This window comes from Oncorhynchus mykiss, chromosome 22, assembly GCF_013265735.2.
Source record: "Oncorhynchus mykiss isolate Arlee chromosome 22, USDA_OmykA_1.1, whole genome shotgun sequence".
NCBI classification, from domain to species: Eukaryota; Metazoa; Chordata; class Actinopteri; order Salmoniformes; family Salmonidae; genus Oncorhynchus; species Oncorhynchus mykiss.
In genome coordinates this window covers 30,429,516-30,490,463 of record NC_048586.1, presented here as the reverse complement: position 1 = coordinate 30,490,463, position 60,948 = coordinate 30,429,516, and the positions used below count along the sequence as shown (strand labels likewise).

At 44.5% G+C, this 60,948-nt stretch overlaps 2 protein-coding genes and 1 pseudogene across 3 annotated transcripts; 1 reads left to right on the top strand and 2 right to left on the bottom strand.

Annotated features, from left to right (window-relative positions):
- Positions 1 to 2,849: 2,849 nt before the first annotated feature.
- LOC110501732 (guanylate-binding protein 1) lies at positions 2,850 to 20,052 on the bottom strand. The gene is made up of 11 exons (XM_021579481.2): positions 19,918 to 20,052; positions 14,695 to 14,910; positions 11,749 to 11,876; positions 11,046 to 11,155; positions 10,678 to 10,868; positions 10,315 to 10,557; positions 9,745 to 10,025; positions 9,257 to 9,469; positions 9,022 to 9,124; positions 3,629 to 3,822; positions 2,850 to 3,490 (listed from the first exon to the last, which is right to left on the bottom strand). Exons 2-11 carry the CDS (start codon positions 14,888 to 14,890, stop codon positions 3,269 to 3,271), a joined length of 1,881 nt encoding a protein of 626 aa, XP_021435156.2. The 5' UTR covers positions 14,891 to 14,910; positions 19,918 to 20,052; the 3' UTR covers positions 2,850 to 3,268.
- Positions 20,053 to 30,924: 10,872 nt separating this feature from the next.
- Positions 30,925 to 33,630, top strand: LOC110502089 (annotated as a pseudogene).
- A 3,075-nt stretch (positions 33,631 to 36,705) lies between these two features.
- Positions 36,706 to 55,141, bottom strand: LOC110501728 (WD repeat and FYVE domain-containing protein 2). Of its 2 annotated transcripts, XM_036959097.1 has the most exons (12): positions 54,854 to 55,141; positions 52,502 to 52,569; positions 46,473 to 46,546; positions 45,642 to 45,696; positions 45,173 to 45,323; positions 43,473 to 43,585; positions 42,589 to 42,715; positions 41,852 to 41,957; positions 41,022 to 41,123; positions 40,278 to 40,408; positions 40,051 to 40,159; positions 36,706 to 39,771 (listed from the first exon to the last, which is right to left on the bottom strand). In XM_036959097.1, the coding sequence occupies exons 1-12, from the start codon at positions 54,988 to 54,990 to the stop codon at positions 39,742 to 39,744; spliced, it is 1,203 nt and encodes a 400-aa protein (XP_036814992.1). In that variant the 5' UTR covers positions 54,991 to 55,141; the 3' UTR covers positions 36,706 to 39,741. The 2 variants fall into 2 exon arrangements, with proteins under 2 accessions (XP_036814992.1, XP_036814993.1); XM_036959098.1 differs by lacking the exon at positions 41,022 to 41,123 and having other exon boundaries at positions 54,854 to 55,088.
- Positions 55,142 to 60,948: the final 5,807 nt, after the last annotated feature.

Sequence of the window (60,948 nt, the reverse complement as noted above, 5' to 3'; positions counted from 1 at the left end):
CAATTTACATTTGGAATGACTGTCAGGATTAGAAAAATTATGAAATAACTCCAGACATCGTCTCATACAATTCAAGGTATTACACATTTTACACTATTCCAAAACCAAACTGCATAGGATATTTCCTGATACATCCCCTGTGTGATAAATGTCAGGCTAGAATAGTGGGGAATAAGGGAGAGGAATAAGTGGGGGGGAGGGGTGACATCTACCCTCTTTCTTTCTACCAGTCCTTGTTCTGTATGTCGTGTTCTGTATTATTTGTTTTGTACCCAGAACTCTGGGTCTTGTTGTTTCTGTCTGCTCTTTTATGTTTAGATAAGAATGGTATACTTGTATTTTATACCTATACACCATTCTTGTATGTGTTTAATAAAAAAATAGGATAATGATAGGTGTGGTTGTCGACCTGCTTGACCAGATAGATCAACCAAACTCAAATCGCGGTCCGGGTCTGGACCCAGAGAAGGGTCAATACGGACCGGGCAACATCGCATTCAGTCATATCAAAATGAATATATTATTTTTAGGACAGCTTTCAAAAATCAACTGGGCGTGGCGTTATTTCTAACTCAGCAACTCTCTCTCTCTTGAAGCAACCCTCACCTCTACTAGTTCCCCGTCTAATTCAACCCCTCGTTTTACCCAACCACATAAATGCAAATATCCTCTGTGGAACCTCGGGACAAACAGACAGAAAGATACAAATATTTGACCACTGTTCAAGTGTTAATATCACAGATAGAAGAAAGAGCTTAGTTAGCAGTATCTTTGTTAATATGACATGTTAAAAAAAATACTCAAAGACGAGTGGACGGAAAAGTATGCGTACAAAACCAACGTGCCTGACATGCAGCAAGTCCGTCGTCCTCATGAAAAGTGGCAACATTAAGCTCTATTATGACACCAATCACATCCCAGATCCACCAAAGTAAATTCCCTGACAGCCAAACAACGTGCAAGGGATTGTTCATTGCGGATAACTTTGGTTTTACTGACGCTGAGATGGTAAAATAATGCTTGTGTGGAGTTACTGACACCTTGCTTGAATGGAAAATATAAAACTGATCCCACTGTCAGATTCCACAGCAATGAGAACTGAAATATTTGCTGAAGTTTTGACTTAACAACTTGATGAGGCCACTCAAAATGCACCATGTACTTCATTAGATGTGGATGATTCAATGCCCAGCTTGATGACTTCACTGTTGGAAGAGAACTGCTGCTAATCCAGAACCTTCTTGGTCATAAATGGGACAAAATTGTCAGAGGAAGAAAAACTGATTTTCAGATGGGTAGATGTCACATCACTGCAAACGGAGTTGATTGAGCTGCAAAGATGGTGCTTGCAGCTGATGTCCCAGTTCTCAAGTAACTGGCACTACACATCCTGACCATGTTTGGCTCCACATACAGCTGTACATCAGCCTTCTCCATATATATACATTTTTTTTTATAGTACTTTTTACCCCTTTTTCGTGATATCCAATTGGTAGTTACAGTCTTGTCCCGTCACTGCAACATCCTCTGAAACACAAACCCACCAAGCCGCACTGCTTGCTTAACCCGGAAGCCAGCTGCACCAATGTGTCGGCGGAAACGCCGTACAGCTGTCAACCGAAGTCAGCATGCATGTGCTCAGCTGCCACAAGGAGTTGCAAGAGCACTATGGGACAAGCACATCACAGCCGGCCAAACCCTCGATTGTGCACTATACATGGGTCTCCCAGTCGCGACACAGCCCGGGATCGAACCCAGATCTGTAGCGACACCTCTAACACTGTGAAGCAGTGCCTTAGACCGCTGCGCCACTCAGGAAGCCCTCCACAATTAACTTCATTAAAAACAAATACCGCACCAGGCTCACCAGTGTCTCCGAGTTGCTCTCATGCACACCATTTGTGCCAAATTTCAAAGCATTGGCAGGAGACAAAAAGTGGAATTTCTCTCATCAAATCAAATCAAATGTATTTGTCACATACACATGGTTAGCAGATGTTATTGCAAGTGTAGCGAAATGCTTGTGCTTCTAGTTCCGACCATGCAGTAATATCTAACAAGTAACATAACCTAACAATTCCACAACAACTACCTTATACAAGTGTAAAGGAATGAATATGAATATGTACATACGAGTACATAAAAATATATAAATGAGTGATGGCCGAATGGCATAGGCAAGATGCAGTAGATGGTATAGAGTACAGTATATACATACGAGATGAGTAATGTAGGGTATGTAAACATATAAAGTGGCATTGTTTAAAGTGGCTTGTGATACATTACATCAAGATGGCAAGATGCAGTAGATGGTATAGAGTACAGTATATACATATGAGATGAGTAATGTAGGGTATGAGAACATTATATAAAGTGACATTGTTTAAAGTTGTCACGCCCTGACCTTAGAGATCCTTTTTAGAATAAGAATAGCTGACAAATTCACCCAAATGTACATTTCTCTCGTGTACTTTCTCTTTTTCTCTCTTTTAAATCCCCATTTTGGGTAACACGCGCCACAGTGTGTTGGCCCATTATACTAAGTTCTAATCAATAGCCTAGAATGTGTTTTTGTGTATGTATATATTTTATCATCATTTTAGCTTTCTAGTAAATAAATACTCAACTAAGATTGGTGTGGTAAGAACTCATTGGTGAGACCCGGGTCCGTGCAGATTCACGGATTATGCGACGTTCAGAACGAGACTGTAGAGTTAACCGATTAATTAGCGGCTCTTGTAAAATCGATATTCTGATATTCTTTGAGTTAATTTGGGAAATAGAAACTCAATAAAACTAATTTTCCCATGGTGCCCCAGGTTAATGTTAATAATTACTTGATTTAGTTCATCACGCAATTAAAAACCTTTAATCATTCAATGAGCAACAGTCACGACGCAATATACGTCAAGATTTTTCGGGTTATTGTAAATGGGATATGACGTTTATATGACTCAACTCAAGAATAGAATACTTGAGTATCCCGAATAATAACAGGATATTGGTGTGCATATAAACATCATCAGTGTTAAAAATTAGGCCTATTTGGTAATAGTAACATTTAAAAAACACCTGTGCAAAACCATTTTTAAGTGTGTTTTCTAAAAGCATTAGTTTACCATAATTAGGCATTCAAAATGTTTATTAAAAAACATAAACTAAAACCTTAACTGAGTGCTTAACCTAAATCCATGAATCAACTATCAATAAATACAGATTCAATCAATCTATAAGAATAATAGCTCATCATCCTCCTCGGGAACCTACATCAGAACAACTTAGACAGCCATTTCACAACCATTCCTCCTACTTTGGGAATTATTCCTGGAAGGAACAAGGCAGCTGCAGTCCCAACAGTATCCAGAGCTGTGCTCATAAATGAGGGGTTTTTCTCTTCCTCTTGTGCCTTCGCACCCTTAAGGGCATCTATCTCTCTTTGCATTTGGTGTGCTCTGTCATCAAACCCTTGCCGGTGAAGGTCATTCTGCTCCTGAAATTACAAGGTTTGTTTTTACACATCACGGACTGTGTCATTAAAACAAAACACATACACACAGTTAATCTTACCGCTAGAGTTACTGTAGTTTTAAAGAGTACTTCTCAATGTTTGTGTTTTTTTTATTCCTACCTTCAGTCTGGCCTGTAGAACTCTATCGTGCTCTGCTATGGCATTTCTGCTGTCTCTCTCCATCCTCTCCATCAGCTGGTTCACATTCTCCTCATACGTCCTCTGCTGGTCCGCTCTCAACCTCTCCTGGACAACCAGCTGCTCCTCCATGGCTCGATTCTCCCGCTCAGATGCCTCTCTTTTTGCTTGCTCCGCTGCAGAGAAAGATGGACAGAGTATGTCATGTACTGTCATGTTGTCTTGTCTCTGTCCTTTCCCTTCACCCTGTCTCCCTCTGCTGGTCGTGTCAGGTTACCTTTTCTCCCCCGCTTTCCCCCAGCTGTCCCTTGTCTCCTCTAACTACCCATTCACCCCGTTCCCCACCTGTTCCCTTTTTCCCTCTGATTAGGTCCCTATATCTCTCTCTGTTTCTGCTCCTGTCCTTGTCGGATTCTTGTTTGTTTGTTTGTGTCATTCATGCCTGAACCAGACCATCGTCGTGTTCCTGTAACCTTGTCCTGTCCTGTCGGAATCTGCCTGTCCGTCTGAGCCTACGTTTTGTTTTGTAATTAAAGATACTCTGTTTTGTTAATTCGCTTTTGGGTCCTCATTCACGCACCGTAACAGAAGAATCCGACCAAGAATGGACCCAGCGACTTCGGATCCTCTCCACTCAGCCGTCGAGATCCAGGGAGCGATGCTAGGCAGACACGAGCAGGAATTGTCTGCTGCTCGACATGCCGTTGAGACCCTGGCCACCCAAGTCTCCAACCTCACAGAACAGGTTCACCATCTCCGCCTCGATCCACCGGCCACTTCCAGGGCTTTCGAATCTCCGGAGCCCAGAATCAATAACCCGCCGTGTTACTCTGGGGAGCCCACTGAATGCCGCTCGTTCCTCACCCAGTGTGATATTGTGTTTTCTCTCCAGCCCAACACTTACGCCAGGAGCACTGCTCGTGTCGCCTACGTCATATCTCTCCTTACTGGACGGGCTCGTGAGTGGGGCACGGCAATCTGGGAGGCAAGGGCTGAGTGTACTAACCAGTATCAGGACTTTAAGGAGGAGATGATACGGGTTTTTGATCGATCTGTTTTTGGGGAGGAGGCTTCCAGGGCCCTGTCTTCCCTATGTCAAGGCAATCGATCCATAACAGACTACTCTATTGAGTTTCGCACTCTTGCTGCCTCCAGTGGCTGGAACGAGCCGGCTTTGCTCGCTCGTCTTCTGGAGGGTCTCCGCGCAGAGGTAAAGGATGAGATTCTCTCCCGGGAGGTTCCTTCCAGCGTGGATTCCTTGATTGAACTCGCTATTCGCATTGAGCGACGGGTTGATCTTCGTCACCGAGCTCGTGGAAAGGAGCTCGCGTTCTCCGTTGCCCCCCTCTCCGCATCACTACCATCTTCCTCTGCCGGCTCGGGAGCTGAGCCTATGCAGCTGGGAGGTATCCGCATCTCGACTAAGGAGAGGGAACGGAGAATCACCAACCGCCTCTGTCTCTATTGCGGTTCTGCTGGTCATTTTGTCACTTCATGTCCAGTAAAAGCCAGAGCTCATCAGTAAGCGGAGGGCTACTGGTGAGCGCTACTACTCCTGTCTCTCCTTCAAGATCCTGCACTACCTTGTCGGTCCATCTACGCTGGACCGGTTCGTCAGCTTCCTGCAGTGCCTTAATAGACTCTGGGGCGGAGGGCTGTTTTATGGACGAGACCTGGGCTCGGGAACATGACATTCCTCTCAGACAGTTAAGGGAGTCCACGGCCTTGTTCGCCCTGGATGGTAGTCCTCTCCCCAGGATTCAGCGTGAGACGCTACCTTTAACCCTCACTGTTTCTGGTAATCATAGCGAAACCATTTCTTTTTTGATTTTTCGTTCACCTTTTACACCTGTTGTTTTGGGCCATCCCTGGCTAGTTTGTCATAATCCTTCCATTAATTGGTCTAGTAATTCTATCCTCTCCTGGAACGTCTCTTGTCATGTGAAATGTTTAATGTCTGCTATCCCTCCTGTTTCCTCTGTTTCTTCTTCACAGGAGGAGCCTGGTGATTTGACAGGGGTGCCGGAGGAATATCACGATCTGCGCACGGTGTTCAGTCGGTCCAGGGCCACCTCTCTTCCTCCACACCGGTCGTATGATTGTAGTATTGATCTCCTTCCGGGAACCACTCCCCCCCGGGGTAGACTATACTCTCTGTCGGCTCCCGAACGTAAGGCTCTCGAGGATTATTTGTCTGTAGCTCTTGACGCCGGTACCATAGTCCCCTCCTCCTCTCCCGCCGGAGCGGGGTTTTTTTTTGTCAAGAAGAAGGACGGGTCTCTGCGCCCCTGCATAGATTATCGAGGGCTGAATGACATAACAGTTAAGAATCGTTATCCGCTTCCTCTTATGTCTTCAGCCTTCGAGATCCTGCAGGGAGCCAGGTTTTTCACTAAGTTGGACCTTCGTAACGCTTACCATCTCGTGCGCATCAGGGAGGGGGACGAGTGGAAGACGGCGTTTAACACTCCGTTAGGGCACTTTGAATACCGGGTTCTTCCTTTCGGCCTCGCTAACGCTCCAGCTGTCTTTCAGGCATTAGTCAATGATGTCCTGAGAGACATGCTGAACATCTTTGTTTTCGTTTACCTTGACGATATCCTGATTTTTTCACCGTCACTCCAGATTCATCTTCAGCACGTTCGACGTGTCCTCCAGCGCCTTTTAGAGAATTGTCTTTTTGTGAAGGCTGAGAAGTGCACTTTTCATGCCTCCTCCGTCACATTTCTCGGTTCTGTTATTTCCGCTGAAGGCATTAAGATGGATCCCGCTAAGGTCCAAGCTGTCATTGATTGGCCCGCTCCTAAGTCACGCGTCGAGCTGCAGCGCTTTCTCGGCTTCGCGAACTTCTATCGTCGTTTCATCCGAAATTTCGGTCAGGTGGCAGCTCCTCTCACAGCCCTTACTTCTGTCAAGACGTGCTTTAAGTGGTCCGTTTCCGCCCAGGGAGCTTTTGATCTCCTCAAGAATCGTTTTACATCCGCTCCTATCCTTGTTACACCTGACGTCTCTAGACAGTTCGTTGTCGAGGTTGACGCGTCAGAGGTGGGCGTGGGAGCCATTCTTTCTCAGCGCTCCCTCTCTGACGACAAGGTCCACCCATGCGCGTATTTTTCTCATCGCCTGTCCCCGTCGGAACGTAACTATGATGTGGGAAACCGCGAACTGCTCGCCATCCGGTTAGCCCTAGGCGAATGGCGACAGTGGTTGGAGGGGGCGACCGTTCCTTTTGTCGTTTGGACTGACCATAGGAACCTTGAGTACATCCGTTCTGCCAAACGACTTAATGCGCGTCAGGCGCGTTGGGCGCTGTTTTTCGCTCGTTTCGAGTTCGTGATTTCTTATCGTCCGGGCTCTAAGAACACCAAGCCTGATGCTTTATCTCGTCTCTTCAGTTCTTCAGTAGCCTCCACTGACCCCGAGGGGATTCTCCCTGAGGGGCGTGTTGTCGGGTTGACTGTCTGGGGAATTGAGAGGCAGGTAAAGCAAGCGCTCACTCACACTCCGTCGCCGCGCGCTTGTCCTAGGAACCTTCTTTTCGTTCCCGTTCCTACTCGTCTGGCCGTTCTTCAGTGGGCTCACTCTGCCAAGTTAGCCGGCCACCCTGGCGTTCGGGGTACGCTTGCTTCCATTCGCCAGCGTTTTTGGTGGCCCACCCGGGAGCATGACACGCGTCGTTTCGTGGCTGCTTGTTCGGTCTGCGCGCAGACTAAGTCCGGTAACTCCCCTCCTGCCGGCCGTCTCAGGCCGCTTCCCATTCCCTCTCGACCGTGGTCTCACATCGCCTTAGATTTTGTCACCGGACTGCCTTCGTCAGCGGGGAAGACTGTTATTCTTACGGTTGTCGATAGGTTCTCTAAGGCGGCTCATTTCATTCCCCTTGCTAAGCTTCCTTCTGCTAAAGAGACGGCACAAATCATCATCGAGAATGTTTTCAGAATTCATGGCCTTCCGTCAGACGTCGTTTCGGACAGAGGTCCGCAATTCACGTCTCAATTTTGGAGGGAGTTTTGCCGTTTGATTGGGGCTTCCGTCAGTCTCTCTTCCGGCTTTCACCCCCAGTCTAACGGTCAAGCAGAACGGGCCAATCAGACTATTGGTCGCATCTTACGCAGTCTTTCTTTTCGCAACCCTGCGTCTTGGTCAGAACAGCTCCCCTGGGCAGAATACGCCCACAACTCGCTTCCTTCGTCTGCAACCGGGCTATCTCCTTTTCAGAGTAGCCTCGGGTACCAGCCTCCGCTGTTCTCATCTCAGTTCGCCGAGTCCAGCGTCCCCTCCGCTCAGGCTTTTGTCCAACGTTGCGAGCGCACCTGGAAGAGGGTCAGGTCTGCACTTTGCCGTTATAGGACGCAGACTGTGAGGGCTGCTAATAAGCGTAGAACTAAGAGTCCTAGATATTGTCGCGGTCAGAGAGTTTGGCTCTCCACTCAGAACCTTCCCCTTAAGACGGCGTCTCGCAAGTTGACCCCGCGGTTCATTGGTCCGTTCCGTATTTCTCGGGTCATTAATCCTGTCGCAGTTCGACTTCTTCTTCCGCGATACCTTCGTCGCGTCCACCCGGTCTTCCATGTCTCTTGTGTTAAGCCCGTTCTTCGCGCCCCCGCTCGTCTTCCCCCCCCCCCCCCCCCCCCCCCATCCTTGTCGAGGGCGTACCCATCTACAGGGTCCGCAGGATTTTGGACATGCGTCCTCGGGGCCGTGGTCACCAGTACCTTGTTGATTGGGAGGGGTACGGTCCGGAGGAGAGGAGTTGGGTTCCCTCTCGGGACGTGCTGGACCGTGCGCTGATCGAGGATTTCCTCCGTTGCCGCCAGGTTTCCTCCTCGAGTGCGCCAGGAGGCGCTCGGTGAGTGGGGGGGTACTGTCATGTACTGTCATGTTGTCTTGTCTCTGTCCTTTCCCTTCACCCTGTCTCCCTCTGCTGGTCGTGTCAGGTTACCTTTTCTCCCCCGCTTTCCCCCAGCTGTCCCTTGTCTCCTCTAACTACCCATTCACCCCGTTCCCCACCTGTTCCCTTTTTCCCTCTGATTAGGTCCCTATATCTCTCTCTGTTTCTGCTCCTGTCCTTGTCGGATTCTTGTTTGTTTGTTTGTGTCATTCATGCCTGAACCAGACCATCGTCGTGTTCCTGTAACCTTGTCCTGTCCTGTCGGAATCTGCCTGTCCGTCTGAGCCTACGTTTTGTTTTGTAATTAAAGATACTCTGTTTTGTTAATTCGCTTTTGGGTCCTCATTCACGCACCGTAACAGAGTATGTGTGAGAGAGTGAGTGAGATAAATATCAAAGAGAACGAGAGGTAAGCCTCCATTTGGTGGTCATTAGAATGTTGTTGCCAGGTCATGGAGTGCATATTCATGGTGACCTATATCACCTTCTGCTCTCTGCTCAGCTTCAGTGAGGGACTGGTCTGCTGACAGGATGGCCTCACCAATGCTGGCCTTCCTTCCCAAGTACTCCTTCAGTACCTCTTCAGCCTGGAACCACCACACATAATATTTCACTTCCAACATCACATCAGTGCATTCGTAACTCTTTTGACCAGCATCCACAAAAATGATAATTACATAATATCCTAAAATAGCTGAAGCACTACCTCCCCAAAATACCTTCACTCCCCTGCCTCCCTCAGATCTGTATTCGCTGGTGGCCAGTTTCAGGTCGTTGCAGTACTCTTTGTATCCTCCAGGGGTCATGTAGGAGCCATCCCTTATTTTCTCCTCCAGGGGGGCAAAGATGCATTGGATTTTGGACTCGCATACCTTCTGGGACTCCTTGTAGTTCCTCTCACAGATCTTCTCATACTCCTCTTGAACCACTTTCTATAGAAGGAAGTTGGTTCAGAATGTACCAGAACAAACCAGAATGTTTTGGTTCAGTTGAGGTAATAAATGGTGAATAATCTGTCAATGTGCCCTTGAGTAAGGCACTTAACCCTAATTGCTGCTGTAAGTCGCTATGGATAAGTGTGTCTGCTAAAGGACTAAAATGTACATGTAAATGTAGCATAAAGGGGTAGCTCACCCAAATTACAGATTATCCTCATCTTGTAAATCCATACATCACTGAATTGAATATAGAATCTACATTCTCATACCATGAGCTCCAACTGGTACTTCTGGTCCTCGTCTTTGAAGGAGTTGTTGATGAATATGGCCACAGCCTCCTTCTCCATGACAGCATGCACTTCAGACAGCTCCTCTTGGGTCTCTGTGGGGTAGGCCACCCAGTCAGCCATGCCCTTCTGGTAGTGGGCCCTGGCCCTCTCGATGGCACCAGAGTTCTCAATTTGGGCCAGCGCCAACACAGCATTGTCCAGGCAGGGGATCTGCCCACTCCGGATGGCAGACACATACGTCTCTGCCAGGTTTCCCAGCACTGCAAGAGAGGGCAGGAAATCAGCATATCTGGTAGATGTGGTAGTGATGGTGGTAGTACTGTGGTGGTCAGTGGTGCTTGTATAGAAGTAAAGTAAGTAGTAGAATTAGTAGTAATTTAAGTACTAATGGTGTTGTTAGTTGTACTGGTCATGGTACTTGTAGTAATCGTAATTATAATAATAGAGGAAGTGGTAATAGTAGCAGCAGTAGTTTAGTTGTATTATCAAACATCATGACCCACTTTCATAACTGCTTTCCATCCTCAATATCAGGGTTGTAATACTCACGTCTACCGGTAACTTTCAGGCCCTGTTTCAGGGTCTTGGTCTTGGCGTCATTGAAGACGTGGTCACAGAACTCCTTGGCTTGCTCCACGAAGGCGGGCTCCAGGTCAGCGTCGGTCAGCTCCTCCATACGTCTCATTTTGTCTCCGCTGGCTGGCCTCTCAAACACAAAGCACCAGCGAGGAGAGAAATAGTTCCGCAGGCAGCTACGAGGCAGATTGTATGCCTGATCTTTCTTACTATGACCTTTGTAAATGAAAGGAAAAGTACATCAATCATTAATTAGCTAATTAAATGTTTAACCGTGACTAACCATGGTTTATATTAATAGATTAAGTTAGCTGTGCTAGCTGGTGTTCTCTTCACCTGTTCTCAGTTTAAGAGCGTTCTCCAGGTACTCATTGGCTGTGATGGGTCTCCCATCAACCTCCAGGGTCAGGGTGAAATCTCTGACTGTCCACACAAAGGAAGGAAAGTAACGCAGGTACTCTGAAGATTCCTCCCCGGCTCGCTGGTTGGACTTCACCTTGATGTGCTCTGTCAGTTCTGTCACATAGCTGTAGGGGTGGGGGGGTTGAGGACGAAATGAACCCAGATAACCAACACTACACAGTAAACTGCTGGTTGGTTCAAAGAGTAAGGATTGATTCTTACTCTGATTGTGTTTGTAGATTTCCTCTAACCAAATTAGACTACATCAATCTATATTTCTTTATAGGCCTGCTGAAGGATACTGTAGTTTCTCCAGGGCGTTGTTGTCGATGGTTCCCATGCTGTTGTACACCAGAGTACTGCTGAGCAGGACAGCCAGGGAAAAGATCCAGTTGTCATTCTTCTCATCACCCTGCAGAAACAACAGAAGGAACACATTGGTACTCTGTTCATACCAGAGTGAAATTAAGTCAGTAACTAAATGTCTACTCCATACGCCGTTTTATGGGCTCCCTACCTAAATAAAGGTCAAAGCTGGAATCCTTAATTGAAACAATAACAAAGCTGCACCCTAACTCGGTTTTGGTAAAAAAAATACAAATAAATTAGGGATGGGCCTGGAGAAATGTAACCACTCAAATTCATAGAGCTATGGGTGCAATGACTCACCATCCGTGACATCATAATTGTAGTTAACCATGATGTTACAGTGTTTAATTACATTTACAAACATTGGAGTAAAACAAGCTTATATTTTGGGTTCTGATGGGGTATGACAGTTGAACTAAGCTCATGGGTCATTATTTATTTGTTATACTCTTTAGAATCAATTGGTATACATCATACATTTATAAGTCAGACATTATATACAGATGATGACATCAGCTATCAGTACTAGGCACAGTTTATTGAGATAACATGGGATTTTACCCATAGCAATGTTATATTCTGTCATCTAAACAGCCATAAAAGGTTTTTGACAGAGAGTGAACTTTGACCTCCTACCTTTTCCACGTCCCCCAGCCCCTCTGTATCCAGCAGCACCAGGGTGTGGTCTCTTTTTTCAGGGTGAGGCACACACCACATCCAGATGCCCTTAGTTTTGGACTGGATGGTGGCTCCCAGGGCAAAACCTTGAGGACAAAGGATAAAAACGGTTCTTAGGATGGAATCTGTAAAGAGGCAACAGGATGTAAAGTGTTAACTCAAGCCTGCTGGTTTTCAGATGAACCTGTTTGTCTAGTTATACTGCATACCATACTGACAGACTGAAAGTGAAACTAGCAGCCAGTGCAAAACGGCACCCTGATCTACACAACCCACCCAGAACAAATGTCGTCGGAACAAAATGTTTTTTTGATGTTTGCTCTGCTGTCTGGTTGTATGTTATGGTGTAAAACAAAGAGAAACTGTAGTTTCCACAATGCAATAACAGGATGTGTCGAATTTCCAATTTTGGAGAGAAATAAACATCAAAGCATAATGTGTTTAGAACAGGACAAATCTGTACTTTGGTGCAGCATATCTGTCTCTAACTCTGAATGACAAATGCATTCAAACACTTTCTGTTTCACATTTCTATTACCCTATCTTTATGAGAAATAATTATCTTATACATAATCATTCCTTATCCATATAACAGTGTTGAGGTCATGCATATTGTTATGTACATTGAACAAAAATACATGAAACAATTTCAAAGATTTTACTGAGTTACAGAGCAAAGATGGAAATCAGAAAATTGAAATAAATTACGCCCTAATCTATGGATTTCATATGTATATGTTAGTCACCGATAGCTTTTAAAAAAGTAGGGGCGTAGATCAGAAAACCAGTCAGTATCTGGTGTGACCATCATTTGCCTCATGCAGCGCAACACATCTCCTTCACACAGAGTTCATCAGGCTGTTGATTGTGGCCTGTGGAATGTTGTCCCACTCCTCTTCAATGGCTGTGCAAAGTCGCTGGATATTGGTGGGAACTGGAACACGCTGTAGTACACGTTGATCTAGAGAATCCCAAAAATGCCCAATGAGTGACAAGTCTGGTGACTATGCAGGCCATGAAAGAACTGGGACATTTTCAGCTTCCAGGAATTGTGTACAGATCCTTGCGACATGGGGCCGTGCATTATCATGCTGAAACATGAGGTGATGGCAGCGGATGAATGGCCTGACAATGGATCTTAGGATCCCGTCACAGTATCACTGTGCATTAAAATTGCCATAGATAAAATGTAATTGTGTTCGTTGTCAGTAGCTTATGTCTGCCCATACCATGACCCCATCGAAGGTGAGAATTTGCCCACTGAAGACTGTTAAGACGCCGAACTGCAGTCAGGTCAAGACCATGGCGAGGACGATGAGCACGCAGATGAGCTTCCTTGAGATGGTTTCTGACAGTTTGTGCAGAAATTCTTCGATTGAGCAAATCCATAGTTTCACCTGCTGTCCCGGTGGCTGGTCTCAGATTATTCCGCAGGTGAAGAAGCCGGTTATATAGGTCCTGGCCTGGATTGGTTACGCGTGGTCTGCATTGTGAGGTCGGTTGGACGTACTGCCAAAATGATGTTGGAGGCGGCTTATGGTAGAGAAGTGAACATTCAATTCTCTGGCAACAGCTCGGGTGGACATTCCCGAAGTCAGCATGCATATTTCACAGTCCCTCAAGACATCTGTGGCATTGTGTTGTATAACAACTGCACATTTTAAAGTGGCCTTTTATTGTCTCAAGCACAAGGTACAGTTGAAGTCGGAAGTTTACATACACTTAGGTTGGAGTCATTAAAACTTGTTTTTCAACCACTCCACAAATTTCTTGTTAACAAACTATAGTTTTGTTAAGTTGGTTAGAACATCTACTTTGTGCATGACACAAGTCATTTTTCCTACAATTGTTGACAGACAGATTATTTCACTTATAATTCACTGTATCACAATTCCAGTGGGTCAGACGTTTACATTCACTAAGTTGACTGTGACTTTAAAAAGCTTGGAAAATTCCAGAAAATTATGTCATGCCTTTAGAAGCTTCTGATAGGCTACGGGGGTGGCAGCATCATGTTGTGGTGGTGCTTTGATGCAGGACGGACTGGTGCACTTCACAAAATAAATGGCACAATGAGGAGGGAATATTATGTGGATATATTGAAGCAACATCTCAAGACACCAGTCAGGAAGTTAAAGCTTGGACACAAATGGGTCTTCCAAATGGACAATGACCCCAAGCATACTTCCAAATTTGTGGCAAAGCGACTTAAGGACAACAAAGTCAAGGTATTGGAGTGGCCATCACAAAGCCCTGACGTCAATCCCATAGAAAATTTGGGGGCAGAACTGAAAAAGCGCGTGTGAACAAGGAGGTCTACAAACCTGACTCAGTTACGCCAGCTCTGTCAGGAGGAATGGGCCAAAATTCACCCAACTTATTGTGGGAAGCTTGTGGAAGGCTACCCGAAACGTTTGACCCAAGTTAAACAATTTAAAGGCAATGCTAACAAATACTAATTGAGTGTATGTGTACTTCTGACCCACTGGGTATGTGATGAAAGAAATAAAAGCTGAAATAAATCATTCTCTCTACTATTATTCTGACAATTCACATTCTTAAAATAAAGTGGTGATCCTACCTGACCTAAAACAGGGAATTGTTACTCGGATTAAATGTCAGGAATTGTGAAAAACTGAGTTTAAATGTATTTGGCTTAGGTGTATGTAAACTTCCGACTTCAACTGTACATGCGGTTTAATCAGCGTCTTGATATGCCACACCTGTCAAGCAAATTCGAGCACAACATTTCAGAGAAATAAGCTTTTTGTGTATATGGAAAATTTCAGGGATCTTTTATTTAGGCTCATGAAATATGGGACCAACACTTTACATATTGTGTTTATATTTTAGTTTGGACTGGGCGGACCATAGATTCAAAAATGCTTTAGTGGATGTACTCACCTTTTTTCTCGCCAGCCAGCTTGTTCATGAGGTAGGACTTGCCGGTGCGGTACAGACCGACCACCGACACCACTACCACATGCTGGTCAATCTGGTTCAGGATGCCCAGTGCACTGCGGACCACACGCAGCTTCCCATCACTGTCGTTCTCTATCAGACATACTGGTTCCTTCATGGATACTGTCTGGCCTGTCATGATGCTGTCCTATAGAAACACTGGCAAGGACACACATAAGAACTTTTGATTGTGTGTGTGTCATAAAAGTCCCTCAACTTTTTTTGTGCAATTAACCTAAAGTGATAAAGGTGCCACAGGGGCTGGTGATATGGAGTGAATAAAAGCTTATCATAACAGATTGGGTTTACAGTGACACAAAATAATTATTTCAACCTTAAAAAGGTACATATTTTAAATTGTTACTTGGTTTCTTTCAACACATGAGACAAGCCTATATCACATTTTCTAGTTTACAAGAAACGGACAAAAAATTGCTCTATGAATTGTCTAAATATCAGATCGCTAATCCATTGATTATCAGTCTGACCAAAGTCGCCCTAAAAAAGAGGCAATAGTCTCCTACAAGCTCGAATTTGAATACAATTATATTTAGACTTACTCTACTCGTTGTACATGCTGTTAGTCCTTTTGGCAGTAAGAGGTGTCACACCCTGATCTGTTTCACCTGTCTTGGTGCTCGTCTCCACCCCCCTCCAGGTGTCGCCCATCTTCCCCATTATCCAAGTGTATGTATACCTGTGTTCTCTGTTTGTCTGTTGCCAGTTTGTTTTGTTTCGTCAAGCCTACCAGCATTTTACCCATGCTCCTGTCTTTCTCTAGTTCCTGTTTTCTAGTATTCCTGACTCTGAGCCTACCTGCCATTCTGTACTTTGTCACACCACCCTGGATTACTGACCTTTGCCTGCCCTTGACCTGTCGTTGGCCTGCCCCCTTGCTTTTGAAATAAACTGTTGTTACTTCGAAACTGTCTGCATCTGGGTCATCTCCTGAGTCTTGACAGTACAAACTGGCCATGATGGACCCAGCAGATTCAGACCAGCGCCGCAACACCGTCTCCTCCCAAGGAGCCACCATTGGAAGGTACAAGGAGTTTCTTTGTGGGTTCCATACCTTAGCCGAATGCCATGATGGTGTGTTGAACACATTGCTGGAGCAATTCCACAGGTTGTCTGTCAGGCAGCCTACCACAACGGTAACCTCCCAGCCCCTCAGTAACCCGGCTGTTAGCAACGCGGCCTCCCTGGCCACTCCGGTTTCCCAAGAACCCCACTTACCTCCCCCGGAATGCTTCGTTGGAGAGTCGGGAACCTGTCGGGTATTTCTCGCAGTGTTGTCTTATCATCGAGCTGCAGGCCTCCTCCTTCCCCTTCGACCACTCGAAGATAGCATACCTCATCACGCTGATGTCCGGGAGGGCTCTCGCCTGGGCTACGTCTGTGTGGGAACAACAGTCGGCCATATGCTTCTGTCTGGAGGAGTTTGTGGCGGAGGTTGCCCGGAAGTTACTCCAGCTTTGGCAAGACTCCCGCAGTGTGGCAGACTATGCAGTGGATTTCTGTACATTGGCAGCTGAGAGTGCCTGGAACCGGGAAACGCTGTTCGACGCATTCCTGCATGGATTATCGGAGGAAGTGAAGGACGAGGTAGCAGCCTGGGAACTACAGACCGATCGCAACTCGCTCATTGCCTTGATAATCCGGATCGATGGACGGCTACGGGAATGTAGGAAGGAGAGGAGTTCCGATTCCACTCGCTCGCCCAAGGATTCCACTTCGCCTCCGAGTCATCCCGGAAATCCATTACGTGTCCGTGGCCGAGAGGACCCGAGGCTACCCGAAATCCCCCTTGAGTCTCCGAAATCTGCTGATTCACCTTTTCCCGAGCCGATGCAACTAGGCAAAGCTAGGCTGTCCCCAGCAGAACATCCCGGTTTCACACGAAGAGTTGCCTGTATTGCGGGACTACTGGTCATTTTGTGTCCTCTTGTCCACTGAAAGACCAGGCTCACTGTAAGGGGCGAGTACTCTGGTAGACCATACCGATAACTTTTCCTCTCCCCTTACTTGCACTCCTTTTCATGCCATCCTGCTGTGGGGGAACCAGTCAAAATCTCTCGGGTGTCTGGAGTAAATCCTTCCCGTCAGACTCGTTGAAGAAGAAGAATTCCTCCAGTACAGCGTGAGTAATCGCTGCCCTGATATCAAGAAGCTATTTTCGGTCACGGTGGCAGAAACATTATGTACAAAATAAGTTACAAGTAACGCAAAAAACATACACATTATCACAATTGGTTAAGGGATCGTAAAACGGCGGCCATGCCCTTCGGCGCCGTTATCACCAATCACACCAACCACACACCCACTCCACTGAATAGCAGGCTAGTGATTACTTTGCAACGCTTGCAGTCAGCCACTGATTCCTTCCATTCTTGAATTTGCGATTTCGAACTTGTTGTGTAATGTTTATGTCCAATGGCCAATGAGCACCGATACGTTTTATCCATGATTCCTCTTCATATGAAAAGGATTTGCCAGTAGATTTGAAACTGCACACGGCACCATCGCTCGGAGAAACAGGCGACATCTTCAGGCTTTTCCAGAGTCACCTACTCCAGAGAGACAGCAGCAGAACAACAAAAGACTCACACAGTCTACCAGTGAGGACAGCACACAGGCCCCAACTGTGAGCCAGCCAACTCCCATCCCCTCACTCAGATCACCACCTCAGCCAGCCTCACCACAACTAGTGAGAATAACCTCGAGAAGTCAAGAGGTAAAACTACCACTGAGGTTCAGAGACACTTGGAAAAAAATAAACTTGCTTACTTTTCCTTTCTGAAAAGAGCGACAAAATCCTTGTTTTGTTTTATTCAGAAAGAGGTATAGGAACAGCAACCGTTTCGGGGCAGAATAATGTTGCTGTGGACAAAGGGCTGTCTACCCCGATGTCCTAGTAGACACAGTTACGTGTGTTGTCGATGTTAAAGAAAAACGAAACTTATGTTACAATTTTTTTTTACTGACATTTAAATCAGGCAATTAACATGCAGTCCACAGAGCTATTATCTGCTAGTCGTCATTGCTTGGTTAGTCATATTTGGTTATGACGATGACACGCATAACCAATCAATTTGGGACAAATCTATTAGACATCACTACATCTCCCCTTTTCTGAGAAAAGACACACTATGTCAACAATAGCCGAACGTAACCGAAGCACGTTTCCTCGCAGTCAGCTGTGGTTCGGTTAGGCTCGGCCATATTGTACAAGTTTTTGTCATGTACAGTGCCTTGCAAAAGTATTCATCCCCCTTGGCGTTTTTCCTATTTTGTTGCATTACAACCTGTAATTTAAATTGATTTTTATTTGGATTTCATGTAATGGACAATGGTCAAAATTTGTAAAGTGAAATGAAAAAAATAACTTGTTTAAAAAAATAAATGTAAAGTTAAAAACGGAAAGTGGTGCGTGCATATGTATTCACCCCCTTTGCTATGAAGCCCCTAAATAAGATCTGGTGCAACCAATTACCTTCAGAAGTCACAATTAGTTAACTAAAATCCACCTGTGTGCAATCTAAGTGTTACATGATCTGTCACATGATCTCAGTATATATACACCTGTTCTGAAAGGCCCCAGAGTCTGCAACACCACTAAGCAAGGGGCACCACGAAGCAAGCGGCACCATGAAGACCAAGGAGCTCTCCAAACAGGTCAGGGACAAAGTTATGGAGAAGTACAGATCAGGGTTGGGTTATAAAAAAATATCAGAAACTTTGAACATCCCACGGAGCACAGTTAAATCAAAAAAGATTTAATGGAAAGAATATGGCACCACAACAAACCTGCCAAGAGTGGGCCGCCCACCAAAACTCACAGACCAGGCAAAGAGGGCATTAATCAAAGAGACCAAAGATAACCCTGAAGGAGCTGTTAAGCTCCACAGCGGAAATTGGAGTATCTGTCCATGGGACCACTTTAAGCCATACACTCCACAGAGCTGTGGTTTACGGAAGAGTGGCCAGAAAAAAGACATTGCTTAAAGAAAAAAATAAGCAAACACGTTTGGGGTTCACTAAAAGGCATGTGGGAGACTCCCCAAACATATCGAAGTAGGTACTCTGGTCAGATGGAACTAAAATGTAGCTTTTTGGCCATCAAGGAAAACGCTATGTCTGGCGCAAACCCAAAACCTCTCATCACCCCGAGAATCCCATGGTGGTGGCAGCATCATGCTGTGAGGATGTTTTTCATCGGCAGGGACTGGGAAGCTGGTCAGAATTGAAGGAATGATGGATGGCGCAAAATACTGGGAAATTCTTGAGGGAAACCTGTTTCAGTCTTCCAGAGATTTGAGACTGGGATTGAGGTTCAACTTCCAGCAGGACAATGACCCTAAGCATACTGCTAAAGCAACACTTGAGTAGTTTAAGGGGAAACATTTACATGTCTTGGAATGGCCTTGTCAAAGCCCAGACCTCAATCCAACTGAGAATCTGTGGTATGACTTAAATATTGCTGTACACCAGCAGAACCCATCCAACTTGAATGAGCTGGAGCAGTTTTGCCTTGAATGGGCAACAATCCCAGTGGCTAGATTGCCAAGTTAATAGAGACATACACCAAGAAACTTGCAGCTGTAATTGCTGCAAAAGGTGGCTCTACAAAGTATTGACTTTGGGGGGTGGGGGGGTGAATAGTTATGCATGCTCAAGTTCTGTTTATTTGTCTTATTTCTTGTTTGTTTCACAATAAAACATATATTGCATCTTCAAAGTGATAGTAGACAAGTTGAGTAAATCAAATGATACAACCCCCCAAAATTATATTTTAATTCCAGGTTGTAAGAAAAATTTGAAAAATGCCAAGGGGGTGAATACTTTCGCAAGCCAATGACAACTAATTGAACCAGTGTTGAAAATAAAAACAGAAAAACCAACCATATAGGCCTACAGACCAGCATGCTTAAATCGAGCTAATAAAACATCCTTGTGGATATTGTTTCAGATGACCACTTACATAAGGACAAAACCAGCAGACAACAGGTAAAGTACCTTCAAATAAAGTTAATTCAACAGTCGACTTGTGATGGCTGGTGTTTCACAAGCTTACATTACAACCAGTCAACTTGCAAATCAATACCTATATATATATTATATAGTAAAAAAGCTAACATTTTGCAGCGCAAGAGAGTTTAGGCTTACCTCTGCGACGTTGTACAGTACGGTTGTTGTTCAGTCTGTAAATGAGATCAGTGATTATATTGAAACTGAAAGTGATTATCTAATGTTTAAAATTAGGTTTCTGGGAAGGCACGACTTATAAATAGTTAAATAGTTATGCCGCGTTCATCTGTTCATGTCAGAGTTCCTAGATACTAGACAAGATCATGTGAAGGGCACGGTCACTGAAGTATGGATGGATTTATTTTTTAATAAATGTCGTGCTTTCCCAACACATAACTACAACCAATTAGCAAGTCCAAGTCAGTTAAGAACAAATTCTTATTTTCAATAACTGCCTGTTCAGGACCTTGTCAGCTCGGGGATTTGAACTTGCAACCTTCCGATTACTAGTCCAACGCTGTAACCACTAGGCTAACCTGCCGCCCGTATTCCTACCGAGAACAATAGCCCGATAATTGGCTCATTACCGACGTTCACACAATTTAACATTTTGTTAATTCATTAAAAAGTCGGTTGCGTATATTCCATCTTTTTTTTAACTGGTGAAAATAATTGAAAAATAGACGAGACAACTTTCACTTTCTGTATCTGCAGCCAAATGGGTGTCACAAGTTATGTCCCTTCTTAAAATGTTATTTTAATCCTAACCTTATCCACACCGCTAACATTATGCCTAACCTTACATTAAGAACAAAAAGCAACAAACTTTATGATTATAGACAATTTTGACTTTGTGGTTGTGGTAACTAGTGGAAACCCCCTTGGAATACAGTGCATTCGGAAAGTATTCAGACCCCTGGACTCCTTCCACATTTTGTTACGTCACATCCTTATTCTAAAATTGATTAAATTAAATGTTTTCCTCATTAATCTACACACAATACCCCATAATGACAGTGAAATGTTTGCAAATGTATTTAAAAAACCCTGAAATAGCTTATTTACATAAGTATTCAGAACCTTTGCTATGAGACTAGAAATTGAGCTCACGTGCATCCTGTTTCCATTGATCACCCTTGAGATGTTTCTACAACTTGTTTGGAGTCCACGTTGATTGTTCAATTGATTGGACGTGATTTGGAAAGAAACACACCTACCTATATAAGGTCCCACAGTTGACAGTGCATGTCAACTGAGCAAAAACCAAGCCATGAGGTTCAAAGGAATTGTCAGTGGAGCTCCGAGACAGGATTGTGTCGAGGAACAGATCTGATGAAGGGTACCAAAACATTTCTGCACCTTTGAAGGTCCACAAGAACACAGTGGCCTCCAACATTCTTAAATGGAAGAAGTTTGGAAGCACCAAGACTAGAGCTGGCCGCCTGGCCAAACTGAGTAATCGGGGGAGAAGGGCCTTGGTCAGAGGTGACGAAGAAACCGATGGTCACTCTGACAGAGATCCAGAGTTCCTCTGTGGAGATGGGAGAACCTTCCAGAAGGACAACCATCTTTGCAGCACTCCACCAATGAGGCCTTTATGATAGTGGCCAGAAAGAAACCACTCCTCAGTAAAAGGCACATGAGAGCAAAGTACAGAAATCCTTGATGAAAACCTGCTCCAGAGCACTCAGGACCTCAGACTGGGGTGAAGGTTCACCTTCCAACAATACAATGGCCCTAAGAACACAGCCAAGACACCAGACTTGAACCCGATTGAACATCTCTGGAGAAAATAGCTGTTCAGTAACGCTCCTCATCCAACCTGACAGAGCTAGAGAGGATCTGCAGAGAAGAATGAGAGAAACTCCCCAAATACAGGAGCGCCAAGCTTGTAGCGTCATACCCAAGAAGACTCGAGGCTGTAATCGTTGCCAAAGAAACTTCAACAAAGTACTGAGTAAAAAGTCTGAATACTTCTGTAAATGTGATAAGTTTATTTATAATACATTTGCAAACATTTCTAAAAATCTGTTTTTGCTTTGTCATTATGGAGTATTGTATGTAGATTGATGAGAATAAAAGTCAAGGGATCTGACTACTTTCCGAATGCACTGTAGGTATTCTAGTGTGTCATCCACCTGCCATTTTACAGCTGGTTTGGAGAAGTCAATTATGTGAGTAGGCTAGAATCGACAAATGCTTTTCCATAGCAGGAAAACAATTTCATTTTTGAAGACACATTTCGTAATGAAATTGAAGCTAACATTGGACAATATTTTAACTTCACTTTTAATTGTATATGCATATGGCTAGGCTCAGCTGCTTTGATTATGCATATCTTTTTAATATATATCTTTTTTTTTTTACATAGCCTATGCAGTAGTCCTAGGCTATATCATATTCACAATCACCTGAACTATACTTAATGAATAATTTTATTATAGATTGAATATTTCTGGGAGCTGTAGGCTAATCATCCTGTGAAGTCACACCATGGATTTCCCAATATGCCTGGTCAAAAACGCAGATGGCGAGCTTCATGTAGTTCCTGGGGCCATCAAGTACCTGATGGGACTGAAGCAGCAAGTCGTAGTGGTGGCGGTGGTCGGGCTGTACCGCACCGGCAAGTCTTACATCATGAACAAGCTGTCTGGAAAGAGAAATGGTGAGAGAGACTGACTGATGCTGAGAGACATATCTAAATTCACAAAGTGGTTTGGGCATCATCTGTGCCTCAATAGTCAATTAATTGAAAATGTGTTTTGCATCAGTACATTTGTTTAAAACCTTTTTATTTTTCTTCTTAAAACGGTCTTTGAAATATTGATTTAGGTTTTGCCCTGGGAGCCACTATTCAATCCAAGACTAAAGGAATCTGGATATGGTGTGTGCCTCACCCTGAAAAGAGAGACCACACCCTGGTGCTGCTGGATACAGAGGGGATGGGAGAAGGTCAGAGGTCAAAGTTCAGTCTCTACAATTCACATTACTAATCAGCACAGTGAACAAATATCTAAACACACATACACTACATGACCAAAAGTGCATGGACACCTGCTCATCAAACATCTCATTCTAAAATCATGGGCATTAATATGGTCCTTCCTATGCTGTAATAACAGCCTCCACTCTTCTGGGAAGGCATTCCTATAGTTGGAACATCCCTCGGGGACTTGCTTCCATGCAGCCACAAGAGCATTAGTGAGGTTGGGCACTGATGTTGGGCGATTAGGCGTGGCTCGCAGTCGGCGGTCCATTTCATACCAAAGGTGTTTGGCAGGGTTGAGGTCAGGTCTCTGTGCAAGCCAGCCAAGTTCTTCCACACTGAGCTCGACAATCCATTTCTGTATGGACCTCGCTTTGTGCATGGAGGCATTGTCATTCTGAAACAGGAAAGGGCATTTCCCAAACTGTTGCCACAAAGTTGGAAGCATAGAATTGTCAAGCATGTCATTGAATACTGTAGCATTAAGATTTCCCTTCACTGGAATTAAGGGGCCTAGCCCAAACCATGACAAAGAGCCCTAGGCCATTATTCCTCCTCCACCAAACTTCGCAGTTGTCACTATGCATTCGGGCAGGTAGCGTTCTCCTGGCATCTGCCAAACCCAGATTTTTCCGCAGGGCAGAAATTTGACGATGTGACTTGTTGGAAAGTCACTTAGCTCTTCAGTAAGACCAATCTCAGTCTATGGCGATTGCATGGCTGTGTGCTCAATTTTATACATCTGTCAGCAACGGGTGTAACATAAATTGCTCAACCCAGTAATTTGAAGGGGTGTCCATATGAGTTTGTATATATAGTGTATTTTTAATTATTTAATTTCATTTAGCCAGATCACCAATAGGCATGTTGCTGTTAAGCATTACTCTGGTTTACAACAGCCGAGGGACCATCGACAATCAAGCTGTGGAGAACCTCCAGTATCCTTGAAACTAACATCAATTTCCCCATGGCAATCCTCCCCCCTTTTCTCTCCTGTTGACTTTAACAGGTGTACAGGTGTACATATCACATGGATAGGGGATTTACCATTTCTTGGTACGCCTTCTCATATTGAAAGTGAGAGTGCTGTACGTTTGTATATCTATTGGATGCTGAGCAAAATGTCCTTACAGACCTGGAGCAATACATTGTGTTACTGTCAGCGTTAATTACGTGTTTACAGAATGTTCAACACACTGTACAGTCGTGGCCAAGAGTTTTGAGAATGACACAAATATTAATTTTCAAAGTTTGCTGCTTCAGTGTCTTTAGATATTTTTTACAGATGTTACTATGGAATACTGAAGTATAATTACAAGCATTTCATAAGTGTCAAAGGCTTTTATTGACAATTACATGAAGTTGATACAAAGAGTCAATATTTGCAGTGTTGACCCTTCTTTTTCAAGACCTCTGCAATCCACCCTGGCATGCTGTCAATTAACTTCTGGGCCACATCCTGACTGATGGCAGCCCATTCTTGCATAATCAATGCTTGGAGTTTGTCAGAATTTCTGGGTTTTTGATTGTCCACCCGCCTCTTGAGGATTGACCACAGGATTGACCACAAGTTCTCAATGGGATTAAGGTCTGGGGAGTTTCCTAGCCATGGATGCCAAATATTGATGTTTTGTTCCCCGAGCCTCTTAGTTATCACTTTTGCCTTATGGCAAGGTGCTCCATCATGCTGGAAAAGGCATTGTTCATCACCAAACTGTTCCAGGATGGTTGGGAAAAGTTGCTCTCAGAGGATGTGTTGGTACCATTCTTTATTCATGGCTGTGTTCTTAGGCAAAATTGTGAGTGAGCCCACTCCCTTGGCTGAGAAGTAACCCCACACATGAATGGTCTCAGGATGCTTTACTGTTGGCATGACACAGGACTGATGGTAGAGCTCACCTCGTCTTCTCCAGACAAGTTTTTTTCCCGGATGCCCCAAACAATCAGAAAGGGGGTTCATCAGAGAAAATGACTTTACCCCAGTCCTCAGCAGTCCAATCCCTGTACCTTTTGCAGAATATCAGTCTGTCCCTGATGTTTTTCCTGGATAGAAATGGCTTCTTTGCTACTCTTCTTGACACCAGGCCATCCTCCAAAAGTCTTCGCCTCACTGTGCGTGCAGATGCACTCACACCTGCCTGCTGCCATTCCTGAGCAAGCTCTGTACTGGTGGTGCCCCGATACCGCAGCTGAATCAACTTTAGGTGATTGCTGGACTTTCTTGGGCACCCTGAAGCCTTCTTCACAACAATTGAACCCCTCTCCTTGAAGTTCTTGATGATCCGATAAATGGTTGATTTAGGTGCAATCTTACTGGCAGCAATATCCTTGCCTGTGAAGCCCTTTTTGTGCAAAGCAATGATGACGGCATGTGTTTCCTTGCAGGTAACCCTGGTTGACAGAGGAAGAACAATGATTCCAAGCACCACCCTCCTTTTGAAGCTTCCAGTCTTGTTATTCGAACTCAATCAGCATGACAGAGTGATCTCCAGCCTTGTCCTCGTCAACACTCACACCTGTGCTAATGAGAGAATCACTGACATGTCAGCTGGTCCTTTTGTGGCAGGGCTGAAATACAGTGGAAATATTTTTGGGGGATTTAGTTCATTTGCATGACAAAGAGGGACTTTGCAATTAATTTGATCCCTCTTCATAACATTCTGGATGATATACAAATTGCCATCATACAAACTTAGGCAGCAGACTTTGTGAAAATTAATATGTGTGTCATTCTCAAAACTTTTGGCCACGACTGTACTTTGTTGGATCCATTCCCTTAGGGGTTACTCAGTCCATTCAAAAATAAACTGAAACTGCTCGTATGCTATAACTGTTGTATAGCAAGTCCTTATACAACTGTCACAGGCACATGCAGATGCACATGATTTTTTAGAGCTTTTGTAGCTTTTATCAGTCAATCCTCAACCGGCCCTAAAGATATGTGAGTGAGCTGACAGAGCGGATCAAGGTGAATTCATCCAGTGCAGCTTTATCGTCTCACGCTGACGAGGAAGGAGGGGACATCTAGTTTGTGCAGTTCTTTCCGAATTTTGTGTGGGCCGTCAGAGATTTCACTCTACTACTCGAGATCGACGGCAGAAACGTCACTGAAGATGAGTATCTGGAGCATTCCCTGGAACTCAGAAAAGGTGACATTAGCACTAGCCACCACCCCAATGATCAACTGTGCACAATGTCTCTACATAGAATAGTGCACCATTAACAATTATACAGCTGGAATAATCATTATCTCACAAAGAGCATAGGGGTTGTGAAACAAGATGATTGAAATTGGCTCTGACAGTGTCTAAATTACCTATTATAAAATCATTCCTATGAAAATATGCACTCAAACAATCAAATCAAATGTATTTATATAGTCCTTCGTACATCAGATGATATCTCAAAGTGCTGTACAGAAACCCAGCCTAAAACCCCAAACAGCAAGCACTGCAGGTGTAAAAGCACGGTGGCTAGGAAAAACTCCCTAGAAAGGCCAAAACCTAGGAAGAAACCTAGAGAGGAACCAGGCTATGAGGGGTGGCCAGTCCTCTTCTGGCTGTGCCGGGTGGAGATTATAACAGAACATGGCCAAGATGTTCAAATGTTCATAAATGACCAGCATGGTCAAATAATAATAATCACAGGCAGAACAGTTGAAACTGGAGCAGCAGCACGGCCAGGTGGACTGGGGACAGACAGCAAGGAGTCATCATGCCAGGTAGTCCTGAGGCATGGTCCTAGGGCTCAGGTCCTCCGAGAGAGAGAAAGAGAGCATACTTAAATTCACACAGGACACCGGATAAGACAGGAGAAGTACTCCAGATATAACAAACTGACCCTAGCCCCCCGACACAAACTACTGCAGCATAAATACTGGCGGCTGAGACAGGAGGGGTCAGGAGACACTGTGGCTCCATCCGATGATACCCCCGGACAGGGCCAACCAAGTGTCAGCATTATTTTATCCAGTTTATTGGTCATAAAGTATTCTTCTTATGCTTGTCTGTTAATGATTGTGTTTTTGGATGGTGAACTAAGGGCCAGTCTCCCAGACACAGATTTGTAAAAAAAATAAAATAATATTTAACCAGGTAAGCTAGTTGAGAACAAGTTCTCATTTACAATTGCGACCTGGCCAAGATAAAGCAAAGCAGTGCGACACAACAACACAGAGTTACACATGGAATAAACAAGTGTACAGTCAATAACACAATAGAAAAAAAATAATGTCTATATACAGTGTGTGCAAATGGCATGAGGTAAGGCAATAAATAGGCCATAGTAGGGAAGTAATTACAGTTTAGCAAATTAACACTGGAGTGATAGATGAGCAGATGATGTGCAAGTAGAAATACTGGTGTGCAAAAGAGCAGAAAAGTAAATAAAAACAATATGGGGATGAGGTAGGTAGATTGGATGGGCTATTTACAGATGGGCTATGTACAGCTGCAGCGATCGGTTAGCTGCTCAGATAGCTGATGTTTAAAGTTAATGAAGGAAATATCAGTCTCCAGCTTCAGCGATTTTTGCAATTCGTTCCAGTCATTGGCAGCAAAGAACTGGAAGGCAGCCAAAGGTGGTGTTGGCTTTGGGGGTGACCAGTGAGATATACCTGCTGGAGCACGTGCTACGGGTGGGTGTTGTTATCGTGACCAGTGAGCTGAGATCAGGTGGAGCTTTACCTAGCATAGACTTATTGATGACCTGGAGCCAGTGGGTCAGGCGACCAATATGTAGCGAGGGCCAGCCGACAATAGCATACAGGTCGCAGTGGTGGGTGGTATATGGGGCTTTGGTGACAAAACGGATGGTATGGTGATAGACTGCTTCTCCTGTCCTATTCGGTGTCCTGTGTGAATCTAAGTGTGCGTTCTCTAATTCTCTCCTTCTCTCTTTCTTTCTCTCTCTCGGAGGACCTGAGCCCTAGGACCATGCCTCAGGACTACCTGGCATGATGACTCCTTGCTGTCCCCAGTCCACCTGGCCGTGCTGCTGCTCCAGTTTCAACTGTTCTGCCTTATTATTATTCGACCATGCTGGTCATTTATGAACATTTGAACATCTTGGCCATGTTCTGTTATAATCTCCACCCGGCACAGCCAGAAGAGGACTGGCCACCCCACATAGCCTGGTTCCTCTCTAGGTTTCTTCCTAGGTTTTGGCCTTTCTAGGGAGTTTTTCCTAGCCACCGTGCTTCTACACCTGCATTGCTTGCTGTTTGGGGTTTTAGGCTGGGTTTCTGTACGGCACTTTGAGATATCAGCTGATGTACGAAGGGCTATATAAATAAATTTGATTTGATTTAGTCGGGCGGCCGGGTGTGGGCAGCGAATGGTTGAAAAGCACGCGTTTAGTTTTACTAGCGCTTAAGAGCAGTTGGAGGCCACGGAAGGAGTGTTGTACGGCATTGAAGCTCGTTTGGATGTTTTTTTTTACACAATGTCCAAAGAAGGGCCAGATGTATACAGAATGGTGTTGTCTGCGTAGAGGTGGATCAAGGAATCACCCGCAGCAAGAGCGACATCATTGATATATACAGAGAAAATAGTCAGCCCGAGAATTTAACCCTGTGGCACCCCCATAGAGACTGCCAGAGGTCCGGACAACAGGCCCTCGGATTTGACACACTGAACTCTGTCTGAGAAGTAGTTGGTGAACCAGGTGAGGCAGTCATTTGAGAAACCAAGGCTATTGAGTCTGCCGATAAGAATACGGTGATTGACCGAGTCGAAAGCCTTGGCCAGGTCGATTAAGACGGCTGCACAGTACTGTCTTTTATCGATGGCGGTTATGTAATCGTTTAGTACCTTGAGCGTGGCTGAGGTGCACCCGTGACCAGCTCGGAAACCGGATTGCACAGCGGAGAAGGTATGGTGGAAATTGAAATGGTCAATGATCTGTTTATTAACTTGGCTTTCGAGGACTTTAGACAGGCAGGGCAGAATGGATATAGTTCTCTCAGACAAGATACTCCACTGAACCTGATGTACAACCTCCCACGAGAGTGTATCCGGAACTACTTCCATTCGCGCAAGTGCTTTGTATTCCCCACTCCTACAACTCCTGCCAACATGCCCCATCTGGATTCCATGGACGAGGCTGACCTCTGTGGAAGCTTCCGAAAGGTTGCAGACACCTTCTGCCACTTCATTTTCTAGGAGATCCACACAAACTGTCAAAGGGGACCACATATTTACCGGGATAAATCAAATATCAGCAAATATTCTGCACAGATGCATTGAATGTAGCCTATGTTATTGTACCCACAAATATAAACACTTTCCTTCCCGCCTCCATCTGATTGCAGTGCTCGGCCACTTGGTTTAACACCTACAGTTGAAGACGGAAGTTTACAAACTTAGTTTGGAGTCATTAAAACTCATTTTTCAACCACTCCACAAATTTCTTGTTAACAAACTATAGTTTTGGCAAGTCGGATAGTGCATCTACTTTGTGCATGACACAAGTAATTTTTCAACAATTGTTTACAAACGGGTAATTTCACTTATAATTCACTGTATCACAATTCCAGTAGGTCAGAAGTTTACATACACTAAGTTGACTGTTCCTTTCAACAGCTTGGAAAATTCCAGGAAATGATGTCATGGCTTTAGAAGCTTCTGATAGGCTAATTGACATAATTTGAGTCGATTGGAGGTGTACCTGTGGATGTATTTCAAGGCATACCTTCAAACTCAGTGCCTCTTTGCATGACATCACGGGAAATCTAAAGAAATCAGCCAAGACCTCAGGATTTTTTTTGTAGACCTCCACAGGTCTGGTTCATCATTGGGAGCAATTTCTAAATGCCTGAAGATACCACATTTATCTGTACAAACAATAGTATGCAAGTATAAACACCATGGGACCACGCAGCTGTCATTACCGCTCAGGAAGGAGACGAGTTCTGTCTCCTAGACATGAACGTAATTTGGTGTGGAAAGTGCAAATCAATCCCAGAACAACAGCAAAGGACCTTGTGAAGATGAGGAAACAGGTACAAAAGTTTCCATATCCACAGTAAAATTAGCCCTATATTGACATAACCTGAAAGGCCGCTCAGCACGGGAAGAAGCCACTGCTCCAAAACCGCCATAAAAAATGCCAGACTACAGTTTGCAACTGCACATGGGGACAAAGATCGTACTTTTTGGAGAAATGTCCTCTGGTCTGATGAAACAAAAATAGAACTGTTTGGCCATAATGACCATTGCTATGTTTGGAGGAAAAAGGGGGAGGCTTGCAAGCCGAAGAACACCATCCCAACCGTTAAGCACGGGGGTGGCAGCATCATGTGGTGGTACTTTGCTGTAGGAGGGACTGGTGCACTTCACAAAATAGATGGCATCATGAGGATGGAAATTATGTGGATATATTGAAGCAACATCTCAAGACCTCAGTCAGGAAGTTAAAGCTTGGTCGCAAATGGGTCTTCCAAATGGACATTGACCCCAAGCATACTTCCAAAGTTTTGGCAAAATGGCTTAAGGACAACAAAGTCAAGGTATTGGATTGGCCATGACAATGCCCTTACCTCAATCGAACAGAAAATTTGTGGGCAGAACTGAAAAAGTGTGTGAAAGCAAGGAGGCCTACAACCCTGACTCAGGTACACCAGCTCTGTCAGGAGGAATGGGACAAAATTCACCCAACTTATTGTGGAAAGCTTGTGGAAGGCTACCCGAAACATTTGACCCAAGTTAAACCATTTAAAGGCAATGCTACCAAATACTAATTGAATGTATGTAAACTTCTGACCCACTGGGAATGTGATGAAAGAAATAAAAGCTGAAATAAATCATTCTCTAGTATTATTCTGACAAGATTACAGAGGGGATCTACGAGCTTTACTGCAATCACCATGAGAACATGCTGGCACAGTACCGGGCCAAGCCCGACAAAGGAGTTGGGGTAAGAGCTTCGAGTTGATTCCTTGCTAGAGTTGAAACATTCATCAAAAACTCCATATTGAACACTGGAGCTGTTCTCCTCTTTCAGGCCAATCCACTTAGTTTTGTTAGGTAATAATTATCAGAGTAAGAACTCGATGATCCCTGATGGCTAACAATAACATATCATGACAGAATGTAAACTTTATACATTCCCCTCTCTCCCTCAGTGACATAAGTATATTTCATAAGTCAAGAAATCAGAACAGTTTCCATGTCGTAGATGACGTGTTCTTTCTCTCAACCTCTAATGTTACTGTTATGTTATGATTTACAGTGGCTTCCATAATGTATTTTTTAGGCATCATACCAGAAACACATCCAACCGGTTTTAGATTTATCATTGTTTGATGGCAAACATGAAGCCTTTGGGGATGTTTTCTGCAGGCTGAGGAGATTCTTGAGCAGTTCCGGAAGGAAAAGAGTCTAGAGAAGTATTCCATCCTGCAAGCTGACAAAAAAACTGACCAAAAATTTGAAAAAGTACAAAATATGGCATGGGATGTTATTTTCTGATTTAATTCAGGTTTCTGGTTGAAGTGACTTCTCAAAATAAATGTTTGATAGTTCTTGCACGAAGTCAACATAGATCTGGGATATTTAACAGTAGGTATGCAAGCTAAAGTTCAACCTAAAACTTGTGGTTTTCTCCAGAACATGGAAAATGTCAGGGGTTGTCTATTGACTCTGTATGAGAGAGAACATGAAGCTAGAGTGTTTTCCTACCATAATATCTTAATTTGTACCATTCACAGGAGAAGGAGGGATCAGCTGTGCTGGAGCAGGAGAAGAAGGCTGCTGGAGAGAAACGGTTGGAGATGGAGGACGATCGCAGAAGCAAAGATGAGAAGTTGCAGCAGATGGAAGAGAAGATGAAGGAGGAGATGAAGCAACAGAAACGGGACTTCCACAGGGCCTTGGGGTGCAAGATGCAGGAGCAGAAGGATCTGCTGGAGAAGGGCCACAAGGAGAAGGCTGACTTAATGAGACAGGAGATAGAGGAGTTCAAGAATAGCAACAAACCTGAGAAGGAAGGATGTGGTTTCCTTGAGTCTACAGTCATGCCTGTTCTTCGATTTGGATTGGATGCTGCCAACACTTTCTTTCAATATACGCTCATGAAGGTAGCTTTTATGAAGTAGAAACATTGTGTATTACCTGAGCATGTACACATTTGCTAGCTTTATCAATGTAAAGCAGAAAGTCAAGTTGATAGCTACACTTAGAATCAGTATCCTCTTTATATGAAAGAGTTATTCATTATTTTTCTTGTGTGTTGACATATTTTGGTGAAGTGCTCTCTACTAGTGTAGCACTTAAAATGTAGAGGCTTTAATTTTTTAAACATATATTTTTATGGTCTTATATTCTTTGAGAACGTTGCCTAGAGGGAGATAATTCATTTGAATATTATATAATTAGTCTTAAATCAGTTTATGAATAAATGTGTTGTTTTGAATCCACTTTGAATCTGTTAGTGTTTATGTAAGTAGTAGTAGTCTAACTGATTTACATCTGGAAACCCCATTTTGCCTTTGTGGCCTGACGTTCCTCTTACTTCAATCTCTGATAACAGGCCACAATTGTGTTCAAATAGTTTTCAGACCAAAAATCTATCAGTTTGCCTGCAATTCCATAACCATGATGTCTGTGTTGTTCTCCCTCTGTGAATCTAGGCTAAGATGGTCCAGGAGGCGAAGGAGGAGCCACAGGAGTTGGCACGAGCACTAGATAGCAAGCTCCATGAGCAGGAAAAGCTGATGGCTAATGGCTTCACAGAGAAAGAGGCAGCCATGAATGAGGAGATACAGAGCCTGAGAGAGAAGGAGGCCAAGCGCGAGGAGAAGGAAGAGCAGTCTCGTAACTTCAGAGCCATAGCACAAGGTGTCATGGAGAGTGTCAGCAATGGCTTAGGTCACTACTTTAACTATAAGAAAGCCTGTGAGCAACGCAAGGCGATTGTGTTCAAGGAGCACATGTCACTCAAGCAAGACTGCCACACCCAAACTCAAAACAAGAGCAGTTGGCAACTCTAAAGACACAACTCTGCCCAAAGTCAACACAGGTACAACTGGCAAAAGCCCTGGCTCAGAGGTCTAAAGGACTCACCAGAGATTGGTCAATGGTCCAGATCAGCAGCCACACCTTTCTCCAGTCTCAACATTAACCAGAAGAGCTACTAGGAAATAGTGCAACAGAAAGACTGCTGTGCAACAACAGTACAATGGGGCCAAACCAGCTGTCACTTCACAGAAGTCAGTACCTCAGTTTATAACCATTCTCATTCTGATATAATTGAATATTTCAAAGGTTATTACAGACCGTTCTTAGAATTGTAGTTAAGATTTGTGCTTTGTTTTTTCCTTGGATGTAGGGTCAAATAAATTAGCTTAACTTGTCTTGAAGTCAAATTTGGCTAGAATGGAACTGCTCATCTTCAATGCGCTTTTCACTTCAGGGTTGACCATTATCATGTTTTGTAATTGTTGTTTAAATAAACCTTGCTTCATCTCTATTTCTGCCGCCATTCTAAAATGGCAGCAGTTTTACGGGCGCCCAACCAATTGTATAATATTCTATTATGTGGGGGGTTTTCGCGTTATTTGTAACTTATTTTGTACATAATGTTTCTGCAACCGTATCTTACGCCAGAAAAGAGCTTCTGGATATCAGGACAGAGATCACTCACCTCGGATTAGACAAAGATTTCTCCAAACACCCGGCAGGGCCGACATCCCAGTTATTCGCAAGAGGAAGCGACGCAGGTACAGAGGACGAAGAACCGGATGCCTCGTCAGGACCCGCAGAAGGCGAGTAGGAAAGCTGCCGTTACTGTCAATATTACTCGCCAACATGCAATCATTGGACAATAAATTAGACGAGGTACGATCACGAATATCCTACCAACGGGACACCAAAAACTAATATCCTATGTTTCAAGGAATCGTGGCTTAATGACGACATGGATATTCAGCTAACGGGATATACGCTGCACTGGCAGGATAGAACAGCACAAGATGGGGGGGGCGCGGGCTGTGCATATTTGTAAACAACAGCTGGTGCACAAAATCTAAGTCTCTAGATTTTGCTTGCCTGAAGTAGAGTATATAGTGATAAATTGAAGGCCACACTACTTGTCTAGAGAGTTCTCAGCTATACTGTTTGTGGCTGTTTATTTACCACCACAATCAGATGTGGGCACTAAGACCACACTCAGTCAGCTGTATAAGGAAATAAGCAAACAGGAAACCACTCGCCCAGAGGCGGCACACCTAGTGGCCGGAGACTTTAATGCAGGGAAACTTAAATCAGTTCTACCAAATCAACATGTTAAATGTGCAACCAGAGGGAAAAAAATTCTAGATCACCTGTACTCCACACACAGAGACGCGTACAAAGCTCTTCCTCGCCCCCCATTTGGTAATCCTCCTGATTCCTACTTACATGCAAAAATGAAAGCAGGAAGCACCAGTGACAGTGGTCAGATGAAGCAGATGCTAAACTACAGGACTGTTTTGCTATCACAGACTGGAACATGTTCCGGGATTCTTCCGATGGCATTGAGGAATACACCACATCAGTCACTGGCTTTATCAATAAGTGCATTGAGGACATCGTCCCCAAGGTGACTGACTGTATGTACATACCCCAACCAGAAGCCATGGATTACAGGCAACATCCTCACTGAGCTAAAGGGTAGAGCTGCCACTTTCAAGGTGCGGAACTCTAACCCAGAAGCTTACAAGAAATCCCGCTATGCCCTGCGACAAACCATCAAACAGGCAAACCATCAATACAGGGCTAAGATTGAATCATACTACACCAGCTCTGACGCTCGTCGGATGTGGCAGGGCTTGAAAACTATTACAGACTACAAAGGGAAGCACAGCCGCGAGCTGCCCGGTGACACGAGCCTGCCAGATGAGCTAAATCACTTCTACGCTTGCTTCGAGGCAAGCAACACTGAGGCATGCATGAGAGCATCAGCTGTTCCAGACGACCGTGTGGTCACGCTCTCCGTAGCCGACGTGAGTAAGACCTTTAAACAGGTCAACATACACAAGGCTGCGGGGCCAGACGGATTACCAGGACGTGTGCTCCGGGCATGTGCTGACCAACTGACAGGTGTCTTCACTGACATTTTCAACATGTTTCAAGCAAACCACCATAGTTCCTGTGCCCAAGAACAAAGGCAAACTGCCTAAATTACTATAGAACCGTAGCACTCACATCCGTAGCCATGAAGTGCTTTGAAAGGCTGGTAATGGCTCACAACACCATTATCCCAGAAACCCACTCCAAATTGCATACCGTCCAAACATATCCACAGATGATGCAATCTCTACTGCACTCTACACTGCCCTTTCCCACATGGACAAAAGGAACACCTATGCGAGAATGCTATGCATTGACTACAGCTCAGCGTTCAACACCATAGTACCCTCAAAGCTCATCACTAAGCTAAGGAACCTGGGACTAAACACCTCCCTCTGCAACTGGATCCTGGACTTCCTGACGGGCTGCCCCCAGGTGGTGAGGGTTGGTTGCAACACTTCTGCCACGCTGATCCTCAACACTGGAGCTCCCCAGGGGTGGGTGCTCAGTCCCCTCCTGTACTCCCTGTTCACCCACGACTGCATGGCCAGGCACGACTCCAACACCATTATTAAGTTTGCAGATGACACAACAGTGGTAGGCCTGATCACCGACAACGACGAGACAGCCTATAGGGAGGAGGTCAGAGACCTGGCCGGGTGGTGCCAGAATAACAACCTATCACTCAACGTAACCAAGACTAAGGAGATGATTGTGGACGACAGGAAAAGGAGCACAGAGCACGCCCCCATTCTCATCGACGGGTCTGTAGTGGAGCAGGTTGAGAGCTTCAAGTTCTTTGGTGTCCACATAAACAACAAACTAGAATAGTCCAAACACACCAAGACAGTTGTGACGAGGGCACAACAAAGCCTATTCCCCCTCATGAAACTAAAAAGATTTGGCATGGGTCCTGAGATCCTCAAAAGGTTCTGCAGCTGCACCATCGAGAGCATCCTAGTGATAGGTTGTTATTCTGGTTGCACTGCCTGGTACGGCAATTGCTCGGCCTCCGACCGCAAGGCACTACAGAAGGTAGTGAGTACGGCCCAGTAAATCACTGGGGCAAAGCTGCCTGGCATCCAGGACCTCTACACCAGGTGGTGTCAGAGGAAGGTCCTAAAAATTGTCAAAGATCCCAGCCACCCCAGTCATAGACTGTTCTCTCTACTACCGCATGCCAAGCGGTACCGGAGTGCCAAGTCTAGGACAAAAAGGCTTCACAACAGTTTTTACCCCCAAGCCATAAGACTCCTGAACAGGTAACCAAATGGTTACCCGGACTATTTGCATTGTGTGCATTTTACGCTGCTGCTACTCTCATTTTATCATATATGCACAGTCACTTAAACTATACATTCATGTACATACTACCTCAATTGGCCCGACCAACCAGTGCTCCCGCACATTGGCTAACTGGGCTATATGCATTGTGTCCCACCACCCGCCAACCCCTCTTTTTACACTACTGCTACTCTCTGATCATCATATATGTATAGTCACTAACCATACCTACATGTACATACTTCCTCAATCAGCCTGATTAACTGGTGTCTGTATATAGCCTTGCTACTGTTATCAAAATGGTGTTTTTACTGTTTTTATTTCTTTACTTACCTACACACACACACCTTTTTTTTTGCACTATTGTTTAGAGCCTTTAAGTAAGCATTTCACTGTAAGGTCTACTACACCTGTTGTTTTTGGCGTACGTGACAAATAAACTTTGATTTGATAACTTTTCACATTTTCTCTGATAGGGTTAAGGATGATGCTAAACCTGTTTAAATAGAGATATTGATCAATGGGGAGAACTGATGAGCTGAACACCACCAGCTGAATATCTACATGGAAACAAAAGCACAAGCATTCACATGAAAAAGAGACATCCTGTCTTTCAGTCACCTCATATCAATTTAATCAAATACAAACATGAGTACATCAGCAGCAAGACAACAAGAGGAACTGTAATTATGGAATGATATGTACACATCTCTACTCAGGATGACCTGTACCCAGATCAGCTTTTGATCCAAGATGAGACATGCAGTAATGATACTCCTATAGGACTAATGATCTTCATTAATCTGCTGCTTGGACACACCACGCACATCAAGACCTGAGGGGAATGCCACAAAGCAGGATCAAGGAGTCACACACAGTACAGCAGCTACATGTGAGCATCATACAACACCACACAGAAGCACTAGCCTGGGATCAAAACAGCTCCTGTATTAACAACACTGTTGCCAATGACAAAACATTGACATAAGCAGAAAAACAGACTGGTATCCAGGCTACAAAACACACCTAATAATATTATCATCAAGGTATTTCAAATCGTAGGGCAGTCATTCAGATAATGTAAATCAGTATTGCTGTATGAATCAGCATGGAACACACATTTTTACCGCCAACAATGATAACAGATATTGTTCTTTACTGTACAGAGGGCATTAAATGAGGACACGAATAGGGATAGTATAATTATTCAATCCAGTGATTGACTACTACTGTAAATAGCACTAGAGCCTGAGAGCCATTCTCCACCAGTAGATATGCATTAGCCTAGGCCCAAGATGTGTGGCTGATTATTAAAATAACATGCTAGTACTTGTGAAAAATGACAATGGGTAATTAGGTTTTATATCCCAAATATCAACATGCAGACAGATTGTTGTTTTACAATCGTGGTTCTGTCTAAAAACAAATCCAAAAGCAAATCCAGTGATTGAACTTAACTTGAACTATATTATATCCATAATAACCATCAATACAATTTGAGAATGCACTTTACACGTGTGGTGTAGTAGGCTACATGAGAGATGTCTAGCTTTGAGGCACCAGTAACACACAGCAATAAATAAACTCATAACACAAATACATTTGACACACAGCCACTAACATATCACCAGTCTGTTATACGTACGCAATAGAAAAATCTAATATTTTCAGACTTCAACCATATGTCATTTGTAGATAACAACATATTGCAAGTGTATGCATTGGACAAAAAGTGCTTAGCTATGATTTTGTTCTCTTAGAAATCAAACCGTAACAACTGAAGTGCAAAGAAACTAGAGATGACACGTGGTGAATAATGTTTTGGTCCACCACCAAAGTCCAAAGAGTCGTAGGTGACATTTCAATAACAACTCTACAATAGAGTCAAAATAAATCATAAAAATATGATTGGAATTAACTTGTTCTTTACAATTTATCATTTCAATTGGCAAGCCTAATCAAGAACTTCAGTTAGCAAATCAATATTAATTTGAAAATTTTTTACTAAAGAATGAAATGTCTTTCTCCACGTCTCCTACATCTGTGGTCGTCAACCGTTACCCGACAGTGAGATACCACATGTAGACTTGTTCACCAGTCGTGTGTATGTATGACTACAGGAGAGCCTATAAGCTAGGTGACTGCCAAAGTAAATGGAAACAATTGAGTAAATGAGGGATACAAAGTATATTGAATGCAGGTGCTTCCACCCAGATGTGGTTCCCGAGTTAATTTGGGGTGGCAGGGTAGCCTAGTGGTTAGAGCGTTGGACTAGTAACCAAAAGGTTGCAAGTTCAAATCCCCCAGCTGACAAGGTACAAATCTGTCGTTCTGCCCCTGAGCAGGCAGTTAACCCACCATCATTGAAAATAAGAATTTAGAATAAAGGTAAAATAAAATAAATAAATAATTAAGCAATTAACATCCCATCATGCTTAGGGTCATGTACAAAAATGCCCAGTTGCCCAATTATTTTGGCTAGCATGGTTAGAAGAAATCTTAGTGAATTTGAAAGGTGGGTCTCAATTGAGCATAGGCGATTTAAACTGTGTGTCTCAGTCACCACATCTCAACCCAATTGAACACTGGAGTGGCGCCTGAGACAGCCTTTTCAACCACCATCAACAAAACACCAAATTACAGATGTCCTGTGGAAGAATTGTGACACTTCCCTCCGAAAGAGTTCCAGAGACTTAGAATTTACGCCAAGGCGCATTGAAGCTGTTCTGGCAGCTTGTTGGCCCAATGCCCTATTAAGACAATGTTGGTGGTTCCTTTATTTTGGCAGTTATCTGTAGGCTATGAACTCTTCTGACACCTCAACTGAAACAGGGTCCACCCAGAAACAGGGCTATTCTACCCTCCACCTGCTGCTTCTATGTACAGCAGCTAACAAGCAAAGAGCCAATCAAAACAGGATGAGTTATAAGAGGTCAACTTTGGGACCTTCTTAAGTTGTGATTATATTAGAGTATTCCATCTTGGTACTGTACATACTCCAGGTTACATATCTCACTGATATTCATATAACCCCAGTACATTTTTTTATAATTTTATTTTAATTTTTTCACCTACTTTTTTTCATGCTCTGTTTGCCATAGTGAGAGCTGCAATATGATATGAGGAAGGCACTTAAATATAATATTTTTATTTGCCCGACTAGCTGTATGTGTTGTTCAGCAGGTAGCCTACACGGAGTTCATTTTACTATGGATCCATTGTTTTAAATATAATAAACCAAAGAATATAGGGAATTATATATGCACAATAACATTTTAGTTGAAGTTCCAAATGTTGTTCCAGAGTGACCTACTGTTGGTAAGGGGGATCCATAAAACTAACAAAAAAATGCTCTTTCATAGTCCTGATACAGCACGCATACCTTCGTCCTCTTCAAGGCGTCTCTATTCCAAATCTTTCCATCCATATCGGGAGCCAGAGTACAGCTCTTCATCAGAACATTTAGTCACCAAGAGGGACAAGGGCAGGCAAGAAAGGCCTGGTGTTTCTAGGTTCTGTGGATGTTACTATTGTTGTGGTGGTTGTTCTTGTGGACATTACCACCTCCTCTCAGGATGACGGCCACCGGTAAGCTCTCACCTGATAGGTGGATGGAGCTCCATGATGCTCCATCAACAATGACCTTCAGGACACCACTGGAGTCATGTCCCAGAGCTGTTGACACAAACATAAAGGTGTATAAAAAAAACAATGCCTCCTTCATATGTGGATATCATTAAATGGTCATTGTATCAATGCCTCCTATTCCTGTATTAGGCTGCAAATCCAACTGATATTTTTCTCACTAATTGGTCTTCCCTCAATCAGCTCAACTCTGAAAAATATCTGATGTGAAAAGATCTGTGATTGGTCAAAAGACCAGTTAGTGGAAAAAAGATCAGAATTGGGCTGCCTATCTAAACGCTGCCTTAAGAGACATCGTGTTTGTCTCACCTTGACGACCTTGTCTGCCCCAGAGGTCAGTAGCCAGCCCATGGTAGGCTCGTAGTGCATGTAAACTATGCTGTGTTTGCTGTCATGGAATGTCGCCGTGGGCGCCCGGCTGTAAGACATGGGGAGGGGGCAAAATAGTGTTATCACCATGGGAATTAAAGTATAGGATAATATGTGATGACCAGAGGATGATATTTAAGGCTTTTTTGTGCATGCATGTTACTCACTCCTCGTCTGTGATGGACTCGTGGCAGCTGTCACACACCCGCACCTCAAACTCGAAGCCCATGAGAGGGATGGTGGAGCGCTTGGCCGAGCACTTCCCACACACTGCCTGCCCACACTTCCTGCAGTGGTGCTGGGGAGAGGAGACAGGAGACATTGAGCCTTGGGTTCAGCCTACAGATAAGGCCAATGTGAATATATCTCACTTGCCCTCACACATGTAGTCACAAACAGCAGAGGCCACACCAGGTCTATGTTTCTGCATTTCACACTGCCATAGAGGGGTTCACTGTAAAGTCTACACCTGTAGTATTTGGTGCATGTGACAAATACAATTTGGTTGTTTAGCAACAAAACTGATGCGTGAAAACAATTATGGGGCAAACAGGCAGGGTTGGCCATTTTGTCTCCAATGTTTATTGAAAACATAAATACATTTGCACAATGAGCCCTTGTCTCTCACCTACATCACATTTTGGCCAAATTAGCAGACAAGAGTACATCAGTCAAAACAAGACATGGTATCAAGAACAAGATTAAACGAGCCATGATTCCCCATGGCAGCTTCTTGTCACTGTTGCGAGCTATCTAGCCACCTAGAAAAACAACACAAACTTCTGCTCCATTGAAGAGCGAGCATTGTTTGTGACCGAGCCAGTTTATAGGAACATTTACGTTTTTCTCCTGCCCTCTTGTGGACAATATGTGAACTACATCCCACAGTGACAGTATGGTGCCCACTGTACCTGTCGCAGGCCGATTTTCTTACTGTCCCACATCTGTTTGAAGTTCCAGAAGAATGGCTGCTCACACTTCTGACACGAATCACTGTCCAGCCACTCTGGGGTCTGAGGGAACACAGACAGGTTAAATACAGACTCTAAATACTACTCTAGTCAGATTTTCCTTACTAAATCCTACTTTTAACCACCAGGAGCTTTAAAAGGAAACTAACCCAGATTAAGTGGTTAGGTATAACGTAAGTGAGAGAAAGAACCAGTCAGAGCCACAGGTAGTCTACACTGAACACTCATTTGCATTCAGTACATTACCATTCTGAATTTCATTCAGAGTTTGTCATTCTCTCTCTGTACGTGTTCACATTTCAGGTATCCCTCCATGGTGACAGAAACAGCCAGACAAAGCACTCTGCCATACCATGCTGTCAATGACAGAGGTGACAATGCACTCACAGAGCTGTGACTGGCCCATATCTAGGGCTAGACAGATTCTACGGAAGAAAGGTGTGCTTATGTCTGAGTGACACAACCCGGCCCTGTGCTCCAGCTAATCCTATACACAGCCCTGCCCAACACTCAGGCCTCACTGCAGATTTAGCTCCATAGCACATTCATTCTCCTTCCCTCACCCACTCTCTCCCTGAAAGTCCTTTGCATCCAAGTTGCTTAAGTCTGTGGGGTGTGTGTGAACCTTCGAACCCCCTCTGGTGACAATATGTGCCAGGAACTCAACCGGTCTACTTCACACACACACACACGTCTCACAGCCTTGAGGTTTAGTCTTCCTCCCTCCTTCTGATCCATCCTCCATCTTTATCAGTTCATCCCTCCCTCACCTCCTGTCTGGTCACGTCCATGTTCCAGATGACGATGCCTCCATCTGAGCTGCAGGAGATCAGCTGACGTGTATGTGGCGCGTAGCATAGGCCCTGGACCTTCTCACTGCATTGTTAACACACACACGTAAAGAGAATGTGGTACAGAAATAGTGTAGATTCCCCCCACCACCGGAATGACATCCTTGGGTGTGACATAAGTCACTTTCAAACGCTCCCAAAAACATAACTGACCGTGAAACATCCAGGAGTTATGGATAATGAAGCGCCCTAAAGGAGACTACCAAGGACATTTCAACAGTTTCTAAGACTATCATATTGATTAAAGGCCCAGGTGCAGTCAGATGTGATTATCCTGTGGTTTTATAGAACATTTCCACACTATGAGGTTGGTATAATACTGTGAAATTGTGAAAATTATGATAAAGCCCTTTTCGTGTTAAGAGCTGTTTGAAAAGACCGCCTGAAATTTCCACCTATTTTGGTGGGATGGATTTTGGCCTGCCTGGTGACATCACATCATTAATTAATAAACTAATAAGTGTTCCAAACCTCTGTCAATTACAGTTGCTTTTCCCCTCCCCCCCTTTATACGGTCTGATATACCACAGCTGTCAGCCAATCAGAATTCAGGACTCGAAACAAGCAGTTTATAATGGGGTTTTTATACTACAATGGAGACTACATTTGAAGACTGTATTGGAGGACTCTATTGAGGTTCAGTGTGTGAATCTTACTTGTGTCCCTGAAGTTCAATAGCGGTGCCTTTGCCTCCCCCGATGTCCCACATGATGATGGAGTGATCGGCGCTGCCGGAGAACAACACTCTCTGGACCGGGTCCCAACACAGAGCTGTCACATTGCCTAAAGACAGCAGAACACAACACACACATTCCTCAGCTCATCACTGGATCTTAAACTTGACCTGGTCAAGTGGAACAAAAACAAGAAACTAAAAGGTCTCAATTATTAGAAAGTGGACAAAAGCAAATTCAAGTTGAAATTAACTAACCTCTCAATAACTGCCAAGTCTTTTGCTTTTAATGAACCACAATTCATCCATCTTGAGCACCCTTTTGTGTCTAATTCAAAGAGAAATATGTTCCAGTGCTTTTCACCGGCAGATATTTGCATAATGACAAACATGTGTAACCCCACTGATAACAGATAGGCCTGGAATAGTGGTGCTGTCAGCAGCATTGTCAGTCACAAGCTCTTCTGTAAATATAGGAAGTAGGAGATGTGAGAGTGCTAAAACAACTGACCCCAGATCAGAACAGAGGGTTTCTAAATAGCTGTGAGGGTAGTCCTCTGGAGTATACAATGTCCCACACTACCTCTAGCCCTGCTGGCAGGTGGCCCGAGTGGACATGAGGGACGGTCAGTTAGGGTGAAAACATGGAAATAAAAAGTGGGTAGTAGACCGATTTAGAAAATCTCCAAAGGTTTAAAATAGTATGTGTGCTTTCTTTCAAATATTTAGGGGCTTTAATTTGCTTCCTCTGTGTATTGAAACCAATGAAGGAGTCCCAAATGGTGGTGTTTCAAGGCTGGGGGAGGATGGGGTACTAGGGGTTAGGGGACGAGTGTTGTTTTGCAACATGGGGTGTAGTAGTAATACCGGTGTGTCCTTTGAAGGTGGTGACCAGACTACAGCTGTCCAGCTCCAGCTTGAGGATGGTCACCTGACCAGAGTAGTCGCCCACAAAGGCGTGCCTCGTCTCCACGTCGAACCTGGGAGGGGCAGGGTCAAGGATGCCAATGATCGTTTAACTGAACTGTTTGCGTCGGAGCAACTTCACGGATTTGCACACACTGTATTTATTCTATTCAATCAGTGTTTCCTGGTTGAAACCTACTCGTATGTGGTTCATTCTATTCAGTGAAGGACTGACTGCCCTACACCTCTTACATTTCCAACAAAAACAACCCACATCAGATAAAACTTACCACAGTTAACTGTTCATTAGCTACAAAATCATACGTATTTAGTCTCTGAACTCAAGAGACCTTTCAGTGAGAGGCCAAAATGATAAATAAAATCAATCAAAAGAGAGAAAACAATAAGACAAACCTTCTCAGAACACACATTTCTCCTCCTGAAAAGGGTTCCTGTACTAATCTGATCCCAGGTCAACTCAGAACCGTGGTTGTTTAGAAACATTTGCTGGATGAAATACTAAATAAACACATTCCAAGTAGTTCATTTCAAGAATTTTGAATAACATAAAAAATATAATACAAATTATTTCACCTTTATTTAACCAGTTAGGCCAGTTGCAGTGCGACAAAAACAACAGAGTTACACATGGAATAAACAAACGGACAGTCAATAACAATAGAAAAATCTATGTACAGTGTGTGCAAATGTAATAATGACTTCTCTGGGTTTGTAAAAAGGTATACAAAACCAAAACAAACAAAATGGTTGCCATATGAATGCCACGAAGAAATCAGATTTTTTGTTGTTGTTGTACTTAACATTGGAATTGTTTATCCCGGTCTTTGAAGCATAAGTCAGTCTCAAGACCTCACAGAGCTAGTTGATATCGAGAGCCCACCACAGCAGAGTGGACCCAGACCTTTTATCTTGCCATTACGGAAATCTCCCGGAACATTGCCTTGGGCAACATGACTGAAGGCTATCGTTAGCGTTCCCAATTAAGAAAAGCTACTGGGACGCTTACCTGGCTCCCTCTGGTCTACTGCATCGTAGGAGAAAGCGCAAGAGGGCCACATCCTCCCATAACGCCTCAAATATATACTTGTTTGAGGTGAAGGAGACCCAGTCGAGTGCGCTGTTACCACTTGAAATGTTGTCTGTGGCTTTGGACTTCACACACAGGTAGTTCTTGTTAAGATATTTGCTACATAGCAACTAGAGCTGGGAATTACCTCACAATACAATATTATCACGATACTTAGGTGCCAATACAATATGTATTGCGATTCTTATGATTTGATATTGCGATTTAATGTCTCAAACATTTTGCTCACTATATGTCTTCTGCTGAGAGACAAGACAGCATGAGAAAACTAGTTTTGATCAGTCAGGGAAGTAAAAGTACTGAAAACATGTTGGCTCAGTATTTAAAAAGAAGATGGAGAACAAAAGTTATAGGATGAAAAATAGCCAACGCTACCTACAGTAGCATATTATTTGAAATCTTAATTTTTTACAAATTGATACTTGGAATCAAATATCATCCCAAAATAATATTGCGATATGTAACTGTAGTGATTTGTTTTCCCCAATCAGCAACAGCATGTGAATGGAATGGAATGAATAGAGGAATGTGGTTTGTAAAAGATGAAGGATACTGCAGTCCAGAGACCCAGGCGGTGGTGCGGTATAACCCCAGCTGTGTTCCACTCTCAGAGCAGTGCCAGGTGAAGTTCTTGTCCTGTCCTGTACTGAGGACCCACTCCATCTCCAATACAAACAGCACCACTGTCACTCTGCCCTGGTGGGCTGATACAGAACACACACAATGTCATGATAAACAAAAAATACTGGTCATATAATGTACAAAAAAAGTAGACGGATTGGTGTTCTTTGCATCCTTTAAAATGGATAAAAACAGACAAGATGGCAGTCGTACAGTAGAGCAGTTGGCAGCAAGCTCAATAGTTGTACATTGCTTTCAGAGGCTTTGTAGCTAAAACCAACCAAAGCGCCATGAATAGAAAAAAATCCATTATTTTGCCATGTTTCATCCCTTCCTGCCATTGACCAGAGTCAGCTGAGTCACACAAAGAACACAGCCTGTGGCCACACTTCCCATCTCACCCTGATAGGTCTGTGCCGGGGTCATCTTGTTGTAGTCTTCTGACAGGATGAACTCCTGAAACACAGGAAGTATGTCACTCACTGGTTTTCCCAAGAGAAAGCATAGTATTTCTTTGATATGGGCATACTTTTAGGTCAAAATTACACAACGCTTGGAATTACCTTCTGACTCAAAAGGAAGAGCTTAGGTTTAGCAAAGTATATCCATGTTAGTTTTAGGCTATGAATCCCATAAGGAAACCCAGGTCTACACTTCCTGTAGATAGACATATTTAGTATCCATGTGTTGATTGATCCACCTAACTACTTAGCCAATCACGCAGAAGATTAGGTTACTCAGAGATGCAACCCCTCTGGCAGTATTGATCAGTGCTGTTGTATGGAGAAGCAAAGACTCAGTGCAAAAGAGCGCGAGAGCAAGAGACAGTAGCTAGCTACTTAGTGACCCGCTAAATGTTAAACATGAAATCATGACTTGAACCAACACAACCAGACCCCAATCTGGCCCTGGGGTACGAGTTTTAGTATGTGTATCAGGCTTGACTGGGGGATAAGGCTGGATGCTTGGTATAAAAGTATGACGCCCAATTTTTTACATTTTTTATTTTACCTTTATTTTACTAGGCAAGTCAGTTAAGAACAAATTCTTATTTTCAATGACGACCTAGGAACAGTGGGTTAACTGCCTGTTCAGGGGCAGAACGACAGACCTCCTTGTCAGTTAGGAGATTCGAACTTGCAACCTTTCGGTTACTAGTCCAACGCTCTAACCACTAGGCTACCCTGCCGCCCCAATCATGAGTATCTTAGAGAACAGAAACAGTCACTTACGGAGATGATTCCATTCTCCATCCCCATAGACAGCCTCCTGGTCTCTGGGTTAAAGGACATACAGGAGCAGGAATCTAGGAAGAGAAAGGAACTAAACTAAGAAAACGCCCATACAAGTGTGGGGTGTCTCCTCTCTCCAGTGCCATGTGCATTGAGGGGGAAATCACTGACTGGGCTGGTGACTACATGATGGAATTTCAGTGATTGCACAACATGCAGAAAGAAAAAACAAGTAGGGAACATGTCAAAATGAAGATGATTACTTGCAGTACACTTTAGGAAATGGAACTGAAGAGGGTGGTGACTTCCTGAATAACTTAAGACAGACTTTCCAGACAGGCACATGCATAGGCTTATCTCTAGGAATCCCAATTTGGAATGCATTTAAAAAAACTTAAGCCTGCCAGGCACAATGCACCAATTAGTCATTTAAGGCCCAGTGCAGTCAAGTGATTTTCCTGTGTTTTATACATTTCCACACTATGGAGGTTGGAATAGCCTAATACTGTGAAATTGTGAACAATATGATAATGGACAATTAGTGTAAGAGCTGTTTGAAATGTTAGCCTGTTTTGGTGAGATGGAGTTTAGCCGAGATTGAGTTTAGGCCTAGCTGGTGACTAGAGCTAGGACAATAAACCGAAAATGATTGACAACGTCCAAACTAGAAACTTCAGAAAGTATTCAGACCCCTCGACTTTCTACATTGTTAGGCTTACTCTCGAATGTATAATTTTTTTTTTTAAATCCTCAATCTAACCCTAATGACAAAGCGAAAACAGGTTTGTAGAAATGTTTTGCAAATGTGTATTACAAATTTAAAAAACAAATAGCTTATTTACATTAGTATTCAGAACCTTTTGCTATGTGACGCGTAATTGAGCTCAGGTGCATTCTGCTTCCATATATCACTCTTGAGATGTTTCCACAACTGGATTGGAGTCAACCTGTGGTAAATTCAATTGAATGGACATGATTTGGAAAAGCACACACACACCTGTCTATATAAGGTCCCACAGTTCACAGTGCATGTCAGAGCAAACACCAAGCCATGAATGAGGTCGAAGTAATTGTCCGTAGAGCTCCGAGACAGGATTGTGTCGAGGCACAGATCTGGGGAAGGGTACCAAAACATTTCTGCAGCATTGAAGGTTCCCAAGAACATAGTGGCCTCCATTACTAAATGGAAGAAGATCGGGGGAGAAGGGCCTTGGTCAGGGAGGTGACCAATAATCTGTGGAGGTGGGAGAACCTTCCATCCCTACGGTGAAGTATGGTGATGGCAGCATCATGCTGTGGGGATGTTTTTCAGCGGCAGGGAATGGGAGACTAGTCAGGATCGAGGGAAAGATGAACAGAGCAAAGTAGAGATCCTTGAATAAAACCTGCTTCAGAGTGCTCAAGACCTCAAGACTGGGGTGAAGGTTCACCTTCCAACAGGACAATGACCCTAAGCACACTGTCAAGATAATGCAGGAGTGGCTTCAGGACATTTCTCTGAATGTCCTTGAGTAGCCCAGCCAGAGCCCGGACTCGAACCCGATCAAACGTCTCTGGAGAGACCTGAAAATAGCTGTGCAGTGACGCTCCCCATCCAATCTGACAGAGCTTGAGAGGATCTGCAGAGAAGAATGAGAGAAACTCCCCAAATACAGGTGTGCCAAGCTTGTTACGTCATACCCAAGAAGACTCAAGGCTGTAATCACTGCCAAAGGTGCTTCAACAAAGTACTGAGTAAATGGTCTGAATACTTATGTAAATGTCATTTCAGTTTAGATGCAACATTTTTTTAAATACTTTTTGCTTTGTCATTATGGGGTATTGTATGTAGTTGATGACGGGGAAAAAACAATGTAATACATTTTAGAATAAGGATGTAACGTAACAAAATGTGGAAAAAGTCAAGGGGTCTGAATACTTTCCAAATGCACTGTATCATGGACATTTTGCTGATATTGTTCATTATGATAAATAACCTACAGGGCCCTACTAAAGATATGTGAAGCTCGAAATGAAAGAAGTTTGCTAATATGGGTGATTATCAATTGTCCCATTAACAGCTACATCATTCAATGCAGTAGTTAAGGGTAATATAAAAAAATGTAAAAAAAAAAAAAATGTTGCACATGGTATAAACTTATTGTTAAATGTATCAGTGATATTCAGTCAATTTAACTTGATATGGATTTTTGTCCATATCGCCCAGTTCTACTGGTGACATCCCCAGACAGTACATTAGTTAATAGACAATAAGAGTGTTCCAAACCTCTGTCAATAACAGCTAGTTTTGTTCTGCCAACACTGAAGCTGTATTTTGACTATTTTAATTGAATTAAGGTACTTAATTGTTACTCAGAAATTATTCTTTTTAAAATATTTTTTAACCCCTTTTTTCCCCAATTTCGTGGTATCCAATTGTTAGTAATTACTATCTTGTCTCGTCGCAATGGACCTCCCGGTCGCGGCCGCCTGTGACAGAGCCTGGGCGCGAACCCAGAGTCTCTGGTGGCGCAGCTAGCTAGCGCTGATAGAGATACAAATGGCTGCAATTGGACCTTTAAAACATTGGGTCAAACTGAAATATAGACTAAATGGTTGTTTAACTCATTCAAACTGGAACAGACGTTAAAACCACACAGGCAGAAGAGCTGTTGACAAAATGAGGCCAATGGAATAGCTAGGTGCCTAACTAGTTATAAGCATTTTGCTAAACCAGCGATAACATCTGCAAAATATGTGTACGCGACCAATCATTTTTTATAAGTAGGGCAAATCCATGCCAGAGTAACCCTAAGATATTTTGGTATCTCAGATTGTTCTAGCAATTATCACAAACTTCACTGGTAGGAAGTATGACTAAGATGGTTTTTACATTTGTAGCACAAACAATTTTTGAGAAAATCGTGATAAAAGTGGCCATAGAGTACCACAGTACGAGTCATAATACTCATAACCTGGGAACGGTTCCAATTGTTTTTCCACCACTCATTTTTCCCCCATAGAGGATTTATTTAATGTTTTTCTATTTTAGGTCCTATTTAGACCAATACATGCCTACTGTAAAACCCTATGAGCCGTGATTGGTTCATGATACAGACAACATCCTGGTGTCATTATACTCCTTATAGTGTGCTCTGAAATTTGGAGGTCTAGATTCTGAAATACATATTTTCACATTAATTTCCTGAACATTAAAAATAATGTAAATATCTCAACTACCCTTTTTGATTTGGCTTATTTTCTGAGAAATGGTTTGGAACAATATACTGTAGTGGGAATTTGAATGTTCGTGCTTTTCTTACAACTAATATTGTTGTTCTATTCATGTGCTGTTCTCTAAACCAATTTCTGTGTTCATGCAAGTGGCTGAGTTTTACAAATCCTCACTTATCAGTAGCTGCAATTTGGCAGTACGCCCAGACGTTTTGAGAACAAACTAACGATATCTCAGTTTCAAGTTCTCAGCTTAGAGAGAAGCCTTGTGAGGTGTTGATAGGTCACATGAATGAAACAAAATGGTAATGATTAATGAATTATGCAAATATAACTTGTCTGTGTATAGCCGTATATCAGACAACTGCTGGGTCTACCCAAGGAGGAGCTCCTGATTGACATGTGTACTTTGGTGCATTGAGTTGGTTGGAACCTCTCCTGCGCACTGACAATGACTCATTCAAGATTGAAATTGAGTGTCCCTATGTGTAAGAATTTTTCCACACCAATTCTCTTCAAACATCAAATTTCCAGTGGGTTCTCTGTTACTTTACATTTCATACATAGAAATTGACCATAGGTCATTAACCAATCACAATCCTCTTTTAGGATTGCACATTCAGCAGAGGATTCTCTTTGAATCCATTTATTGTTGGTGGTGCTCAAACTTCAGAATTAGCAGAGAGCCCACTCTGGAAATGTTATACTTTTATTGTATATTGTTCCAAACAATACGTCTTAAAATTAACTAAATCACAAAGGGTACTTTTGAGATATTCATGTTATGTTTAATAAATTAATGTGAAGATGAATTTCGAAATCTAGACTAGAGGTCGATCGATTATGATTTTTCAAAGCCAATACCGATTATTGGAGGACCAAAAAAAGCTGATACCGATTAAATCAGCCGATTTTTAAAATTTGTAATAATGACAATTACAACAATACTGAATTACCACTTATTTTAACTTAATATAATACATCAATAAATTCAATTTAGCCTCAAATAAATAATGAAACATGTTCAATTTGGTTTAAATAGTGCAAAAACAAAGTGTTGGAGAAGAAAGTAAAAGTGCAATATGTGCCATGTAAGAAAGCTAATGTTTCAGTTCCTTGCTCAGAACATATGAAAGTCTTCAATATTCCCAGGTAAGACGTTTTAGGTTGTAGTTATTATAGGACTATTTCCCTCTATACCATTTGTATTTCATTAACCTTGACTATTGGATGTTCTTATAGGCACTTTGGTATTGCCAGTGTAACAGTATAGCTTCCTTCTCCTCGCTCCTACCTGGGCTCGAACCAGGAACACATCAACAACAGCCACCCTGGAAGCAGCATTACCCATGTAGAGCAAGGGGAACAACCACTCCAAGTCTCAGAGCGAGTGACGTTTGAAACACTATTAGCGCGCACCCTGCTAAGTAGCTAGAATCACCAGCCTAATCTCGGGAGTTGATAGGCTTGAAGTCATAAACAGCTGCTGGCAAACGCACGAAAGTGCTGTTTGAATGAATGCTTACAAGCCTGCTGGTGCCTACCATCGCTCAGTCAGACTGCTCTATCAAATCATAGACTTAGTTATAACATGATAACACACAGAAATACGAGCATTAGGTCATTAATATGGCCGAATCCGGAAACTATCATCTCGAAAACAAAACGTTTATTCTTTCAGTGAAATACGGAACCGTTCCGTATTTTATCTAACGGGTGGCATCCGTAAGTCTAAATATTCCTGTTACATTGCACAACCTTCAATGTTATGTCATAATTATGTAAAATTCTGGCAAATTAGGCGGCCCAAACTGTTGCATATACACTGACCTCTGCGTGCAATGAACGCAAGAGAAATGACACAATTTCCTCTGGTTAATATTGCCTGCTAACCTGGATTTATTTTAGCTAAATATGCAGGTTTAAAAATATATACTTCTGTGTATTGATTTTAAGAAAGGCATTGATGTTTATGGTTAGGTACACATTGGAGCAATGATACGCACCGCATCGACTATATGCAACGCAGGACACGCTAGATAAACTAGTAATATCAGATAAACTAGTAATATCATCAACCATGTGTAGTTTAGTGATTAAGATTGATTGATTGTTTTTTATAAGATAAGTTCAATGCCAGCTAGCAACTTACCTTGGCTTACTGCATTCGCGTAACAGGCAGTCTCCTCGTGGAGTGCAACGTAATCAGGTGGTTAGAGCATTGGACTAGTTAACTGTAAGGTTGCAAGATTGTCAGCTCGGGGGATTCAAGGTAAAAATTTGTTCTGCTCCTGAACGAGGCAGTTAACCCACCGTTCCTAGGCCGTCATTGCAAATAAGAATGTGTTCTTAACTGATTTGCCTAGTTAAATAAAGATTAAATAAAGGTGTAAAAAAATTAAATAAAAAAATCATTTAAAATCGGCCAAATTGGTGTCCAAAAATACAGATTTATGATTGTTATGAAAACTTGAAATCGGCCCTAATTAATAGGCCATTCCGATTAATCGGTCGACCTCTAATCTAGACATACTCCATGTGTTAGAGCACATTATAAAGGAGTATAATGACAAAGATGTTGTACGGATCATAAAGTCTTACAGGAGGCATGTATAGGTCAAAATAGGACCTAAAATGGCAAAATATCATGATTTTCCCAAAAAATAGTTTGGGATACAAATGTAAAAAACATATTAAACATTCTTCCTCCCAATGAAGTTCTAAGGTGAGAATTGCCAGAACAATCAGAGATACCAAACATTTCCACTCCTGCCGTCGTGGAATCGCCCAGTAAGACATGAGAGGTGATGACTCACCTGGCATTGTGTGGTAAATGCTGGGCCAGTACTGGCCACTGTCTCTCTTCAGCCATATCCGGATCGTCCTGCGGGTCACATAAAGCCATTCTGGTTATGTATTGGTCACGACTATCAAACTGCCGTAGGCACCACCATGTCAGAGAGGTATTGACTAAAATACATTTGCATATAATAAACTCAGCAAAAAAATAAACTTTCCTTTTTCAGGTCCCTGCTTTCAAAGATAATTTGTAAAAATCCAAATAACTTCACAGATCTTCATTGTAAAGGGTTTAAACACTGTTTCCCATGCTTGTTCAATGGACCATAAAAATTCATGAACATGCACCTGTGGAACAGTCATTAAGACACTAACAGCTTACAGACAGTAAGCAATTAAGGTCACAGTTAGGGCACTAAAGAGGCATTTCAACTGACTCTGAAAAACACCAAAACTAAGATGCCCAGGGTCCCTGCTCATCTGCGTGAACATGCAGCAAGGAGGCATGAGGACTGCAGATGTGGCCAGGGCAATAAATGGCCGTACTTTGAGACACAAAAGACAGCGCAACAGGGAGACAGGACAGACAGCTGATCGTCCTCGCAGTGGCAGACCACGTGGAACACCACACAGGATCGGTACATCCAAACATCACACCTGCGGGACAGGTACAGGATGGCAACAACAACTGCCTGAGTTAGACCAGGAATGCACAATCCCTCAATCAGTGCTCAGACTGTCCGCAATAGGCTGAGAGAGGCTGGACTGAGGGGCTTGTAGGCCTGTTATAAGGCAGGTCCTCACCAGACATCACCGGCAACAACGTCACCTATGGGCACAAACCCACCGTCACTGGACCAGACAGATCTGGCAAAAAGTGCTCTTCACTGATGAGTTGCGGTTTTGTCTCACCTGGGGTGATGGTTGGATTCGAGTTTATCGTCGAAGGAATGAGCGTGGAGAATCCATCATGGTCTGGGGCGGTGTGTCACTGAGTCATCAGACTGAGCTCGTTGTCATTGCAGGCAATCTCAATGCTGTGCGTTGCAGGGAAGACATCCTCCTCCCTAATGTGATACCCTTCCTCCAGGCTCATCCTGACATTACCCTCCAGCATGACAATGCCACCAGCCATACTGCTTGTTCTGTGCTAGATTTCCCGCAAGACAGGAATGTCAGTGTTCTCCCATGGCCAGCGATGAGCCCGGATCTCAATCCCATTGAGCACGTCTGGGAGCTGTTGGATCGGAGGGTGAAGGCGAGGGCTATTCCCCCCAGAATTGTCCAGGAACTTGCAGGTGCCTTGGTGGAAGAGTGGGGTAACATCTCAAAGCAAGAACTGGCAAATCTGGTGCAGTCCATGAGGAGATGCACTGCAGTACTTAATGCAGCTGGTGGCCACACCAGATACTAACTGTTACGTTTGATTTTGACCCCCCCCCCCCACCCTTTGTTCAGGGACACATTCTATTTCTGTCAGTCACATACCTTTGGAACTTGTTCAGTTCCATGTCTCAGTTGTTGAATCTTGTTATGTTCCTACAAATATATACACGTTAAGTTTGCTGAAAATAAACACAATTGACAGTGAGAGGTCGTTTCATTTTTTGCTGAGTTTCAATCTCTGCGTCTTTTCATAACAGGTTATGAGAACTTATGCAGCAGGTTAGAAGAGAGCGGAGGAACGCTCAACTCCGTTCGCTTATATCGAGGCGGAGTTGACTATCGATATCTGGTCGCGCGATTTGCTAGGAACAACATTGAGTCACCTGTCGATACTTGTAAAAATGTCAAATCTGAAAAGTATTGTAATTATGCTTGTCCTGTACTACTGTGGGGTTCATACTTTTAGAGAATAAAACCACCGACCTTTTCCTCATAAATCGGTGGATATATTTGAAAAAAAGTCATGACAAGTAATAATTTCAGAACCCGGCGGAAAGACCGCAATTGTAGGTACTGGCAGGCCTAACAGTTAACAGAATTTACATTTTTACAAGCATTGACTGATGGTGACGCATTGTTATTGCTAGCAAATGGCGCAACCAGTTATCAATACTCAACTCCGTCTCGAAGTAAGAACGGAGTTGCGCGTTCCTCAGTTAGGATACCGAGGTTATAGTTTGGTTTAGGGCTAGAGAAAATGCTCTCCTAACCTGCTACAAAAATGACTTCGTATCTTAGTAGCGTGAAAAGATGGTAATTTGTCTCCGTTTTAACGCCGACCATGATGACGGTAACGAGTAGCGATAGGGAGCTTATAGTGCCAGTACATGTTTGCGTTGCTATAAATAGTGCACAATCTGTAATATTATATTTGACCTACTGTGGTCACATATTTGACATGGTCTCAAACAGTATCATCCTACCTGTCCTCTGAGACGCTGATCACCCCGTCCTCCTTTGGAATTATGACCGCTGTGTTCACAACATCTTGGGAAGCTTCGATTTTGTTGAGCAGAACAGGAGTCCGAGTCTGCGGTTTGGGTTGTATTTCTGCCGCCATTCCGGAGGTATAGGCCTAGCTGCTTTGCTGGTTTTGGCTATCCGTAACATAACGCCCTAGTCGAGCCGCAAAAGTGTTTTGTAGCAGCACTTTGAACACAGCATACCGTGTGTTGTGACAGCCAAAGACGCTGCAAGTCAGCTGACCACGGAGTTCTTCTTTGGGATTGGTTGGCAGATTGAATCCAACGTTAAGGTGCAAACACCGCCACCTACTGTACTGGAGTGTAAGCCCAGTCATGGCCAACCTACATTAAATTATGTTCATTATTCCTCTTACTCTAAGTGAAAGAGCCCTAGACACCACCTCTTCCTTTGCTGACCAGTGCAAGCAATACAATTGCCTCCCCTTAATACTAGCATCCCACTCCCTTTGCCAAAGATTGAGCACTTTTCCCCGGATCAAGGACTTGACATCCAGCGACCAAGCGGGACCCGAATATCTACCCCTCTCCTCACAGCACTCTTAGCTAGAATGTCAGTAGAATGGCCTTACTGAAGAGCTCAGTGGCACAGTCATAGGATGCCACCTTTCCAACAAGTCAGTTTCTGCCCTCCTAGAGCTGCCCCGGTGAACTGTAAGTACTGTTATTGTGATGTAGAAACAATTAGGAGCAACACAAAGTTGTAGGCCACACAAGCTCACAGAACGGGACCGCCAAGTGCTGAAGCATGTAAAAATCATCTGTCCTCTGGAAACAATGTCAGCACAAGAACTGTTCATCGAGAGCTTCATGAAATGGGTTTCCATGGTCAAGCAGACGAACACAAGCCTAAGATCACCATGCGCAATGCCAAGCATCGGCTGGAGTGGTACAAAGCTTGCCACCCTTGGACTCTGAAGCAGTGGAAACACGTTCTCTGGAGTGTTGAATCATGCTTCACCATCTGGCAGTCTGACGGATTAATCTGGGTTTGGTGGAGGAGGAATAATGTTTTGGAGCTGTTTTTCATGGTTTGGGCTAGGCCCCTTAATTCCAGTGAAGGTAAATATTAACACTACAACATACAAATGACATTCTAGACAATTCTTTGCCTCCAACTTTGTTGCAACAGTTTGGGGAAGACCCTTTCCTGTTTCAGCATGACAATGCCCCGTGCACAAAGTGAGGTCCATACTTGTCGAGATCTGTGTGGAAGAACTTGACTGGCCTGCACAGAACCCTGACCTCAACCCCATCGAACACCTTTGGGATGAATTGGAACGCCGACTGAGTCAGGCCTAAATCGCCCAACATCAATGCCTGACCTCACTAACGCTCGTGGCAGAATGGAAGCAAGCCCCCGCAGCAATGTTCCAATATCTATTGGAAAGCTTTCCCAGAAGAATGAAGATTGCTTCTATAACAAAAGGGGTACCAACTCCATATTATTGAAAATATATGTTCGATGAGCAGGTGTCCACATATACCTTTGGTCATGTGGTGTCTCTCCACCCAGTCTCACATCCTCACCCCATTCTCTCCTGCCCTCAATCATGTCCAAATTACACTTGGTTTCGGAAACAGCCAGAGGAATGTTCCCTAATGCAATTGCCGGCCGCCTCTCTCTCCCCCAGTTCATATTCTACCACCTTCTGCCCGATTGTCCACCCGTACACCCTCTGCTTACCCACTCCTCACACCCAGCATTCCCCCAGTTATCTTGACTGCAGGATGTCCTTCTGAACTCCCTTTCAACCTCACCCAGTACGCTAATGCAAGTTTGTCACATCTTTTACTCAGTGGCAGTTCCCCACTATCTACCTGCACTGCCTCAACAGGTGTCGTCCTGAATGCACCCACACACAATCTCATAGCCCTTGACTGTATGCTATCCAGGAGCTGTAGTAGCGTTATGACTGCCGATTGATATGCAAAGCACCCATAATCCAAAGATTACCTGATCAATGCCTGGTACATATACAACCGTGTTTGTCTATCCGACCCCTAATCATATCCTGCCACTGCCCTCATGAGGTTCAGCACCTTCCTACACTTAATTTCAATATGCTCAACATGTCTCTTCCACGTTGGCCTCTCATCAGACCACATAGCTGAATACTTAAACTCAGACACCCTAAATAGACATACCCAAAAGTAACTGCTATTCATGTGTAATGACATGATACGGACATGCAAAAACTTGGAATATTTGGTAAGACGACATCTGGGAGATTATGAGGAAATGATCAGAAGATAGGAGTTACATAGTTCAGAATACATAATAACCGTTGAATTTTTTTAATTTTGAAAGTCATCTTTCATTGACAAGCTATAAAGATAATTATTGATGACTAGAGCTGGAAACACAGATGGCTTCCACAACATGTGAACAATATCATAAAAAAATAGAAATTGGCAGATGTTTAAGTAAGTGATGTCAGGTGTCGTCACGGGACGTTTCCAAGTGTCCCTAGAACTTTCCAAAGTGGCATATGTCTGTAAATTAGATAATTAAAGTGCCATTACATATTTGTAATCCCTAAATGTCATTTGTTCAGTATAAAAACACAATTTCTAACATATCAGCCTCACTAAAACATTGTGGTGGTGTTATGGGGTATCCAGGGTACATTCAAATGTCTTTTCAACCTCTCCAAAGTGTTCGAATGTGGTAATTGCACTGTTTTTGCACACTGGATGTGGCTAAAAGTTTTGTTCACCATAAAAAAAAAAATACAACACCAACCTCTCTCAAACATTGTGGTGGTGTCGGGGGACATACAGGGGATATTCAAGTGTTCTTTCAACCTCTCCAAAGTGCCTGAACGTTTAGCCTAGGCATGTCCAATGTATTGGTCCCACATACAAATTAACTGTTTACAAAAACAATATAAAAGCAACAGAGATACAATACATTAAAACATTTATAGAAATGTCTCAAACACAAACTTAGTTACACACGTGCCCTACACTAAAAGTGTGCAAAATTAGAAATAAGCTGAACAATTTGCAAATGGCATTCGTGTTCATTTACATGTAGATGATTAGATTTCACTTTCACCATAGCTTGTACGTGTCATGATAAGTCTTTGAAGCAGTCTCTCTGCCAGGAAACAAAAAGCGATCTGGCATTTCGGACAGAAGATCTGGCATTTCACCATTTTTTGGCCCCTGTGTTTTGTGCAATGCTTACAGTTCTTTCTTTTGTCATGTGTGTTGGATAGTGGCACTCACCTTGAGTGGGGGGTCTTGTGATGGTTGTGAGGTTGCTTTGGGCCCCCAATTCAGCCATTTCCAACACCAGCTGCTCTCGGAAGGCCAACTGTGAGAGTGTCACGTTCTGACCTCTATTTCTGTTGTTTTGTATTTATTTAGTATGGTCAGGGCGTGAGTTGGGTGGGCAGTCTATGTTTGTTTTTCTATGTTTTGGGGCATTTCTATGTTTTCGGCCTAGTATGGTTCTCAATCAGAGGCAGGTGTCATTAGTTGTCTCTGATTGAGAATCATACTTAGGTAGCCTGGGTTTCACTGTGTGTTTGTGGGTGATTGTTCCTGTCACTGTGTTTGTTGTCACAGGATAGGACTGTTTTGCGTTTTCACATTTCTTGTTTTTGTTAGTTTGTTCATGTGTAGTGATTTATTAAAACATGAATAACCACCACGCTGCGCTTTGGTCCGCTTCTCTTCCTCCTACAGACGAACGCCCTTACAGAATCACCCACCACAACAGGACCAAGCAGCGTGTCAACAGGCAGGAGCAGCAGGAGAAGCAACAGCGGCAGCAGGAGATACGTAGTAAGGAATTCTGGACATGGGAGGAAATCCTCGACGGGAGAGGACCCTGGGCTAAGCCAGGAGAATATTGCCGCCCCAAGGCCGAGCTGGAGGCAGCAAAAGCAGAGAGGCGGCATTCTGAGAAGCAAGCACGGCGGCGCGGACGGAAGCCCGAGAGTCAGCCCCAAAAATTTCTTGGGGGGGGGGCACAGGGGGAGTGTGGCAGAGTCAGGAGTCAGACCTGAGCCAACTCCCCCCGTTTATCGTGAGGAGCCAAGGAGGAGCTCAGAACCAGAGCTGGTGTTGGAGGTGAGCGAAGCAGAGACTGTGAAGGAGTTAATGGGGAAATTGGAGGAGAGTGATATGAGGGACTTGCTGGTTTGGTGCATGAGGCACGACATTCGCCCGACGGAGCGTGTCAGGGATTTAATGGCACCGGGGTCAGCTCTCCATACTCATCCTGAGGTGCGTGCGAGGGGTCTGGTGAAGACTGTGCCAGCCTCACGCACCAGGCCTCCTGTGCATCTCCCTAGCCTTGCACGTCCTGTGCCATCTCAGCACTACAGTGCTCCTAGCAGTGCTAACTGTGGCGGGCGTGGTGCTGGTCAGGCACCGTGTTATGCAGTTGTGCGCACGGTGTCCCCAGTACGCGTGCTTAGCCCGGTGCGCTACATCCCAGCTCCCCACATCTGCCGGGCTAGGGTGAAGATCCAGCCAGGGCGGTTGGTGCCAGCCCTGCTCTCAAGATCTCCAGTACGCCTTCACGGCCCGGTCTATCCGTCACCACCTCCACGCACCAGCCCTCCGGTGGCAGCCCCCCGTACCAGGCTGTCTCTCCGGCCCATCCTTACAGGGGCTTCCTCCTCTCCAGCGCTGCCGGAGCCTCCCACCTGTCCGGCGCCTCTGCCGGAGCCTCTCGCCTGTCCGGCGCCGCTGCCGGAGCCTCCCGCCTGTCCGGCGCCGCTGCCGGAGCCTCCCGCCTGTCTGGCGCCTCTGCCGGAGCCTCCCGCCTGTCCGGCGCCTCTGCCGGAGCCTCCCGCCTGTCCGGCGCCTCTGCCGGAGCCTCCCGCCTGTCCGGCGTCTCTGCCGGAGCCTCCCGCCTGTCCGGCGCCGCTGCCGGAGCCTCCCGCCTGTCCGGCGCCGCTGCCGGAGCTTCCCGTCTGCCCAGCGCCAGCTGAGCTTTCCGTCTGCCCAGCGCCAGCTGAGCTTTCCGTCTGCCCAGCGCCAGCTGAGCTTTCCGTCTGCCCAGCGCCAGCTGAGCTTCCCGTCTGCCCAGCGCCAGCTGAGCTTCCCGTCTGCCCAGCGCCAGCTGAGCTTCCCGTCTGCCCAGCGCCAGCTGAGCTTCCCGTCTGCCCAGCGCCAGCTGAGCTTCCCGTCTGCCCAGCGCCAGCTGAGCTTCCCGTCTGCCCAGCGCCAGCTGAGCTTCCCGTCTGCCCAGCGCCAGCTGAGCTTCCCGTCTGCCCAGCGCCAGCTGAGCTTCCCGTCTGCCCAGCGCCAGCTGAGCCTCCCGTCTGCCCAGCGCCGCCAACGCCGCCCGTCTGCCCAGCGCCGCCAACGCCGCCCGTCTGCCCAGCGCCGCCAGCGCCGCCCGTCTGCCCAGCGCCGCCAGCGCCGCCCGTCTGCCCAGCGCCGCCAGCGCCGCCCGTCTGCCCAGCGCCGCCAGTGCCGCCCGTCTGCCCAGCGCCGCCCGTCTGCCAGGAGCCGCCAGTGCCGCCCGTCTGCCAGGAGCCGCCAGTGCCGCCCGTCTGCCAGGGGCCGCCAGTGCCGCCCGTCTGCCAGGGGCCGCCAGTGCCGCCCGTCAGCCAGGGGCCGCCAGTGCCGCCCGTCAGCCAGGGGCCGCCAGTGCCGCCAGTCAGCCAGGGGCCGCCAGTGCCGCCAGTCAGCCAGGGGCCGCCAGTGCCGCCAGTCAGCCAGGGGCCGCCAGTGCCGCCAGTCAGCCAGGGGCCGCCAGTGCCGCCAGTAAGCCAGGGGCCGCCAGTAAGCCAGGGGCCACCAGTGCCGCCAGTCAGCCAGGGGCCGCAAGTAAGCCAGGGGCCGCCAGTGCCGTCAGTCAGCCAGGGGCCGCCCGAGCAGCTGCCCCTCTGTCCCGAGCAGCTGCCGCCCCTCTGTCCCGAGCAGCTGCCGCCCCTCTGTCCCGAGCAGCTGCCGCCCCTCTGTCCCGAGCAGCTGCCGCCCCTCTGTCCCGAGCTGCTATCGCCCCTCTGTCCCGAGCTGCTATCGCCCCTCTGTCCCGAGCAGCTGCCCCTCTGTCCCGAGCAGTT

What these genes read in the sequence shown, in the direction of transcription:
- LOC110501728 (XM_036959097.1), bottom strand. Translation starts at nt 54,990, where the DNA reads ATGGCGGCAGAAATACAACCCAAACCGCAGACTCGGACTCCTGTTCTG. An exon ending in GCCTGGGTCTCTGGACTGCA is followed by an intron (nt 43,586 to 45,172) that starts GTATCCTTCATC and finishes TGCCCCTCCCAG; the next exon opens with GTTCGACGTGGAGACGAGGC. An exon ending in CACCTTCAAAGGACACACCG is followed by an intron (nt 42,716 to 43,472) that starts GTATTACTACTA and finishes TGCTGTCTTTAG; the next exon opens with GCAATGTGACAGCTCTGTGT.
- LOC110501732 (XM_021579481.2), bottom strand. Translation starts at nt 14,890, where the DNA reads ATGACAGGCCAGACAGTATCCATGAAGGAACCAGTATGTCTGATAGAG. An exon ending in CCTGAAAGTTACCGGTAGAC is followed by an intron (nt 10,026 to 10,314) that starts GTGAGTATTACA and finishes CCTCTCTTGCAG; the next exon opens with TGCTGGGAAACCTGGCAGAG. An exon ending in TTCTACAGGCCAGACTGAAG is followed by an intron (nt 3,491 to 3,628) that starts GTAGGAATAAAA and finishes TTGTAATTTCAG; the next exon opens with GAGCAGAATGACCTTCACCG.